The following is a 69,704-nucleotide window of genomic DNA, read 5'->3' as shown; positions in this document are numbered from 1 at the left end:
AGGTTTCTCTGTTACAGCCGGCTTCACTCACTGCCCTCGAGCAAAGCCTGGGCTCCCTGGGGGCCTCAGGGAGAGGGGGCCGCGGGGGGCAGTGCCAGGTCTGACGTTTCAGAGGAAGAGGGAGGATGGAGGTGGCTGGACCCAGAAGCTTCCAGAGTGAGGGTCAGACCTGGGGCAGGGGCCCAGCCAGCACTGCCTCTTCAAAGCAAGATGTGTGAGCCTGAGAGACAGAGGGGAAACTGAGGCCGGATCCCAGGGAACTCCCGCTGTTGGCACCAGTGCTGGGGAAGTGCTGGCTGTGGGGGTCTTTGAATTTCTCAGCCTACAGAGATCGCAGCTCAGGATGTGTTTGGAGAAAGGGGCATCTGGGGCTTGCCAGGAGCCTGCATGAAAGAAAACTTGTATGTCCACATGGTGGGTGGACTTCTGCACACCTGCTGGGTGCTAGGGGAGACACAGGAAAGGCAGCCAGTCACTTGGCTTTTCTGAGCCCCTTTTCTCTCCTCTGTGAGGCTGGGAGAGTCAGGACAGCAGCTTCCTTGCAGGGTCAGTGTGAAGGTTAGAGACAGACAAGGTGTGCAGAACACCTGGGCTCTGTCCACAGGGACACAAGAGTCTGGAGCTCTGTCAGGGTTTTCGTGAATGGGACTCTGTGCAGGGGGTACACAAGAGCATGAGGAAGTGCAGGCCAGTGTCCATGGGGGCCTGCACGAAGTCCCTGTGAAGCTGCTGTGAGTCCCTGTTTGAATCCTGTTTAGCCTGTAGCCTGAACAAACGTCCAGACTTCGGCTGTCCCTGTTGGCCCTTCTCCCACCCACTAGCTCATGCCATCCCCAACCTGCCAAGGGGACAGGGGTGCAGGAGGCTCCTGGACATGCAGGAGGGGTGCTCCTTAAGCTGGCTCACATGGCCCTGCCCTCCTGGGACCTCCTCCGATCCACAAATGCTCTGGGGACTGAATCCAAAGGTGGTCCCCACGACCCCCAATGCTCAGCTCCCTGGGAGAGAGCTCAAGGTGTGTGCTGGCTGGGCTTTGCGAGAATCCATAGGGACCCCAACACAGAGATGCTGGGGGAGCAGCAGAGAGGTTGCCTCCCTACCATCCTCTCCATTCCACAGAGTGGCAGTGAGGGAGTCCTGGGGAAAGAGCTGAAAAGCAGGATCTGGATGCCGACTCTCAGTTAGAATCCCAAAGGGGCTCCTGCTTGTGGCAGTAAACAGAGTGCTGAGTGCTGGGAGGGGTGGGGCATGCCTGTAACCCTAGCTACTCAGGAGGCTGAGACAGGAGGATCACACGTTCCAAGCCAGCCTGGGCAACTTAGCGAGACTCTGTCTCAAAATAAAAAAATAATAATAATAATAAAAAGGACTGAGGATGTAGCTTGGTGGTTAAGCACCCTGAGTTCAATTACTGGGGAGTACCAAAAAAATAAAAAAAAATTAAAACACCAGCTTTTCCCATTGCCAAGACTTGCATAGTGGGGTGGCCTTATAAAAGTCACTAACACAGGCTGGGGCTGGGGCTGGGGCTGGGGCTCAGGGATAGAGTGCTTGCCTAGCATGTGTAAGGCACTGGGTTTGATCCTCAGCACCACATAAAAATAAACAATTAAAATAAAGGGTTTCTGTCCATCTACAAATACAAAAAAAAAAAAAAATTTAAGTCACTAAACCTCTTTGAGGCTGTGTTCTCATTAGTAAACTGGGGATAGCATTGCCATCAGTGTTACGATGTGGCAAACATCAAGAAACACGTGTGAAGTCCTGGCACATCCCAGGCACGGAGCAAATGCTTTAAGATACACAGAACTCCCCTGCTGTCTCTCTGATAAGGTATGCATGCCTGTGAGCATTACTTGGTAATAATAGAATGTTTGAGTGTTTTAGATTCCAGAAATGGGTACGAATGGCAAAAATTAAAAAGCAGCCAGGTAAAAATGGTACCTACTAGGTGCTGACAAATTCTATTTCCTTCCCTCCCTTCCTCCTTCTAAACCAGTTTTATCCTTCTTCTGATCAGACTGCTTCCACACTGAGGGAAGTCAAATTCCCTTCTGATCAGCTTCTGTGATGGATGTGCCTCCATTTCAGCTTATGTGTGGTGATGTTGGCGGGTGGAAGTGGGTGGTGGGGGGTGGCTGCCTCCAGGGCCCACTTAGGGCAATGTTGTCCCCAAGTCTTTGGGAAATGACCAGTCCCAGAATTCCCAATTCCCAGGAACTTGTTCAGCAGGTTGATTCCTAGACACCCCCACCTGCTGAATCACCACCTTGGGAGAGGGAGCCTGGGGATCAGCCTCTGAGAAGCTCTCTCTGTATCTGACATGCATTCAATTTGAAAAGAATCTTCTTGGGCTTTGTCTCTTTTGCACTAAACCAGCACTATCTGCTCTTAAATTAATGTTAAAAGTCCTCGTCTTGGGAATGTGGCCGTTCCTTCCCCAATCCAGGAGATCCCTGTGGGACATCCCTGCAGAAGCTTCTGAGCCACTGAGCAGGATTCTGCCCCTGCCCCTGTTACCCCTCCCCAACAGTTGGTAGGGGTTGGGGCTCCCAGTTCCATTTTCCACAGTGGGATCTGCAGAAAACAGGGTAGTTTCTGGTTCTTCTGGGTTCCCCCAGCAGTGTCCTGGGGGAACAGTGGGGCTCCATGTCAAATGAAGATATCATCTTCCTGCCCTTCATAGACAATCCCAAGAGAGACCACAATTCCTCCAAATGCCCCAAAGCTGTCCTGCCCTGGGGGTGGTAAGCAGAGGAGTTTTCTGTCACTTCCTCCTTCCCTGGTTTGTTATGCAAGATGCTCCACTCAGTATTAGGGGAGTGGGCAGGAAGCACTTCTCAAGATTTCTAATGTCCCCCATTCCCCCCATTCTACCCCCTGCACCCTGATATCCACTCCCAACAGCCTTAGCCTGAGTGACGCTGGACCCTCACCAGGGAGGTGTCCCTGGAGGAGGGAGGCAGCGGTTATGTGAGGGTTCTGGAGGCTGAGGCTCGAGACCTGGCTTCCCATCAAGCAGCTGAGCAGCCCACGGCCAGCCCCCCTCACCACCCGTCACCTCACCTGAGAAGCAGCCAATGTCCTGAGGCTTCAGAGACCACAGATGGAAGAGTGGTCCGTGAGCACGAGGAGTGGATTTTGTTTTAATTCTTATTTTATAGAACGGATCCTTCTGCATCCTCTCCCCCGTAACAGGTGCAGGCTACCTAGGAAGCCCCTTGTCCAACTGCCTCCTCTCAGGGAGTCCTAGCTTCAAGCTGTCTGGCTCTTAAAACAAGCCCATCTGTTTGGGAGGTTTCAGAGGCAGCCGGGAGGGGCCCCAGCCATCCCAGTTCCTTCCAAATTGGTGGAGTGGGAGAACCCCATTCTTTGGCCGCCTCCAGCCATGATGTCTGGCCCCCTGGGGGTGTCAGGGGAGGTGGCACCAGAGGAGGAGGACGCTGGGAGCCCAGATCCCGAAACTCCCATGGGTGTGAGACCAGAAACCCAAGCCCTGGCCCCCCCTACCCCACCCCTCAAGCCACCGTCCGGAAAAAATAAACTATTTCCTGCAACCAGCTCCGAAACAAAGTCTGTGAGTGCGCTGTGACACATGTTACATAAATAGAAGCCGCAGAGGGGAAAAGCCTGTTTTCTCTTTCATTATTTATCACTCTCTAACCATCTCCAGCTGGGTGAGTAAACAGGCGCATTGGCCCATAATGAGGAACAGACTGCTGCCGTGGGGCTGCCGAGGGGCGTGTGCGAGTGTGACAGAGTGTCTGTCTGTCTGTCTGCCCCTGAGACGGTAGAGTGGGAGTCTGTGAAGGAGGAAGGCTTGTCCGGGGGGGGGGGGGCACCCCATACCAGAGGGCTAGGAGACCTTCCTGGGGTGGCCCAGCTGGGCCCAGGGTGAGGGTGGGTTGGGGGATCTGTTTGCTGGAGGAGGAGTCAGGGAGGAGAGAGTGTGTGGGTGGGAGGGGATGTGAGACTGAGCCAAGTGTGAGACTGCAAATGTGCAGGGCTGTGAGCATGACCTCCCCGGGGTGGCCTCTGAGTGTGGCCACAGGGACGCAGGGGGCGGGGAGCCTAGGGGCTCATGCAGGGCTGTGTGTAAGACTAGGAGACTTTGGGATTGGGCGTGGGTGATCCTGGTAGCATCTCTGGGTAAGTGTGAGCTTGTGCTGATGGGAATGTGGAAGTTTGTAGCTGGGCATCACTGTGGGAATCCTGTATTGTGCCTGTGAGGTTTCATGACCAATTTAACCACAGTGTTGAATTTCATTCCCTCCCCCCAAAAAATTTTTAAAAAAATGAAGTCCTAATGCCCAGCACCTCAGAATACAATCTTATTTGGGAAAAGGAACAAGCAGATGTCATTGGTTAGGAGTTGGTACTGCAGTAGTGTGGCCCAGATACAGGAGGACTGGTGTGCTTATAAGACGTCCTTAAGCGCCTGGGGCTGTGGCACACGACTGTAATCCCAGCTACTGGAGAGGCTGAGGCAGGAGGGTCACAGGATCGAGGCCAGCCTTGGGCAACTTAGCAAAGCACTGTCTCAAAGTGAAAAAAGAAAAGAAAAAAAAAATGTTCATGTGAAGACACAGAGGTGACTAGAGAACACTGTGAAAGATTGGAAGCCAAGGAGCCCCTGGGGCTACCGGAAGCTGGAAGAGAAAAGATCCTCCCCTACAGGTAGGTCTCAGGAGAAACCTTGAACTTGAATTCCTAGCCTCCAAAACCATAAGACAGTGTCTGTTATCTGATGCCACCCTGTATGTAGTACTTTGTTAGAGCAACCCCAGGAAATAAACGCAGGTGCGGATGGATGTTGTGTAGTTTCGGGGTGCAAATAAGTTTGAGAAATCGTGGAGCATGCATGTGTGTGTAGGTGAGAATCCTGGTGAACATGGGTGTGACCATGGGAGTGTACGAATATGCGTGCGAGACGGGGAATGTGTGAATGTGCACACACGTGCTCACCATTCTGGACGGGAACCCGGCATCCATCCTCCATGTCTGTGTGCCTCTGCCCATCCCCAGAGTTCTTCTCTGACCTTGGGCAGCCCTGTCGGAGGCCAGGGAAGCTCTGCCCCCAGCCTGGCCAACAGGACCCAGGAATGTTCCTCAGAGGCCCAGATGAGACCAGGCCTGCAGTCTGGAGGCAGCGAGGTGAGGGGTCAGGGTCTTTGTGTGTGGTTCTGGGCATTCTTGCCTAAAGCCTGGTTTCCTTGTAGCTCTAGGCTGCTGTGCTGGTATTACCTGTCCTGCATGGGGCAGTTACCAGTAGGAGAGGCAGGCCTAGGTGCTAAGATTCTTCTTTTCTTTTTGTTACTGGGATTGAACTCATGGGCATTCTACCACTGAACTACATCTCTGTAACTGCATTCTTTATCTTTAGACAGGGTCTCACTAAGTTCTGAGGCTGGCCTCAAATTTGTGATCCTCCTGTCTCAGTCTCATGAGTAGCTAGGGTTACAGGACTGTACCAGTATGCCCAGCCAGAGATTTTTTAAAAATACTTTTTAGTTACCAATGGACCTTTATTTTATTTATTTATTTATATGCAGTGTTGAGAATCAAACCCAGTGCCTCACACATGCCAGGCAACCACTGAGCCACAACCCCAGCCCAGCCAAAGATTCAGATAGATAGATAGATAGATAGATAGATAGATAGATAGATAGATAGATAGGTGTTGATAGAGCTTTATTTTATGTATTTATATGTGGTGCCAAGAATCAAACCCAGTGCCTCACACATGCCAGGCAAGTGTGCTACTGCTGAGCCCCAGCCCCAGCCCAGCCAGAGATTCTTGAAGCAACAGTGAGCTCTTGAGCAGCTGTGTGGACCAGACCCGTCCCTGTAGACCACCGGTGACACATAGCCATCTGGAGAAGTAGCCTCCCAAGCCATCATCCAACCAACCTGGATCTCTCTCTCTGCCTCTGTGCCCCCAGCCAGGGGCCACCACACCTGTTCAATGAACCAACAAGGCATGTTTTATGAGAGCGATGCCTTAGAATATTCAAAGGTGTCCCAGAGAAGCCTTGCCATGAAACCTTGGGCAAGTCCCTTCTCCCTGAGCTTCTGTTTTCCTTCTGAAAAGAACACAGCCACCCTTAACCTGCCTACATCTTAGGGATATTGTCAGGATGAGGGGCCAAATGGACATGAACTTGTCTTATAAAGAAAGACCTTTCAAAATGCCTGCCACACTCAGTGACTGAAAGTGGCTAGGGATGTAGCTCCATGGTAGAACACCATGGGTTCAAGCTCCAGCTCGAATAATAAAGTAAATAATTTTATTTATTAATATACTATGGCCTGCAGACCAAATCCTGCCTGCTTTTGTATGGCGGACTGTATGATTGTTTTATTGTTTGGTTTGGGGCGGTGCTGAGGATCCCACCTAGAGTTTTTCTCATGCTAGGCAGGTGCTCTACCACTGAGTTACATCCATTTTATTTTGAAACAAGGTCTCACTGAGTTTTCCAGGCTGGTCTCGAACTTGCAATTCTCCTGCCTCTACCTCCTGAGTAGCTGGGCTTCTAAGCATGAGCCGTCATGACCAGCAAGAATGGTTTTAATAGATAATTATTTGTCATCAATCTGATGATAGGGAGCATTGATTTTAACCCCAATTAAGTAAAATGTTACCTCTTTGCCCTAAATTCCATTCTTCTCATTAGCAGATATATATATGTTCTATTCAATTATTATTGTAATTTCATCAATAAAAATGACATGGAAATTTGTTCTCTCTCTCTCTCTCTCTCTCTCAATCCCCCTTCATTTTGTACCTTGTCCTCAACACCTAAAATATTTACTGTCTCTGAGCAGCAAGCCTGCTGTCCTCTGCCCCTACTCTTCAACTCTGACACTGGCGCAAAAATAGCCTGGAAGGATGCATAAACAAATGGGCGTGGCTGTGTGACAACACAACTTTATTTACAGAAACAAGCGCTAGGCAGGATTCAGCCATAGTCTGCCAACCCCTGGAGCAGAACGCTGTAAGCCTTCGGCCATTTTGATTGGTGTGGAAAGGGGCAAGTAAATCCTAAGTGAGGTCCAGAGGAGCCCGTGTTTCCTTGAATGATTCACTGGACTGGACTGGACAGGATGTGAGTCTGAAGTGATGCGATGCCCTCCAAGGACTCTGAGAAGGAAGCCCACCCAGAGAAAGGCAGAGCTAAGCAATGGGAGGACCCAGGGGCATCGTTTTAAGCCCCTGGATCACACATCATCTGCAGCAAGCCCTACCCCTTGATTTTTCAGTTCCAGGAGCCAATCAATTTCCATTGTTATTTAAGTCTGTTTGAAGTGGATTTTCTGATGCTTGCACTGATATAAGAGCACAAAAGAAGGGTGTCTAATCCAGCCTGAGGCATTCAGGGAAGACTTCCAAGAGGAGGCGCCATCTGAGCTGGGTCTTAGCATGAGCAGCAAAAACAAATAGAAGAAAAGGGACACCAAGCTCAGGCAGGGCATGAGAGGAAGCCCAGCTGCATGAAGGAGCACAGCACACACCACAAGTCCCAGGAGGCAGAGCTGAGAGTGGCCAGGGATGAATCAGAGGTTCAAGAAAGGGTAGCTTTTGCTCTGTGCATCAGGCCAAGGTGCTTGGATCTGGAATAGGTCTTAGGTAGAGCATGACAAGTCCAGGTTGTCACTTGACTTTATGATGCTGGGGATTAAACCTACAGGCTCCTAGATGCTAAGCCCAAGTGTTGCTAGAGGTTGGCACTTGGGACCTTGGTGGAGAAGGCACTAGATGGGGGCACTGGGAGGGCATCAGGCCAGAAGTGGGGACTTCAGCTCCTAGGCCACAGGGATACTTCAGGTAGAAAATAATGAGAGTCCTGACCAATGGCAGGGGGAGGGATGGGTGAAGAAGAGGGGATGACCCTGGGAAGCAGTTTGGAAGACAGGGAGAATCAAGGAATGATTCCAGATTCTAGAAGGACTGGGTAGATACGGTACCACCAATGGGAAGAGAACGAAGAGACGGGGCATGCTTTAGATAAGGATGATTGAATGGGGGACATGTCTAGTATGCTGTCACCCGAGGCCCGCAGACATGGGCATAGGATCAAAATCTGAAACAGGGATGGGACTGGGAGCCTCAACTCACCATGAAAGTGGGTGGGCTTATCCAAGAGGAGGCAGAACAAAGGGGCAGTGGGTCTCAGCCTTGAGAATGCCAAGGGTTTCTGAGAGGGGACTGTGGGACACAGATGAGCCCATGAGGCTCATAAAAAGGCAGAAGTGCAGGAAGAAGCTGGAGGGCAGAGTGCAGTAGGCGCTGGCACCCTGCCCACGTCTCTCGGCACTTGTCTCTGGATGCAGGAGGCTGCCGACTGCCAACACCTGCTCTGGGCCTGAGGGGGTTTTTCTGGCCATGGAAACACCCTTGGCTCCAGCCCAGGGCAAGACGGAAGTGCTGGAGAGTGAATTCACCTGCCAGCAGGCCTCAAGCAGGGAGAGGGGGCTGCTGAATAAATGGGCATGAGATGGGCACCCGGCCCCGGCCCCGTGCAGGGGTGACTGGAGGTGTGCTTGAATCCTTGTCCCGGAGTTTGACTCTGGGGGAACCTAAAACCAAGAGGAAGGTTTTGTGAAATCCAAACAAGTAGAAAATGTCATATTCTGTCCAGATCAGGTCATCCCTGTGCCCATCTCCAAGTCCACTGGCAGACCAATTTCTCCCAGAGTCCTCAGGGTCTGAGCAGGGCTCATCCCACATTCCTAGGATGAACAAACTTCACCATCAAGAAATTCTCTCTGCAGGGCACGGTGGCACGTGCCTGAAATACCAGCAACTCCCGAGGCTGAGGCCAGGAGGATCCCAAGTTCAAGGCCAGTCTCAGAAACTTAGCGAGACCCTGTCTCAAAACTAAAAATTAAAAAGGACTGGAGATGGAGCTTAGTGGTAAATCACTCCTGGGTTTAATCCCCACTGCCAAAAAGAAAGAAAGACGGAAAGTCAAATAGATGGGGGTGTAGCTCAATGGCAGAGCATCACTGAGTTCAATCTCCAGTACCACCAAAAAGAAAGAAAAATAAATCTTTTCCTAGGCTGGGGTTATAGCTACGTGGAGAGTGCTTGCCTGGGGCACTGGGTTAAATCCCCAGTATGGCAAAAAAAAAAAAAAAAAAAAACCCCAAACCTCTCATATCCCCTCTTTTGAAGTCATACACTGCTGCAGAATGCAAAGGCTCAGAAGGATTCCTCAGTTCCTGTCCCTGCGCCTGCCTTTCCCTGTACCCCTGGTACAGCCCTCTTCTGTTCTGGCCTCCAAGTGGCTTTCACTTTTTTTCCTTGATCACATCTCCAGCCCTGTAGGTATTCACCCCTTCTCTTTCTGTCTGCCATCTGGGGACTGGTCGTGACTGTTGGCCAGTGGCCCACAGGAGCTATGGGGGGCTGAGCAGCCTGGGAATCCTCCCTGCCTTCAGTGGGTGTCAGCCTGACTAGTGTGCTTCTCACCTCCTACCACCCAGGGAGGAAGCCAGTGGGATGGGGTGGAGAAGGTCTTGAACCTCCTAAGGGGGAAAAGGTCCTCAAGAAGCCACACAGGGGAGAGATGAAGGGTCGGTTCTGCTCTGCAACAAGCCCCGGTGTGAATACGGGCACTCACTAGGAGCTGTCATCGTGGAACCGTGTATGAGTTAGTCGTGGAACCGTGGGTGAGTTTCAGCTCCGCTGCACGGTTGGTTGTGTCATTGGCAGAATAAGGATGATCATAGTCCCCACCTGACTTAGTCTGGGTTCCTACAGAAGTGGCCCCTGAGACAACTATTCCACTGCAAATGGGAAACCCTTGTGAGGAAGTAGTGGAATCAAATAAGGTAGGGAAGGAAGTTCTGCAGTGGGATCAGTCTCCCTGGGGAAACTCTGGGTGTGCACATAGGGTGGGGTTTTGTTTGTTTGTTTTTTTGGTGGTGCTGGGGATTGTACCCAGGGCCTTGTGCATCTGTGAAACAAGCACTCTACCAACTGAGATATAGCCACAGTCTTGTTTTTTTGTTTTTGTTTTTGGTACTGGGAATTGAACCTCTGGGTATTTCACCATTGAGCCACGTCTCCAGCCCTTTTTATTTTTTTATTTAGAGACAGGGTCTTGCTAAATTGCTAAAGCTGGCTTTGAACTCACAGTCCCCCTGCCTTTGCCTCCTGAACTGTTGGGACTACAGACATGCACCACCACCACACCCAGCTAGGGGATTGTTTTTGCAATACTAGGGACTGAACCCAGGGCCTCATGCATACAAGCAAGTGCTCTACCACTGACCTGCATCCCCAGCCCTTGTTTTGTTTTTTGTTTTTTTATGGTCCTGGGAATGAAACCAGGGCCTCATGCATGCTAGGAGTTGCTCAATCACTGAGCAACACCCCAGCCCAGAACAGGGGTATTTTATACCAATTCCCATTGATCATGGGTGGAGAGCTCCCCCGGGGGTGTTACCCAACCCCAGCAATCCTGGTCTCCCACACAGTGGCAGTGTAGGCTCCAATGGCCAGAGGGAGCCAGCCCCCAGGGAAGAAAAAAGCAGGTCCTGGTGACTGGAGCCTCAGGCCATAAGTGGTCAGGATGAAGGCACCAACAGCATGGTCTCAGTGAGCCGATGGGAGGAGGAACGAGGTCATCGGTGCCATGTGTAGCACCTGTGTGGTCACAGGAGGTTCTTTTCCATCAAGATGCAGCCTTACTTCAGTTTCTGGCTGCCTGGCTCTAGGGCTTCCTGGTGAGAAAGGTCTAATGGGCTAGAGGGCCCAGGGTCAAGAGCAAAGGGGACGGGGAGAGAGGATCCTGAGTGATACAGGGAAGGCCACGAAAAAGAGCAGATGCCAGAGGCCCAGGCCTGGCATAGAATATGGTTCAGATCAGTGTATGGAAAACGTACACCTCTCCCCAAGGGGCCCAGGGAGATGCCATGCTTAATAGGGTTGAACGAAGTCTCTCTCTTACTTTACCTTATATCCATCCCACCTTGTTTCTGTCATTTGGAGATCTGCTTTCTCTTAAAAAAAAAAAAAAATCCAAGGCCATTGTGGGGATCCAAGATACATCTAAAAAGCTCCTAGTGAACAGTAGAGATGATCAGCATGTGGCAGCTATTTCCATAAGTCTACCCAGACTTTGATTTCCCTCCTTCACATCCTACTTCACTTTCCCAGGGCCAGTGACTGAGACCCTAAGCCCCAGGCCTTTAAGGTTCCATGGAAAAGAATGATTCCCTTGCTGAGCAGGGAGTTCTGAAGGCAGAAAGGGATTGAGGAGGGGCAATGCAAAGGACAGAGAGCACTACCTTCTGGTAGGATAGGATGGCTCTGAGGGATGGAGGGTACTGCCTTGTCCCATCTTCTATCCAAGTCACCCCATCCTTGACCACCAACTCTTTTCTTGCAGCAGTGAAGACTGGCTGGGTATGGTGGCACACGCCTGATATCCCTGAAGCTTGGGAGGCTGAGTCAGGAGGATGGGGAGTTCAAAGCCAGTCTCAGCAACTTAGCCAGGTCCTACGCAACTCGTTGAGACACTGTCTCTAAATGGAATATTTAAAAGAGGGCTGGGGATGTAGCTCAGTGGTTAAGCACTCCTGGGTTCAATCCCTGGTGTGTGTGTGTGTGTGTGTGTGTGTGTGTGTGTGTGTGTATCAACAATAACAACAACAACAACAACAAAATAAAAGTAGTGAAGACTCTGTTACTGCATACATTCTACAAACCCCAGCTGATACCTGCAGGTCCCCAGCTTGTCCTAAAGTGTCAGACTATTTTTTTCAAGCAATGCTTTAAAGTATCACATCATAATCAGTTCAAATCAACATGCATTTACTGTGTACCTACTATGTAAAAACACTGAACTGGATGCAATGGGCAATCCCCAATTGACTAGAATCTAGGGCCCCTAACCTCAGGATTTTATCATAAATTTGGAGAGGGGCTGGGGATGTGGCTCAAGTGGTAGCGCGCTCTCCTGGCATGCCTGCGGCCCGGGTTCGATCCTCAGCACCACATACCAACAAAGATGTTGTGTCCGCCGAGAACTAAAAAATAAATATTAAAAAAAATTCTCTCTCTCTCTCTCCTCTCTCTCTCTCACTCTCTCTTTAAAAAATAAATAAATAAATAAATAAATAAATAAATTTGGAGAAATGAGGCATACATGGCAAACAGTTTACAATGTGTTTAAAGTTACTAGGTACTTCTGACATAAAAGCTAGCCAACAACACATTGTAACATCAATGACACCTGAGTGCTAAAGGGGGGCGGGGAGGTGGGAGGGAGTGGCGGCCTAATCCAGAGATCCTGCCAGGAGCTACAGTCTTTCCAGTGCCTTCTGGGAGAGGAGCTCTGCACCAGCCCTGCTTCTCCTACCAGCTCTCTGCTGGGCTCTCATGCAGTGGAGGAAACTGAGGTCCAGCCTCCTGCTTCAGGATTTCAGGCTAGGAAATGACAGAATTAGGATTGAAATCCAAGAGTCTTCATAAGGGAGGAAGATGTGGGGTAGTTCTTTAAAACTGAGGAAGAACTAAGCAAGACTTGTAGCACACCTGAAGTCCCAGCAACTTGGGGGTGCTGAGGCGGAAGGATCCCTTGAGTCTGAGTGTTTGAGACACTGTGTTGAAAAGGGGAGGAATGTAAATAAAGGGAGAAGGGGTTCCTTCTGTTTCTTTTCTTGCAGTGCTGAGGACTGAACCCAGAGTATGCTTGGCAGGTGTGCTACCATTGAGCTACACCCCCAGGGGCTTCTTTTCTCCGGTGTCTGCACCTTGGCCTTTCCCTGCCCCCATGCTGTCCCACTCCACCTCCCAACCCCATGAACGACAAAGGGGAAAGATAAGGTGTGGGCTCTGCTTTCCTGATTCTTCCTACATTTGTCTTATTCTCCCCACACGGACATCCCATGGAGGGATCTCATTTCACCCAAAGATACTGTGTTCTAATTAATGGAAAATTGCTCACTGCTTGTCAAGTTATGTTCATTTCCTGATCTTTAATGACTGATTTTCTACCCACCAGCCCAAAGTCTCCATGCCCACCACTATGAAAAAAAAAAAAAAAAAACCAAAACTGGAGTCTCTGAGTCTTGAAAAGTGATCACACGGGTTTCTGCAAACATCTCCCAGGACCCAGGCACCTGGTCAGCCTGGTACCCAGAGGAGCAATGGAACCTCCTCCTCCCACTAGGGACCTTCTCCTCACAGCTCTAGGGGCAGATCCCCACACTACTACCATGGTCCTCTACTCGGGTCAATGTGATGAACAGATCAATCTCTCCCAGTGGTGGGAGCCCCACTGAAAAGAGGGCCTTGAAGGAGTCTAAAGACTTGACAGCTGCTGGCACAGTTCATTAAGACATCCACCCTTGGTGAAATAATTCTTTGTTTAAATTGTCGTTTATGATGGGGAACAGTGTCCTTTCTGGAAAAGGAAAGGGCTACCCTGTGCATCGTTCCCCTACCCCCACCAGGCACAGACTTGGGTCTTGCAGAATCAGAAAGATTGGGAAGCAGAATAAATAGGGAGGGGAGGAGATTTCAGAAAGAAGGAACTTGGAGGAGCAGGGGAAACCTGCTGAGCAGGAGGCAAAGGGGGGTCCCAGAAGGGAGCCCACTGCAGAGGGCGCACAGTGGCCTACTGTGGGTACAATCTAACTGTCCACCAACCGGAAGGTGAGTGAAGAAACACAGGAGCTTGATAGGGTGGAATGCTCTCTGGAAGCCTCTTAAATAAATGACCTAGAGATACATGTAAGAAACCTGAATTCATCTTTTTTTTTTTTTTTTTAAAGAGAGAGTGAGAGAGGAGAGAGAGAGAGAATTTTCAATATCCATTTTTTAGTTCTCGGCAGACACAACATCTTTGTTGGTATGTGGTGCTGAGGATCGAACCTGGGCCGCACGCATGCCAGGCAAGCGCGCTACCACTTGAGCCACATCCCTAGCCCCTGAATTCATCTTGACAATATGAAATTGAGTAAAATCCAACAAGTAAAAGCAAGGAATTAAAAAAAAAAAAAAACACCTTTCACTTAACAGAGCTGGGTAGTACTAAATGATTGAGTATAAAACTTGGGCCAGGCACTGTGGCACATGCCTGTAATCCCAGAGGCTTGGGAGGCTGAGGCAGGAGGATCACAAGTTCAAAGCCAGCCTCAGCAAAAGTGAAGCGCTAAGCAACTCAGTGAGACCCTGTCTCTAAATAAAATACAAAAAAATAGGGTGGGGATGTGGCTCAGTGGTCAAGTGCCCCTGAGTTCATTCCCAGCCAAAAAAAAAAAAAAAAAAAGAAGAAGAAGAAGAAGAAGAAAGAAAGAACATTTCTGGATCCCCAGAAACCCCCTTGTACCTCCTCTCAGTTGCTTCCCTGCCTAAAGAGGCTACTCTCTAGACTTCTAACACCATCAATCCATTGGACCAGTTTTTAAATTTCAGATGAATGGAATCAAACTATATGTTTTGTTGTCTGTTTTTGGTTTTCACTCTTGACACTATGTTTGTGAGATTTGTTGTATGTGGCAACGGTTTGTTATTCTTGTTGCCTAGCCCCTGTATGACACCTGGATCCACTGATCTATTCTACTCTTGGTGGCTATTATGAGTAGTTGGCATATACTAATAGGCCACATAGCATTTTTAGTGTATGCCTTTTGGTGAACATATTTAGGTATGCATTTCTGTTGACATATACTTAGAAGTGCAGTTCTTATGTTTTGTTAATAAAGTCTTATTCCTTGAGAATCTGAAAAAGAATATTTGAGCCAGGTGCAGGGGTGCATATCTATAATTCCAGCAATTCCAGGAGGCTGAGGCAGGAGGATCACAAGTTTGAGGCCAGACTCAGAAACTTAGTAAGATTTGTCTCAAAATAAAAACAACAAAAAATAAACAATGGCTGGGGATGTGGCTCAATGGTAAAGTGCCCTTGGGTTCAGTACCTAAAAAACAAAACAAAAACAAACAACTTTTAGAGGCAAAAAGGTAAGATTGAAATAGATAAATGGAATGATAAGATATCTGGGCCTAGTGTTAGGACTATGGGAATAAAAGACTGTAGATACATTTCCACCACTACCACCATCTCCTTCCAAGTGGTGTCAAACTGGATACTAAGAAACAGTTCATCTGTTAGCCAATTTCATACCCTTGACAGGGAGGCAGCTGACCCAGGAGCCAGCCCTTGATGAATTACCTTCTAGCTGTGTGACCTGAGGCAAGTTTCCTGACCTCTCTGAGTTTCAGCTGTAAAATGGGGAAGAGAGCCACCCTAGTTGGGGTTTTGAAGCTAAACAGCCTATTCATCAAGTGCTTGGCACACAGCAGGCACTTAGTAAGTGGCAACTCATGATTCACAACTTTCTGAAGTCAGTGTTCTTCATTTTTAAGTGAGGAAATGGGCTCACAAAAGGAAAAGTAAACATTTATGGAAAACCCTTGAGGAACAGAGGAACAGGTTACCAAGCTTGAAGCTCCGCCCATGCCTTTTCATGCTATCTTCCCAGCCCCCTGAGGAGGTATTCTCCCAATTTGATAGGTGAAAGAACTGAGGCTCAGACATCATGTCACTTGCCCAGGTCATACACTAGTAAGTGACAAGAGGCTGAAGATCAATCCACCACTTCCTGGCTCTGGCCCCTGTGTTCCCAACCTGGCCTCCCTAGTAGGATCAGGCTCTGAGTCCTGGTTCCTGCCACCCCCTGAGCATATGCACCTGTCCTGAATCCTATGAAGGGACAGTTGTTTGTCTCTCTTGCCTGGTCCTATAGCTCTCCACCAGGAGCAGAGGATTACTCTCAAAACTCATGAAGCCCCTGCACCAGGAAGAAGGCTCCCAACAGGATTCTAAGATTTGGAGGCATCTGTTCTGTGCCCCCCTTTGGAGAGGCTTCCACTCTCCCTAAAATACCCACTAGGTGAGGACAAGACAGGGCCTCCTGACTCCCTTGGGCCCTCCAGTGAGACTCCCAGGGTGCTGAGAACTGAGCTGGCCTGGAGGTCTAAACTGAAATGAGAGCCAAAGCATTTCCCAGTGCCCCCACGTGAGTGGTGTGGAAGGCCGATGCAGGCATGTGGTGGGACCAGGGCTCTGGGGCATGAGAATAGCCCACTGGAAGTCACTCCATCCTCCTTATAGAAATCCCCTCTTTTGTATCCAAAGTCCCTAATTCTCACTTCACCCTTAGCCTTTGTTATATAAGGGGACTCAGCTGTGCTGACACAGGACCTGCCACTACAGGCTGGGTCCAGGGTTGTTTGCACAGCATGACATCCACAGAGCTGGCTCTCCACAGATGATAAACTGGATGGCGCTACAAGGGCTTTGCTCTTCCCCAAACACTCTCCTGGGCAGGGAACCCTACTTAAAGGTTTCCAGGGGCATCTTCACTGTCCTTGCCAACTGGATCTGGTTAGAATCCTGTTCAATCTCTTCAGCCTGGGCAAGTGACAAGGTCTCTTTGTGCCTCAGTTTCCTCCTTTAAAAAACAAAGAAAACTGAACTATCTGCTCTTAGGGCCACTGTAAAGATTCAATCAATCAATGTGCCCAGCGTGTGGCATGACTCAAACATTAGCTGTCATTTGATGCCTTAATGCTAGCTTTATTGTTGCACTGGAAAGGTCACTCTGATGGCCAAATAAATGGCACTGGGCTGGGGATGGAGCTCAGTGGTACATTATGTGTTTAGCATTCCTGAGGCCCTGTGTTCAACCCCCAGCACCACAATAAATAAATAAGTCAAATAAATGGCACAGAGTGTTCTCTCCCAACTTCACAACTACCTTTCAGAAAGGCTCTGGAAGGACCTACGTATGCCTGTCACCCCTGCCCAATAGGGCTTGTACAGTGTCCCTGCACAGAAAAGGGACAGCTTCCTCTCTGAGACCCCTTTCTCTCAAGCTCTATTGGAAGAGGCTTCTCCAAGAGACTTTCTCCTCATCAACTAGGCGTTCATTCTTGCCACAGCCCATCAGGTGTCTGTTCCTGGTCCACCTGCCTCAGGTGACTTGGGGCCAGGAGGCCTTCGGGAGCCATTATTGCTTTCCTGCCCTTAGTCTTGGGGACCTGGCATCACGGGGGTGGGGTGGGGGTGGAGGGCACTCGTTGAAGATCCCTGAGGCCTTCTTCTCCTCTCCACTCTCTCAATACAGACGCGTGAAGAAGGAGGTGAGAAGATTTATTCGGATCCCCATGGATCTCCGAATGGGGCGTCTTCCACCCACCGGAGCCCTCCCCCTTGGATCGTGGGCCTTTCCTCGCCCGGATGTCCCCCTCCCCACCCAAACACGCACCAGTACCATCCCTCCAAGGGGGCAGAAACGGTAGGCAGAGACGCTGAGTTTTGTTTACAATCTAATTTGTCCAGATAATTGCCTCGACTTTGCTCTTCGCTGTGCCCTCGTGGATCCAGTCTTGGGCGCCTTCTTCACCGGTTCTCAGAGCACTTTACGGGAAATTCCCCTTCCGCGAGGGAGGCAGCGCTCGGCGGAGCGGCGGGGTGGGGGGTGACTGCTCACAACGCCCAGAAGGAGCCTCCCCACCCCCACTCTGGTTCAAAAGCCCACCCCAGCCCCCACGCACTGGAGAGTCGGAGGGGGGCAAGGCAGGCGGGGGCCGGACGCGGGCTCTGGACTGGGGGGCCCCCGGCCACTCCCCGCGCCAGGCGCAGCCCGCCGGGAACCAGTGAACCGTGTGGGAGCAGGACTTGGCCGCACCTCCAGACTCCAGGGAAAGGCCGGAGTTTACAAAGCGCACCGTGGGATTGGTCCGAGGCCAGGGCGAATTTCTGGAGTCTCTCTGCCAATCGCCTTTTTCAAATCTGTAGCCCCAAGTCCTCTCTCCACGTCCCCATTTTTTCCTCCCCTAAAGTTTGGTCCACGTGGTCTCTCTCGCTCGCGGCAGGCTGCCTCGCGGGGTGAAAGTTGCTGCACCTGCTTTAGGCGAATTATGGTAGCACTAGAAGTTGGTCGCTCCTTCCTCCGCCTCTCGCTCGCTCGTTCCCTCCTCCCGGGCGCTCCGCGCGCTCCCTCGTTCCCCTCCGCCCCTCCCGTCCCCCGTCCCCTCCCGCCCCGCCCGCGCGCCGCCCGCTCGCAGCCACTCGCAGCCCGGGCTCAGTCGCAGCCCCTCGGAGTCCGGAGCCGGCCACCCCTGCGGACCGGACAGTGCGGCCGGCGGCCGGGACAGAGCCCCCAGCCCGCGAGGAGGGCGCGGCGCAGGCGGCGGCGGCGCGGCGGGGAGGAGCCCGGGCCGGAACCAGGGCTGGGCCGGGGGCGGGGACGCCGGGGTCCCGGAGCCCGGGAGCCGGAGCGATCTGACGAACGTCGCGGGAGGACCGAGAAGGAGGAGCAGAGCCGGAGCGAGCCGAGCTCCCCACAAAGTGCGATGCCCCGGCGGGGCTAAGGCGCGCGGCGGTCGGCGCGGCGCGCAGGGAGGACGCCCGAGAGCTGCGCGGTGCGGGGCGGCGCGGAGGAGCAGCCCCGGCGGGCGGCGGCGGGCCCGGGCTGCGACCCGAGCGAGCCCCATGCCCTGCGCGGGCTGACGGGCCGGAGCCCGCACGGAGCGGCCGGGCCGGACAGGTAGGTGGCGGGTCGGGCCCGGGGAAGCGGGTGGGGGCTGGGCCGGTGACCAGACCAACTCCCTAGCTCGCGCACTCTCTCGCCTGCTCACTGGCTCACTTTGTGTTTGCAAACTGCCCGCCGGAGACGCGCCGGGCGCCGAGAGGAGTCGGGCCCGGGCCGGCGCACTTTGTTCAAGCCGGGGCCGGCCGTAGTGCACTGACCCGGGGAGCCGCGAGACCCCGCCCCCGGCTCGGGCCCCAGCGGGCCGGAGCTGCCTTGGGAACAGGTGGGGGCTACTGCGCGGTGGCGGGGGGGGGGGTTGCGGTGGCGGGCAGCGGGGGCCGGCCAGGGGTGGGTGGCTGGAGAGGCCACTGAGGCCCGCCCCTCCCCCAAGATTCTGGGCTCCGCCCCCTCCGGGCCTCGCTGCTGGGAATGGGGTGTAAGGGGGCGCGACCCCCCCTCCCCGAGTCAGACAAAGAATACTTCCCGGCCCGGACTTTCCTGAGCTGGGAAGGGAAGTGGTGAAGTGGGCTCCCCCATTTCCAGTCTCGGGACTCTCCAAGATATGCCAGAGGCAGAGGGACTGGGGCGGGGGGTACTACAGACCCACATGCCGCGTCGCCCTGGGTGAAGGGGAACTTGTCTTGCTTAGGTCGCACCTCGGAAGTTCTGAGACCAATCAACCCTCTTTCCCCCATCCCTCATTGAGCTCAGAGACAGAGCGGAAAACTTCTTGGGGACTTGAGAGCGTCTGGAAATGGCCTCTGTGATTTTTGTGCGCCTGAGCCACAGGGTGGGGGACGGATCTGGCGGATACCTCTATTCACCCGCTTTGGGGAAAGCTACCACCCCACCACTTAGTGGGGTGTGTGGGGGGGAAGCCCCCCAGGGAAGAGGGTCCCAGAGTGACCAAGCAGGACTATGCCTCCCACACTGAGGACTCTTGTGTCCCCCGTGAACAACCCCTTTCCTTCCCCCAACACCTCTCTGACCCGCGGCCACCCCGGCGGCGCTCCAGCATCGCACTCTGCTTCAACTCCAAACAAACTTCCTTGGGCTGCGCCAGAGCAGAGCCCTTGGCTCTAGAATGCAGGGTGCCCTGAGAGACCTGGGGTCTCGGCGGCCACCTGAGTAAAGGATCGTGTAATTTCGCGGGATGCGGATTCTGAGGCAGAGCCCTGACGGCGGTGGATTACCTCTCTTCCCCCAACTGGGGCGACCTCGTGAACACACCCGCATCCCATCCCGACTTTATAGGCTGGGAGGAAAAGGGTATGGGGCCCTGAGCTAAGAGATCGCCCCGCTCCTCCTTTTGCACCCCCGACCTCTCGTGCCAACCCCGCCTGGATATTTCCTCGCTTACTCGGCACCTGGGATTGAAGGCATCTGGAGATCATCGCATGAGAAGCACCCCAGCACTTCTGGGTCTCCCCTCTGGCAGACCGCAGCGTCCTGAGCTGGGGAGAGGGGCGGGGGACCCAGAGGCGCAAACCCCAAACTGAAGCTACAGTTCCGGAGAAAGTCCAGGAGCGTTTGGCCAATGCGGGATTTTATCTGAACTTCAGCATCTTCACCCTGCCTCAGAGCACTCGCCTGGATTTGTCCCAGACCCAAGTGTTAGATGTTGAGGGCCTCGGGGAGCGCAATTTGAGGGGCAATTGCGGTGGTTAAATCAAGGGCCCCCTTCTGCGTCCCTGAAGGAGGAGCAGCGGAATGATCTGTACGGTCGTCGGTGGCTGTGGGAGGGTCTGAGCGGTCTCACCGCCCAGCTTTCCGGACCCCAAGCTCACTTTCCGGAGAGAACCAGGGCAGATCGGCCCCTTGGCCTCCGTGCCTTGGGTCACAGGCATTTGGAGCCCCCTTCCTCTGCTCCTCCAACACAACCCGAACTGAGAGGAGCTGTCTGAAGGGGAGCCACCGGCCTCAGACAACCTCTGCTCGCCCCCGCGGAAAACCGCTGTGGGGAAGTCTAAAGCCTTTTTTTTTTTTTTTTTTTTAACTTGAGAAACTTTTTTTGCCCCTTGGGGTTCTGAGGTTATTTGTCACCTGGTAGCTGCAGGGAGGGCACAGGGACTTTGTGGTGGGCACCTAGATGGCTTGCTGGCTCCCGCGGTGCCTTTAGATCTGAGTTGCTCTAAGGACAGTGCACAGGGGAGATCCCTATGTAGTGTGATTTCCACTCTAGTCAATGCAAGATGGCATGGGGAGGAGGTGGTGCTATCGGTGCCCCCTCCCCAGTCTCCCAATCTGTACTCCTGGTTCCTTAGACACCCACCGTATCCTTGGTGCTAAGGTGGGGAGACCACTGGAACCTTCTGTTCTAGCAGCCTAACCCTGGGCCCCTCGGGGGGAGTTTTCTGTTCTCCCAGGCCTGGGCAGGGTTCTCAGGAGCTCTGGAGTTGGGAAGCCCCTGAGCCCTGGGAAGGGAAAGGCCTGACACCAGAGCTGAAGAATAGCTGAGGCTGGGCTCAACTTGCAAAGAGACCTGCCCCTCTTCCTTCTACCTAGACACCCCCACCCCCCTTTCTCTGCCTTTGGCCAGAAGCCTCCTTTCTGGCAGTCGGCAGGTAGGTCCCTTCTTGCCAGGAATGTGTGTATCCTGCTGGGCCCCTACTCCAAACACACCTCTTCCTGAGGGGAGGGAAGCAGGACAACTTGGGGGGGGGGTGTTCTTTTATCCAGTAATTCCCCAAGTATTTGCTGTGCCCCTACTCTGTCTGGGCAGGTCCCAGGTTGGGTATTGGGGTACCTACGTGATAAAGGCTGGGGTCTGCTCTCTGGACCTCACAGTGTTGGGACGGGAGATTCTGATAGATGGGAGCAGTGAGTGTTTCAGAGAAGGGGTTTGAGATGTGAGGGGAGGGAAGGGACAGGGGCGGGACATCTCCAGAAGCCTTCCCTGCTCCACAGCTGCCCTCTCCTCCCTACATCTTAACCCTTAGCCTCCCCACTAAGAGCTGGGACTTGGCGGTTTCCTGTCACTACCGCTGGGGCAGTACAACCCCTACACCCTCCTCCCAAGCAGGTGCAATGTCTTTACCTTTCCTATAGATAGAACTATGTGAAATAATTATTTCTTTCATCCAAGGGGTTTTTCCCAGTTTCCCTTCCCTGGATCTTGCCCCATCCCAGTTGCCCAGGCCAAGGCAGCCTCAGGACTATTTTGGTCAGGACTCTGGGCTCCATTGGCTGGGATGACTTCCTCAGACTTAGTTCCAGAACTCTGGAACCCAGAGCAAGGAACACGGGCCTCCCCAGGGCAGAACATGTGTCAGAGTGGAACTTGGCAATAGAGATGGGACTCTGGGGAACTTAATTAAGCTCCTCGAACCTCAATTTTCTTAGGTTGTAAAGTAGGTCAGTAATACCCAATGTAGAGAGTCAGCTTGGGAGTTGAACGAGAGGTAAAGTTCCTAGCATGGTGCCTGGTGCCTGGTAGTGCCAATCCGGGGATGGCTTTTAAAAATTGTTAGTTTACCAGCACTGCCAGGCCACTTATTGGACTGAATACTGGAAACACTGGAGTATTAAAATTCATTTTATAGGCTGGAAAAAGAAGCCCAGAGAGAAGAGACAACTTGACTGAGGTTACACAGCTACTTAGTAGCAGAGCTGGGACTAAGTGTGGGGCCCCTGACCCTAGTGTAAACCGGCAAGGCTTGAGCCTCTGCTACAGGGAAGGGATGGAGGGACGGTCACTCCCCCTGCCTCCTCCCCTCCTCCACAAGCTAGTCTTGTTCTCCTCTCTTCCCTCTAGTTTGAAGGCTGTACCTTCACTCCCTGTCTTCCCTTTAGAGGAAGACTTGGGTATAGAATCTGATGCCCCCCCCCCACCCTAGCACCTTGGAATGTCTCCCAGGTACTACTAAGATGCTCAGGATAAAAGTATAAATGAAAATTTCCCAGAACATGAAGGAGGAAAAAAATGATCAGTATCCTCTCTCTAAAAAGGGAGATTTCTCGTATTCGGAAACCATACCTCTCACATCCTTATAGAAGACATTTAGCAGCAAGTTTCAGACCATTTTGGGACCTAATGCTGAAGGGATCACCTTTAAGAGGCAAAAAGAAACATCCCCTGAGCCTGAAGTTGGCTTTCTTCAGTTTTGCCTTCCGGGATTTTCCATGGAAATGCACACCTTCACTCACTGCTGGTTCTGCCCAAACGGGATCACAGCAGGAACCCTCTTTCTTCTGTTCTCCAAAATTTATGTCTGCGCTTTGTGGCTGTGGCTGTGGCTGTGGCTGCAGTGGTCTTGTTAGATGCTGCTCCTGGGCTCAGGCATGCTGACTGGGAAGCAGGAGCTCCTGCACAAAAGGTACAGTCTGCCTAGGGCTACAAGGTGAGGGGCCATGGGGTCACTCTGGTGTGTGGTCAGAGCTGGCAGGGCCTGGCCAGAGCCCTCCCTTGCCTTGATCCCTGTTTCCAGGGCTGCCCCCACCAACCCAGGCCAGGGTCTTTTTGTTTTTATCAGCGCTTCCCCTCCATTGAAGCTCCTGCATCTTTCTTTTTTCCTGCCAATCCCAGTTGTTCAGCCCACCTCCTGGGCCTCTTCCTTTGCGCACTGAGGCCCCAGGGTGGGTGGGGTCTATTGATGGTGCAAGATAGAGGTAAATGTTGTTTCCTTTCCCACTCTAAGTTGGTTCTGCTGGCATCTCACCTGGGCTTCCATGTAAATGGAGGTGGGGTCCAGAAGGTTTTTCCAGACTCTAAAGACTTATGTAAAGACCCTCTTGGCATTTGTCCAAGGTAGGCAGGGCTGGTAGGCGTGGAAGTGACCTAGAATTCTTACTGGCAGGAAAGGAGAGGGCAAAATGATGACCACTTGATGGCAGGGCAGCTCAGGGAAGAGAGACAAGACTGGACTCCGCTGTACAGATAGTGTAGAGTGCCTACTAAGTGCAAGGACAGAGAAGAGGTAAAATAAGAGGAGGCTCGCTTGTAACTTGTAAAAATCTGAAATGGAGCAAGTGTGGGAGTGTGGATCTTTTGCATGGGTTCTGACCACAGAAGGCAGGCCTGGGTCCTGACAGGACACATGTACCAGTGGCATCCCCGCAGTAGGAGGGAAAAGTCGGGGGGGGGGCAGGTATGGGGGTTTTGTTTTTTGTTTTCCTCCCTGGGGCGGGTCTGAGCAGGATCCCTGGGATTTGACTTGTGGCTTTCCATTCATTTCTGGAAGCCCACATTTCTAGGAGCCCCAGCACTAAAGAATTTGCTCCAAAAGCGGGCTGCAGTGGACTTCCTCCTTGCCTTCAGGTGTTCCTTTTGCAGATTCTTGTCGGCATCCTGGAAGAAAAAGGTGCTGCTGGGGAGAATTTTGGAAGGAGATGGAACATCCAGATTTGTGGGAAACCCAGGAGGGGTCGCTTGGAGAGCAAACCTCCAAGGCTCTGCAGGCTTCCCCATCTCCAGATGGGAACAGGAGGCACTCCGAAGGTCAGGGGTGTGTTGAAGTGCTGCAGCCCACTGGGAGAAGCCCTCCTTCAGAGAAGCCTGGGGGGTTCCCCAGCAAGCCAGGGCTGCCTGCTCTCCTTCCCAGCGGAGGCACTACTTCAGGTTAGCCCTCCGGGAGCACTGCTCTGAGCTCTGGACACTCTTAGAGGTGTTGAGATCTGAGCTGAGATATGTTTTTGGCCCTTGCTGAATGCTGATAAAATGACTGGCACACGGGCTGGCTGGGACCAGGGCCTGGGGGTCCGCAGGGGTCTTGCACAGCTTGGGCTATGTTTTTCAGCTGCAGGGAGTGCCACCCATGTTCTGTGCTACATGCCTGAGTTCAGGAATGACTTGATGAGTCTGGGTTCTAAATGGGATCCAGACTTGCACACATATGCCATGGGAACCCAGTAAGGCACTGCTACCAAGACCCGACCTCGCTCTGTGGCCTTAGGCACAACCTTGTCTTCCCAGTGGGCCCCAGATTTGTACTGTACAGTTGGTGAGGGACACCCGCAGCCCCCTCTGCCTGGCCTCAGCTTGCCAAAGCTGGGCACCCTCTTTGTTCTGACAGGGACAGGAACCTACTGCCTCCCGGTCTTTTCCAAAGGGGTGACATGTGGAGCTCAGGGCAGGGAACCCTATGACCCATGGAAGTCTCCTCCTCGCCAATTAGGCAGCTGAGCCTGATTAAAAGGGGTGCGGCCCGCCCCCTCCTGCCTGATCCCCATCGACGAGATTTCCCTTCATCAGAATCTCACATCCTCCAGAAATTAATTTGATGCCTCTTGTTATCAATTAATTGAATCTCCTTGGGAGAGAGAGCTGTGCTAGGCAGGCTGCAGCTTGGCCCTTGTGTGCTGCCATCCCCCCTCCCCCTCACACCAGGACAGCCTTCCCCTCCCCCATTTCCCTTTTTTCTGCTTTGCTTTTAATTTCACTTACTTTCTAAAATAAAATTGCTTTAGACCCCTTTGCTCAATTTGGCCTGTGTGGCTACCTGTGGGCTGAGTACTGTTTGGGATTCACTGTTTTTGAGGTGGGGAGCATGGGGACTTCCTCTCCTCTGGTCCCTGTTTGATCTCTCCTTAAATAAACAAAATCTCACCCTTTGGGAATTTGGCCCTGTCCCTGGCCCTGACCCTGAGTGCTCCAGGGGCTACTGGTGATGAACTTGGAGTGGGGGACTGGGGGAGGGAAGGCTGGGGACAGCCTGTACTCTAGCTGGGGAGAGAGGGACAGAGAAAGAACCAGTTAGGGACCCTCCACTCCTTTGCCAGGGCTGGTCCATTAAATGTAGGGCGGAGGAGAGAGGTGTGGTACTTTCTAGCTTCCCAATAGCCAGGTGCCTACAGTAACTAGCCCTCAGCATTCTTAAGGACACTTGGAAGCCCTGGCTCTGCTCCTTGCATGGAAGACGGAGTAAGAAGTTTCTAGAAAGTATCCCCATTAGGAAATCTGGGAGGGGTTTGTAGCACATAGAACTAGGTGGTCAGCAGACTGACAGGTGGTCACCAGACTGAAACGGAACTGTGCTTTGCGGTTAGTTTCACAGCCCTCCTTGTTCTAATCCTCACCATCCCTGAGAGATTCACCAAATCCTGAGAATTCCTGTTCTCATTTGATAGGTGAAGGATCTAGGCCCAGAGAGGGGATATGACTTACATAAGGTCACACAGTTAACTGGGACCTTCTCTTGGGAATGCTGGCCTGAAGGACTGTGGTCACAAATTGAATAACTTCACCTCTGCTGAGGTTTTCCAAAAGTATCCCTACTGAGGCTTCTTTTGCACAACCCAAACCCAAACACAGCCAACACTGAGCCCATATTTCTGTGTGGGTAAGGAGGGACTGGGAATGAGTGAAAGCTGCTTCTCACCTGGCCTGCTGGTGACCCGCCTAGCCCAGAGGGCATTTTGGTTAGCAACTTTGACAAGGGGACTTGCCAGTCTCAATATTATTCAAGGAAAATCTAGGAGGGGAGAGTCCAAAAGACTCTTTACAGCAAGGGCTTAGAGAAGACCAATAAGGACCCAAATCTAATTTCCAGACTAATGGTGGCAGCTGGGCGTGGTGGTGCATCCCTGAAACCCAGGCGGCTCAGGAGGCTGAGGCAGGAGGATTGGGAGTTCAAAGCCAGCTTCAGCAACTTAGGTGGGCTCTAAGCAACTGAGGGAGACCCTGTCTCTGAATAATATATATATATAAAAAGAAGGCTGGGCTGTAGCTCAGTAGCAGAGCGCTTGCCTAGCATGTATGAGGCACTGGATTCGATCCTTAGCACCACATAAAAAAAATAAATAAAGGCACACTGTCCATTTATAACCATAAAAAATTTTTAAATTATAAAAATGATATAAAAAAGCTTTGCGGATATGGCTTAATGGTTGAGTGCCCCTGGGTTCTATCCCTGGTACTAAAAATAAATAAATAAATAAACTCAAAACAAAAACAAACAAAAAACCCCCAAACTAAAACTGATGGTGGTGGATAATTCTTTTTCCTTACTTTATACCACAGAGGTAATTATAAGGTCTTGTGTCTCTAGGGGCCTGTTCTAAGCTGAAACCAGTGCACCCCTGGCAGGTGAGCCCCTCTATGAAGGTTATCTGTCCCCCATACTTATTCTCTTATGTGTTGTTGGGAAAGGAGGAATAGTCCCCCTTTGGAACCCAACTTGACACAGAGAGAAGTGGAAGGACGCTGCTGATGCTTTGCATATTCAAATGTGGTTGTGCTTTGGATACCCCTGAATTGATGCCCAAGATTTCTGTGAATGCCATGCCTAGAAATCATCTAGGGAGATGAAGAGGGGCCAGGGTGTGTCCAGGGGCAAGGCTAGACAGCAGCCAGAGGCTAAGCAAGGGCCGGACCCAGTGGTCTGTTGCCAGCCCACTGAAGCCCCTCCTATGCCCATAGGAGGCCCTTGGTGTCAAAGGCCACTACCAGAACCAGGCTCCAGGTGGCCATTCAGGCCCTGAGTGGGTTGCCCCTACTCCTTAACCAGCAGGCCCCCCACGTAAGACGTCACTATTTAATTAGCCGTCTCTGATTAACCAAACTTGGCATTCGGCTCCTCTTGCCCTCATCTTTCCCAGCTCTGAATCAATGGCTTTGATATGCTAATTAGGGAGTAATTTAATTTCAAAAGGCCGCAATTAACAAGGGTGTTGTGGACATGCTGTAGTTAAGCGGAGTAATCTAATTTGCATTAGTAACAAGCAGGGACTAATTAGAAGCTTAATTAGACACTTAGATGGCTCTTATGTTTACTTTCTTAATGAGATGGAGTGGGATCTTTGGTTCTCCCTCTTTTTCATTGTTAATTCTTCCTTTTGGTCACGGTGGTAGGAGGGAGAGCTGAGCCTGGCCTCTTTGCCAGGGCCTGGTGGGAACGTTTCAGGACTGGAGCCAGTAAAAGGTGAATTGGTAGGAGAGGTGGTGAGGAGAGGTTCAGAATCCCCAGAAATGCCAGAGCGACAGCGCTCTGGGCCTTGCCGGCTCTGAGGTGGGATGCAGGGAAGAGTCCTAGTCCTAGGCTCAGCCACGTAGCAGCCAGGTGACCTTGTCAAGTCACTTGGCATCTTTGAAGAGTGGTTCCTTCCTCTGTCAAAGTGAGCAGAGGATTGCGTGGGAGGGAGAAGGGACAGAGTACAGGAAAGGGCTTTCAGGGACTCTGAGTGCAATGGGTGTTATTAAGAATAAGAATGTGGCTCAGGGGTAGAGCACTTGCCGAGCACGTGTGAGGCCCTGGGTTCCATCTCCAATGCTGCCCAGCCCCTCCCCTCCCAATAACAAATTGTGCTCTGAGCCTGCTCTTGCCTTATGATAGCCCAGAAGTCACCTCCTCCAGGAAGCTGTTAGCAAGACCCTAAGCACCCCACTCCATCCAGGTTCTCATCACCCCCAGTGCATAACCTTTGTAAGATTGTGTGTATATGTGTTGTATAGAGCAGAGCTCCTCGACCCCACACTTGAAGTTTAGAATACTTGAAAAAGCTTTGTGGGATACTCAAGCCTGAGTCCTTCTCCCCAGGGAGCAATTTAACTGACCTATAGTGGGACCTAAGAATGGTTTCTTTCTAAGGCTCCCTATGTGATTCTGCTGCATTAGAAGGTTTGCTTACCTGCCCCTTTGTTTGCCTCTGTCTCCTCCTTCCACCAATATGTAAGTCCCCCAGAAGCATGTCTTATTCACCTCCATTTACAAAGACCATAGTGACTGCTGCGCCCCACATCAGTTACAGGTGAAGACCCTGCCCAGCTGAGAACCAGGGAGCTCACACAGGCTCCTCAGGGTCTGTAGTGTTTGGTTTTGAATGCCTTATGCAGATCTGAGAATCTCTGGGGAGGAACTGAGGAGAATAGCGGGAAACCACCAAAAAGTTGAGGGTTTGTGAGTCTTCTGAGATAATGGTCTCATTGCCACAGGAGGGTAAAATTAGTACAAATTTTATGGCTATCAAGGATATCAAGAAAAGATATGCCAAAGTATACCCTACTGTCATGTATAACTAAAAACAACAGCAAAAGAATAACCTAGAGAGAAATCGAGGACCTTAAAAATAGAGGCTGGAGTTGTGGCTCAGTGGTAGAGCACTTGCCTGGCACACGTGAGGCACTGAATTTGATCCTCAGCACTGAAAAAATAAATAAATAGAATAAAGGTATCGTGTCCATCTACAACTAAAAAAAATATTAAAATTAAAAAAAAAAACTTTAAAAATATGTAGCCGGTGGGGCTGGAGTTATAGCTCAGTGATAGAGCACTAACCTAGCAATGTGTAAGGCACTGGGTTCTATCCTCAGCACCACATAAAAATAAAAGAATTGTGTCCATATACAACTTAAAAAATATTTTAAAAAAGCATGTAGCCGGGCGCGGTGGCGCATGCCTATAGTCCCAAAGTCTGAAGCAGGGGGATCACTAGTTCAAAGGCAGCTTCAGCAACTTAGCAAGGCCCTAAGCAACTCAGTGAGACCTTGTCTCTAAACAAAACATTAAAAAGGGCTGGGGATGTGGCTCAGGGGTTAAGCACCCCTGGATTCAATCTCTTATGCCAAAAAAAAAAAAAGGTAACAGCCTAGATATCAAACTCAAGGGGATTGGCTAAATAAATTCTGGAACATGCAGCCACACTCAAGCAACTATGTGACCATTAAAAACTGTTGCTTAAAATATTTTATGTCATGTGGAAATGCTTATGATAGTAAGTGGTGAGTGGAAAAATAGGAAAATTCAGACCAGGTACCGATTACCCAATTTCACTTTTAAGCATTTGTATTCAAAAGAGAGTGAAAGTGGATTGACTGGAAGGGTCACCCCCCAAGGCCAGTTCTCTGGGTGGTAGAGTACTCTTCTTTTTTTTTTTTTTTCCTTTTACCTGCCTACCCGCCCTGCTCCACACGCATCAGAAGTCCCACCAAGATGTCTTTTTTAAGATTGGAGAGAACCTGGAGCAGGAAGCACAGGACACCTTCCAAATTAAAGGCGGTGTTGCTGTGTTTTAGACTAGCATCTCCTTGCCCTACCACTTGTACTAAGCCCCTCCAGCTCTGAAGTTTTGTGCCAAGAATTGGCCTTGAATGCTCCCTAGAGTTGGGGTGGGTAGTTTCCAGACTCAACACTCAGGTTCCAGTGTGGGGGAGGGGAGCAGAGGGTGCCAGCCTCTGACTCACATAGTAGTCTCAGAGGGAGGGCAGGGGCTTGGAGAGGGGTTGTTGTTTGGTTTTGGTACTGGGGCTTTAACCCAGGGCCTCTCACATTCTAGACAAGTGCTGTACCACAGAGCTAAGTTCCTACCCCAAGAGGAGTTGAGATTGTTTTGGAACTCAGTGCCATGTGCTGAGTAGAAAGACTGCTCACATGATCAGCCACATAGTGCTGGAGAGTTTTCCAGTTCTGGTTTTAGGACCCATTTTAGAGCTATAGTCCCCCTACTCTACATTGAGGGGATCAACCCAGAGCCTTGCACAATGCTAGGCAGGGCTCTACCACTAAGCTATGTTCTCAGCCCCATGTGGACAATCTAACCCGTGGGTCCTGCCTTGCTTTTTTGTAGTGCTGATCCAAGGACTGGGGTGAATTTAAAAAAATATATATTTTTAGTTGTAGTTGGACACAAAACCTTTATTTTATTTTTATGTGGTGCTGAGGATCAAACCCAGGGCCTTGCACATGCTAGACAAGCGCTGAGCCACAACTCCAGCCCCTGGGGTGAATTTTTAAACCCCAGCCCACTCAGAGTTGTGTTGCAACAGGAATTTTGGGCCCCATAACTAAGTAACTACCCTTGTCTGATTGTCTTCTTCATGCAGTGTGTCTTACCTGATACCACAGCATTCCTGGAGGGAAGTTTTTTTGGTATTAGTCCCATATTACAGATAAAAAAACAAAACAGACTGGTAACTTCATTGCTTAATGTCACTAAGGTAATCAGAGGTCAGAGTTAGCAGGCAGGATGGCAAATGAGTGGTTGGCTGTGTGTGAGGCCAAGGCCCACAGTGGCTGCTACAGGACAGCCCTCCTCCCACCTGGCCACCTGAAGCCAGTGGGAGGTCAGAGCTGCATGGGGGAGGGCTTCCCTGGGCCTTCCTATTGAGAGGCATCCTTCAGTTACTTGTAGGGCCAGTACTTCTGGCTCTGAAAAGCCCTGTGCTTTATGTTCCCTGACATAAGGAAGATCTGATAGTATAGTTAAAAAAAAAAAAAAAGGCTAGAAAAGAAAGGAAAAATAAGGTGGCCCTCAAGGTCTTTCTATGAGGTACCCACATGTCTGTCTTTATATATCATCTACAAATTTCAAAGACTTTTAGTCATTTCAAAGACTATTAATTCTGGAAAAGTCTGAAACTGGTGACTTTTTTTTTTTTTTTAAATAAAGGCCTTTGCACTAGGCAGGGTTGGTGGCACACACCTATAATCACAGCAATTTTGGAGGCTGAGGCAGGAGGACCACATGTGCAAGACCAGCCTCAGCAATTTAGGGAGATCCTTTCTCAAAGATTAAAAAATAAAAAGGGATGGAGATGTTACACAGTAGTAAAACACCTCTGAGTTCAATCCCTTGCAACAAAACAAAGCTAAAAAAAACCTGTATGTGCTGTTTCCCCTTCGTCCAGTGCCTGGCCAATGCCTACTTATTCTTCCTATCTAATCGTAAATGCTATTTCCTCAAAAGAGAAGGCCCTTTCCTTCCCTGCACTCATACTGGACAGAATTTATTTTATTCAAGCTTAGTTAATTTTTGTATCCTTATTTATTGTTTGCCTCCCATTATGGGAACATAAGCTTGACAAGATCAGGGCCAGTGTCCTGTTCTGCTCCTGGAGAACACTGTGTGTGTTTAAATACTTGTTGAACCAATGAATGAATAAAGGGTCATTGCTAGGGGAGTACACTCCCAACCAACCACCGAGGGTGAGACTCCTAGTGGCTAAACTTTAAAAAAGATTTACCTGGGAAAAGGCAAGGGGTGGGTCCCCCGTTATTACCTTCTACTCTTGCTGATTCTTTTACACATGGCTCTTAAAGCATCTAGGACACTCCTGCAGTTGCTTATTCAGTGGGGACCACGCTTCAGTTTCCTGAAGGTAGATCTTTGGTGCTTAGCTTAATCTGGCCCTAAATACACATGAATGAATGGCCTTGGGAGATCCATCCCTAATTTTGGTCATCAGGAACATCATAACTAGAGCCAGGGTTCATCAGTGGAGACCTGCTGCCTCAGACAGCAGCCCTAAGCATCCTCTGGGAACTTTTTAGAAATACAAATTCTCAGCCCCACTCCAGGCCTATTGAATTAGAAATTCTGCATTAGTGAGCAAGGTGGGGGGAGGAGCAGCTCTCCAAGGTGATTCTGGGATCCATTATTCTCCCCTCCTTTTACTTTGTTATATCTTAAGTTTATCTGCCTTTTATTTATTGCAATATGCTTCTTCCTAGTACTTGGAATTATAAATTATAAATAGCCATCTCTAGCCGGCAGGGTGGCAATGGTGCACTCCCGTAGTCCTAGTGGCTCGGGAGGTTAAGGCAGGAGGATCACGAGTTCAAAGCCAGCCTCAGCAAAAGTGAGGTGCTGAGCAATTCAGTGAGACCCAATCCCTAAATAAAATACAAATTAGGGCTGGGGATGTAGCTCAGTGGTTGAGTGCCCCTGGGTTCAATCCATAGTACCAAATAAATAAATAAATAAATAGCTATCTCTAGTCTAGTTATTCCCATTATACAGAGGAAAGTGGAGAATTAACTTACCCAAGTCACTCAGGAAGTTGATGATAAGGCTAGGTAGGGCTAGATGCCGGTTTCCCTACTTCTAGTGTCAGGCTACCAGCAGAGGACAAATTCTGCTCTCTCCTGGGCTAGATTATAGGTTTCCATAAGGCTGGAAACTGGCTTCTTATTCCAACTCCAGCTACCACCTTGGCTCTGTGTACAGGTGAGCTGTGGTCACACCCCCAACGGTGTGCTTCCTTAAGAGCTGGGATGCGTTCCTTCTCCAGCTGCTCGCGTGCACGTCTGTGCCCAGTGGACGCGCGCCCCGGGAGCACGCTGGGGGCTGCCCCGCCACTCCCTCCCTCTCGGTAAACCCCGGGCATCCATCACTCTGTTAATTGCGCTAATTAGAGATCGCGGAGGTGTTAATTGGAAAACCCTGGTATTGTGCCTGTTTGGGGAAGAAAACGTCAATAAAAATTAATTGATGAGTTGGCGGCGCGGGTTCGCGGCGAGGCGCAGGGTGTCGTGGCAAATGTTACGGCTCAGATTAAATGATTGTTAATTAAAAAGCTACGGTAATTAATATTCCCTATGCCATATGGACCCGCGAAAAGGCACAAAAGGTTTCTCCACGTGTGGGGCTCCCCAGCCTTTCTTCTCTCCCCCTCCAAGCACCCCAGGCCTTGGGTGCCCGCTTTGGTCTCAGGTAGGTGGAACTCGTCACTTCCGGCCAGGGAGGGGACCGGGTGGACCTGGAGAGTTCCAAGGCTGCCTTGGTCCTTAGAAGAGCCCGAGCATCAGGGGAAGTGGGAGCCCCCGACGGCCACAGCGTCCCCCCAGAGCGGAAGAGGCGGCTGCGGCTTTGACCCAGCTTCCTTCCTTCCCACAGCGTCTGCTGACTCCCGGGACCCATATAATCTCAAGCATGCCCCGGCTCCCCCAAAGAGAACCCTGAGAGAGGAGAGACTAGGACCTGCCCATGTGTCGTATCAGAATCCTAGATGGAAGTCCTAGACCACCCCCCAAACTACTTGGCCTCCATTGCCCCCATCATATGGTGGGAGAGGGGTCTGGGAAGTGTCGGGTGAGGATGAGAGCCCCAGTTTTAGTCAACCCTAAAAAAAAATCTCTGGTCCCCCTTCTTGTATGGAGGGAGAAAGCAGCCCAGTGACTGGTCAAGAGGCCGTGACTCGGATAAGGTCCCACATTTGGGCCTTGAAAACAGGTGGTCCAATTCTCAGAGCTTCTGCCCTTTCCTGCAGGTGTTCAGCTGCTCCTGGCTGGGAAAGGGGTGATGAGGAGGAGTGTTGTGGGAGGGTAAGGGTGTATGGAGGCTGGAGGTGGGAGTGTAGGGAGGAGGTGCATCTCCAGTCCCAGAGCTGGCAGCTCAGGTCTACAGTGGGTGGGGTCCTTTGGCAAAGGGATTCCAGCAGTGAGTCCTCAGTGGCTCCCAGCAGCCACTGAAATACTGTGGCTTCTTGTCCACATGCTGGACCAGGAGGTTTTGCTACTGGAGTTTCCAAGTCAGAAGAAAACTTCTCTACATGGAGGGGTGTATTGAAGGTGAGACCCCGAGAAAAGGCAAAAGACAGCTGACTGTGGCTGAGCCAGGTTCTTAACACAAGGCCCCTGCTAGAGTCCAGGCTCTCATGGGCACTGTCTTACCCACTCCCTTGTAGTTACAGGGCATTGATACCAAGGGCTGCCCCCAGCACCCTACCTCATCCCATCCCTAACTGCCTGGGCCCCAGGCACCCAGAATCTGCTCACCCACAGTGCAGGAAACACCCTGGTCCTATTGCAACACCCTGTGGAGAGGCAGAGGGATGAAGGAAGCTGCTGGTGTGCTCAGCCTTGGAGGGCAAGTGTCCCAGGGAACAGGTGAGGATTCGCAGGCTGCCTGGGAATGCCTGCCATGCAGGTTTGGGGGGGAATGCCTGCCATGCAGGTTTGGGGGGGGTGTTAGTGGGTGGGTGGGAGCATGGAAGGAGGTATAGGGCTGTGTGTCAGCAGGGCGAAGGCCCCTGGAGGGGGCAGAGCTTGCCACATGGGAATTAATGCCATTCATACACCCTGCGGAAATGACTTTTCAAATGCATATAATCTCAAGCATGCAAATGAGAGGCTTGCTTCACCCTGTTTAATATGAATGATCAGCCCTTGAATAGCTATTATTACACGCCACATTGCAGCAATTATGTTGTTCAGTGGGTGTCGCTCTATATCCCCCCCCCCCTCCATGAAAAGACAGGAAAGAAAGGGATACTTCTTTTTTTTTTCTTCCTTTTTTCTAAACTTGCTGTCTGATCTACAACTTTATGGTGCTCTTAAATGTTGGAAGGGGACACTCTCCCTTACCCCTGGGGAAGTAACTGCCAGATTCTCTTTGCTTTATCCTGTGTGCACACACATCCCTGAGGCTCTGGTCTTTGTCCCCTGGGGCCCAGGAGTTCTCAGATCTCAGAGCAGCCAGACTTGGATTCAGGGCAGGCAGCTGCTCTCCACCCCCAGCAGGGCCAGGGCTGGGGGAGTGGGAGATGGAGAGCAGAGTAGGCCCCTGCTGTCTTCCCTTCCCCCTCTTTGAGCCGAGGCCTGGCTTGAGTGTGGGGGAAGTTGCTTCTGTAGGCTACTAGGGTGGGTGGTTTCAGGGGAGGAGACTGGCGCCCTGTGCTGTGGTGGGTGGAGGATGGCGTCCACCCCATCCATCATTTGGCAGCCACTAGCCCTCAGGCTGACACGGCCATTAAGGTTTGAGACCTAGTGCTTAATCTCTTCCAAACCATCACCCCCATCCTTGCCTTCACCCCTGGCCCAGACCCTCTCAGAACCCAGGGGTGGGAGTGGAAGCTAGGGGTTGAGAAGTAAGTCCTTGGGAACATACAGAAAAATTCAAACATGGGCACTCCAGTAGCATGGGGGTGGACAAGAGAGGCCACACAGACCATTGGGAAAGGGACACAGGGAACAGTGGTATGCCTCCCCATGGACCCTCCATCCGCTTTCTGTTCTCTTGTCCTCTCCCACCCCACACTCCTCCCCTCTCTGCTCCTAGCAAGGATAAAAAGAGCAAGTGGTCCATTGGAGTGAGAGAAGGTTCTTCCCTGGAAAAAAAGCAAGAATTTGGGGGTAAGAAGGGAAGCTCTTGAAATCAGCCACCTTGGCGGAGGAACTAGGAAAATATTCTTTCCTCTTCCTACAGTTTCTTACCAGTTACCTGCAAGACCCTCACCCTCCCCTCCCGTTGGGTCCAAGAGACCATGTGGTTATGGGCATTGGCCTGGGCCAACAGGGGTCAAGAGAAGGAAGAACATTGGCTGGCTTCCATGGACTTTGCTGGATGCTCATGTGGCTTTTACCCCTTAACTCTCTGTGATTTGGGCCAAGTCATTGACCTCTCTGAACCTGGGTCTTCGCTTTTTACAGTTAGGGTAGGTGGAGAAGGGGTTGGTCCATAAAGGATGCTTCCTCTACCAGGTGCATTGGTAGAGGAAGTAAATAAAATACTGGTTTATGTACTCCCCAGAGAACTGTAAGAGGCCGGGATTAAATACTTTGACAGACAAGGAAACTGAGATTTAGGGAGTTTGAGACGCATTAATAATCTGTGGTGGATGCCATCCATGTTCTGTTTGACTGAAATCCATGTTCCTCTCAAGGTGCTATGGCTTTAGGGGGAGTATTGGGAATTAGAGGACAGTTTTGCACACTAATGTTCCCCTTCTTCATTGCAGTCTGTGTACGAGCCCATGGGACGTTGGAACCTCCATGACTCCTGGAAGGGAGCTCAGGCCTCTTCCTTCTCACTATCTTTGATTATCCCAGTCCTATCTTCTTTTTCTGGGGTAGGACGAGTTTCAGCTACTTCTTAAAAGCCTTGTCTGATCAGGGAATCAGACTCTTTGTTTTGTGTGAGGCACTTAACTCTCTGAACCCTCAGTTTCTTATTTATTTATTTGGGACAAGGGATCAAACTCATGGCCTCATGCACTTTAAGCATGTAATCTACCACAGAGCTACCCACCCCCCCTGCCACCCCATTTCTGTGGGGGTGTTGATTGTGGAACCCAGAGCCTCAATCATGCTAAGTGTTCTATCCCTGAGCTACAGACCTAGCATCATATTTTCCATCTGTAAATTAGTGTGATAATAACTATCTCCTGCAGTTTTCTGTTTGTTTGTTTTGGAGGTGCTGGGGATCTAATATAGAGCCTCCTGCGTGCTAGGCAAGTGCTCCAACGCTGAACTGTCCCCCACCCCCACCCCCAGCCCTCTCCTGCAGTTCTCTCAAGGAGGAATCGTGGGCTGTAGTTAGTTTTGAGTGTCTACTTGGGGCCCTGTGCTGGGCTGAGGGACTTAGAATAGGAGATGGAATGTGAACCCAGGGCTTCTTTCCCTGCAGACTCCTGCATCTGTTGAGTGCCTGCCTCCTTGTAGGGGCTGGGTGGATGGAAGCCATCTTTACTGTAAAACAAAAAATACTGGTTAGGACCTCCATTGTGCTGGGGAGGCAGGCCCTGCCCTGAGGGAACTTCCTCTCTAGAGGGGAACTAACACCGAGTCCTTTACAGGTGTGGGGGAGGGGATACCTATGGGGTCACAGCTAATGAATAGCTTGCCTGCCTTTTGTTATGGGAACACCCTTTCCAGCTAGACCCCCAACTCTTGCCCCACCCTTTCCTGACCTGAAGGGAGAGGCTAGAGCTGGTTTAAGGCCCCGAGGGGCGTGGCAAGGCGTTGTCTCCCCTCCCCTCCCTGCGGGAGGTGCCCGGGAAGTGTGGGAATGTGAGGAAGGGGAGCAAATGGAGGCCTCAGCTTGTCTGGATCTGTCCCTTACCTAGGCCTAAGGGAGGGGTAGCACCAGAAGGGCCACACCTGCAGGAGAGGGTCCCAGGGGTGACCTTTGGGGAAGTTGAGGATGGAAGTTCAGAGCCTGAGGGCACCAAGGCCCAGGGTGAGGGGAAATGGGGGGTTCTGTGAGGGGCGATTGTATTTGGGGGCATTTTGGTGGCTGCCCTGGGTAGGACCCGCCCTGCCCGTCTACCCTGGAGCCTCAGCCCCTCCCCCGTGTCTCTCCTCCTTCAGGTCCCGCTAGAGCGACATGATGGTGGAATCCGCCTCAGAGACAATCAGGTCGGCTCCGTCTGGTCAGAACGGCGTGGGCAGCCTCTCTGGGCAGGCCGATGGCGGCGGGGCCGGGGCCGCAGGCACCGCTGCAGGCGGAGCGGGTAGGGACGCCGCGGCCGGCGCTGACAGCAATGGCGAGATGAGCCCTGCGGAGCTTCTGCACTTCCAGCAGCAACAGGTAGGAGCCCGCGCCCCTCCCCGAGGTCTCTCCCACTCCCTGAGGGCCACTGGGCTGCTGCGCCCACCAGTCAACCTCATTTTAACATTCTTGAGAGGGTACGCCTCCAGGGACTCCTGCGCCTCTCCTTCTGGTGGCCACTGTAAGCCTTGGGGAGCCAGCCATCCCCAGGGAAAGAGAGAAGTGGTATTGGAGCCTGAGTCTAAAGAGCTTGGAACAGTCCCAGGAATGACATAAGGACAGACAGACGCTGGGCAGTAGGCTTTGGAGTCTGTTTTGAGTGGGTGGTTGCCTCACTCTCTGCTTGCGCCTGCGCATTCCTGGCAAACTGGCTAAATTAGCAGGGTTGTGTGTGTATCTGGGTGGGGGGGGTGCTGTGCACACAGGGGTATCTTCACTTTATTTGTATTATAAAACATTCCCCGCCTCCAAGTCTGCCTGGATCTCTGATCCAAGCTGTGAAGAGATTAAACTTTGAGGCACCAGGGGCCAAAGCCACCAAGAAGAGGCCAAGAGAGGGAGGCAAAGGCAGGCCTCTGTTTTTAGGGCTCAGACTGGCAACCCTCTGTGTGCCCCTTTCCTCTTCTGTGACCGTTTTCCTACCTTTAAGTGCAGGGTTCAGGAGTTCAAGGCTAGCCTGCTTGAGGATCAAGAGGCACTAGGGTGGGGAACCTGGTTGGGTGATGACAGAGCAGGGCCCCCCAGGTCTCAGCCCCACCTGGAGTCAAAAAGGAAAAATCATGCTTGACAAGTTCAGGAGAACCGGCCCAGCCAGCCCTGGCCTTGGGATTCTCTTGGTATTTGACTGTGCTCCTCAAATCACTGCTGGTGGTACTGGCCCTTGGGGGCTCTTCTGGGAACATGGAAAATCAGGGTCTTTGGATGCCTGTCCCTGCCCAACATCCTAGCTCTGCCTCTGCTGTGTACCTGCTGTGCCTTCACAACCGGCTCCAGGGCTTTCCCTGTCTCCTCTAAATAACCTCCTAAGGAGCCCTTTCCCACCATACTTTTCAGAGCCAGAGGTTAGACTAGAAGCAGCACGAACCCAGGCCCCACAACTGCTCTAAGCTGGTCAGTAAGTTCTAAAGCAGGAATGGAAAAAGCCTGGGTTAGGTGCCAGCCCACTCCTTACCAAAGGCACCACAAATCATGGGCCTCCCTGAGCCCTGGCCTATTGGGCATCCAGTGTGCTGGTTTAGGATCAATCAGATGCTATTGGGGTGTGAAACCTCTCTTACACTACTCATGGATGTGAACAAATCGAGGACTTTAAAAAATGACGTCCTCTTGCCAACAGAGACTGGAGTGGGAAGGGCCTTTTGTCCCTGGGGAGATGGTCCTTGGGTGTTTGCCGGCATCTCCTAAGCCTCCCTATGCAGGTTCTCTGAGGAAGAGACCCTCAGGGACACAGTGCCTTCTGCTGGGTACAGAAAGTCAAAGGGAAAAACCAGACCCTTTATCAAAATAATAACAAAACACACCCCACCAGAAGTCCTCGAGGCCACCCATTTTGTATGACTAGCCCTTCCCCTCCTGCACCTCCATTCGAACAAAGCTATAAAAAAGTTGGGGGAGATAACAAAACTTTCTTTAAAAAAAAATTACTTGGAATGAAGCATGAGCCCAGGTCTCTCAACTGGAGAGATGTTTGGGGTGGGGAGAGGCGGGACCGTCTGTACTGATCAGGTTTCTGGGTTCTGCATTGCCATGTTTTACCATCTATATTCCACATTCCAGTTATTCCTGTTTGTTTTGGGGAATATCCCAAAGTCCTGGAAAATCCTATATCGGTTTCACAAATAAACTCGGGTGGGGATTTGGAGGCAGGAGGAGGACTGTTTTATCCATTTGGGCTCGCTAAGGGCGGAGTGCCCAGGGCCAAGGAAAATATTTGAGACTTAAAAAAGGTTTTATTGGCTCCAAACTCTAAAAAGAACCCTGCAAAATTAAAATTACAAGATTTTCAATTAAAAATGAAATAGTCTGTGGGCCATTCTTCCACCCCCCCACACACACACCACAGATGAATGCTACTTTGGCGGGAGCTTCAAGGGTCACCCCTTCCTGGTGCCCCAGTAACACCGATTTGTGGAGCTAAAGATGGCCCCTGGGTTCCTCCTCCCTCTTGGAGGCCAACTGTCGTGCACACTGTGTCATTAAATCCCACTTCAGATGAGGCAGCCAGAGGTAGACACTGACTTGTCCAGGTGACAAAGACAGCAGCTATACCTTTGTATCCCAGGCCTGTGCAGGAGGTGGAGAGAGGAGGTTCTGGGGCTAAACAGATGTGTGTTGGTGAGGAAGGTAAGAGGGTGTCATTCCCGACATAAATGTTCCCAGCCGGGCACCCTAAATGGCTATTCTGGTATCCACAGGAACTCCAGAGGCAGAGTGTTGAGAGAGTGGGTCGGAGGATCACGTGCTGGCCCTGTCCTCCTTTTTGTGCCCCTCTTGGGTCTCCAAGGCCCTCTCCCTTTGTCTGTGTGTTGTTCCCTGTCCCTCTGCTCTGGGTAAACACACCAGAAATGCAATCCTGGAAATGCAATCCTGGCCTTTGGGAGTAATGAGTTCTCTCTCTCTCTCTCCCTCTCTCCCTCTCCCTCTCTCTCTCTCTCACACACACACACACACACACACACACACACACACAGAGTCAGAAGTCAGGCTGGTGACAAGACTTTAGGCTGAAACAAACAGCACTAAAGAGGGTAGCCACGTCACTTCAGAACAAGAGCAGGCGCTTGGTTTCCATGCAACCAGCAGGCTGGGAGCTTATTTAAACAGAGGCTGGGGGGTGACCCAGCACGCCTGCCAGGCCAGGTCTGGCTACACAGAGGGTCCCTGGCCAGCTGCCCCATTTCACCATTCCTGGCCCCCTTATTGGTGAGTGACAGAGCCAAACCAGCTTCACTCTATCCCGGGGGCTTTCACCAAGTGTGTAGACTCAATCCCGCATGGACCTACTACCCCGAGAAGGTGGTGCTGGGGGACTGCAGGCCTTGGAGCTGGCAGTCATTCAGCAAGCAGCGCCTTGAAGAGTTGCTGATCCCCAGCTGCTACTGCAGAGTACCCTAGACTAGAGGGACATAAGGGATACATAAGCCCCCTCTTTCATCAAGGCAAATACCTCTTATCCTGTTGCCCCCTCTTCTGCATCTGTACCCCATATGATAGATATTTTTTCTTTAAAAGTTGCCCTTATGATGTATATTCATCTGATATCACCTATATGAAAATGTTCCTGTGTGTGGGGGCAGCCCAGGAACCCCACAGATGCCCTTTGGGACTCTGATGGGGGCCAGTGAGAGCTGGAAGAGGTGTGCACCAGATTTGGGGAAGGAGAGGACCTGGGGAGGTCTTGGAGACTGGTCAGGGCACATTGGCCCAGGAGGGCTGGACTTGGGGCCGGGACGGCTGAGCCGGCAGGCCTGGTGGGGCCGGCAGAGCTGCTGGCGGCTGGCTGAAAGGCTGCCTGGGCCTCCAGAGCGCATTCCCATTGTCCACGGGTTGCGGGGGTGACAGGTCAGGGAGGGTCACGGGAGGGTTGCCTAGCGTCTGGGAACTCCCACTGCAGTTGCCGTGGCAACTGGGCCAAATCCCACCCTGTTCACATCCTGTGAGGAGATTCAAAAGGGTTGGGGGGCTCTACACATTAATGGGCTTTTAACTCACCCCCCTCTAAAGAAATGGGGGGGCGAGGAGTAGGGGGAGGGGAGAAGAAGAATGGAAGAGACTTTCCTCCTCCATCTGGTCTCCTCTGCTCAAGCTACTTTAGGGGGATCCGATGGGAAGGGAGGTTCCAGAGGGAAGTCAGCCCCTCCCCACAATGCATGTGCTGTCAACAGTTGTCTGTAGTCTGTCTGGTCCGGCATTGGGACTTTCAAGACTCCCAGCCTCATGCTTCAGATTCTGCCTTTGGCCCTGCACCTTCTGGCTTCTTGTCCTTCTGCAGACAGAGCCCCTTGCTGTGCTGGGTTATGGAGGGAGGGTTGGGGCTGAGCTCCTCAGAGGAGGTACTTAGAGACTTGGCGCCTGTTCACATTCGTGCTGGCTGCTGGGAAGTGCACAGAAACCTCACCTCCTCCTGGAAGCCTTGTGAGCAGGGCAGGTGAGAGGTGCGGGGACTGAGGGAGGGTGTGTCAGAGATGCTGCTTGTACTCTTCCTGGACTACTCTACCAAAGGCCACCCTAACGTTTGCCCCAGGAGGGCATTGTGTACCACACAGAGGAAAGAGCCCTGGTCTAGGAGAGGGGTCTCCCAGCTGGAGAGCCTCCTACCTCCCTCCTCCTTGAGTTGCTGAGGCCTCTGCCTGCCTCTCTCTCCTTCCCCCTCCCTACTTCACCTCCCCAATGGAGCATGGAACCCAGGGAGCTTTACCACTGAGCTGCTTCCCTGCCCCCCTTGTTTGCAGTGTTGGGGATTGAACCCAGGGCCTTGCACATGCTAAGCAAGAGCTCTACCTTTGAGCCCCATCCCTTTCTATTTTTTTATTGAGACAGCGTTTCACTAAGTTACCCAGGCTAGCCTGAACTTGTGATCCTCCTGCCTCAGCCTCCCAAGTAGCTGGGATTACAGACGTGTGCCACCGTGCCCAGCTCCTCACCCCATTTTGTTGCAGAATTCTTGTTCCTCCTGATAAGAATTTTGGGGATGAAGAAGAATGTGGGGAAGGTGGGTGAATGTTTCTGCTGAGGGTGCAGGGTTTATGAGGATTGAAGTGGGGAGGGCTGTACCCAAGGCCACCCCATCAGGTCAGGATTCAGCCTGGAGCCCTTAGTAGGTGAGCTGGGTTTTCTCCTGGAGGAGGAGTACGTGCTTTTACTCTAATGCCACCTTAGAGTCCCCTGCAGTGTCTAGGGTGCTCACTTAGCAGACCTTGCCACAGACCTGCTTCTGCTTCAGAGGTGTCCACAGATAGGCCAAGCTGTGTATCTGGAGACATCTCCAAGCGTCTCCAAGGAGGAGGAAAGCCCCTGCCCGCCACTACCCCTCAACCACCGCCTTAGCTTCGTGACTTCATTCCTTGCCAGTGAGCATAGTCCCTAGCCCCTGGCCCTGCCTCTCAGCACCTGGTGAAACTGGCTTCCGCTGGTTGAGGTTGGGCAAGGTAGACACTGTCACTTGAAGTTGCTGAGGCCAGTCGCCACCATCCCCAGCCCTCTAGCATTTAGGAGCGGTAGCTCTAGAAAGGGGGAGGATAGAGGAGCCCTGCAAAGGATGGCGGTCCTTTTCTGGACTGCGTCTCATTTGCCAACTCTCATCTTTCTGAGGCCAGAGGGCCAGCTCCTTGTGGGGAGAGACGCCTTCCTAACAGATGCGGGGCTGGGTCCTGAAGCCAGCAGTGGGGACCCTGCATGTGTCTCCCACCCACGTGGGCCTGTCTGTGTCTGTGCCTTGCTGGTTTTCATTTTAATGGTTCTAATTTGAGAATGTTCGGATGTCATTTTTACGAGGTTGGTGTAAAAAAAATTTACAGCCTTTTCCAAAAAGCTTTTTTTTTTTTTTTTTCTCTCCAAGGGAAAAAAGTGTAGAATCACTTCGGGGGTTTTATGGTCTCTTCTCCCCAACCTTCCTTGCCCCCCCCCTTCTCTGTGTAATTTCATTTTTATGTTTCTGTGCTGGAGGACAAAGCTTGGCTGGTCAAGAACTTGTGTCTCCCCTGGTCAGTTCCCTCAGTGTTTGTGGCTACTGACCTCTAACCCCTTCTCCCTATACCCCTTTCATCCACCTTCTGATCCCTGGGGAGTTGCATGTTGAAGGGTAGGTGCTCATTTCAAATCAGGCAGTGCTTATTAGGTACCTGCTGTTTACTCAAGTGGGCTAGGTATCTGTCCTCCAAGATTGTATCGCTTTCTGCTCAAAATCCACCACTGATTTTTTTTCTCCTCAAGTGTAGAAGGAAATTAAAAAAACATATCTATCATTGTCCCTGTGGAACCTGGCCTTGCGCACTTCTGGGGCTTCGCCTCAGGCTGCTCTGCTCAGCCACACTGGCTTTTTTAGTTCATAATGCACCAAGTTTTTCCTACCTTGGGGCCTCGTACTGTCTGAATTCCACCTTGAATCCTCTCCCCTGGACAGCTGCCTCCTGCTGCTGCCAAGGGTCTCCTCAGAGACCTCCCTGGCCACTCACCTGAGGTAGCCCACCGTTGCCCTCCCGTGAGGCCAACGTCGGCACGCGGTTTGTTCTCGTCTGTCGAGTGTCCACATCAGTGCCTTAGGAGATAAGCCCCTCAGTGCGGCACCCAGAGGCCTCCGGGATGCCATGATACTTAATTATTGGTCTATGGGTGGTGAATCATCCTGGGGTAGAGGCCGAGGCTTTCCTGGGAATGCTCTTCAGGTTTGAGATAGGATGAGGGAGCCAGAAATGCTTCTAGTCCCTGCTTCTCCTAAATTCAGCTTACCCCAGAGAAAATTACATTATCACAATAATTTGGATATAGCTGAATCCCAATTTTGCCAAAATGTACTAGAGACACAGCTTTTGGGTTTTAGTTTGGCCGCCTCTCACCACAATCCGCATCAACCTCCCCGGTTAGCAGGGCGTTATTTCCATCCTGCTGGCCAGCTCCTGGCTCTTGTTCCTGTGCAGAGCCTCCTCTGTTGTCTATTCAGGTTCTGCTTTTGCAACTGTGTCCCTCTGGGCACGTCACTGTCTCTCCTTGGATCTTCATAGTCTCATTTATAAAGTGAACTAGATCAGTATAAATATAAATGTATGTGTGTGTGTGACATTTCTATTTTTTGACAAACTAAATTGATATTAAGACCCACCATGGGGTCATGACCAGTAATTTGAAGGACACCTGCTTGGATGCCCTCTGTACCTGTAGCTCACTGGGGCCGCATCTGTGACAGCCCTTGGTAGCTCATCTCCCCAGTCAACACACTCCCATTCTCCCAGGCACACAGAGAATAAGGGGGGGGGGACCCTAGGGGGGACCTAGCACTCTCCAGACTGGTGAAAGGACTGGTAACAGCCCTGCACCCGACTTCTTTGGGGACAAGGAGCCTTCCTCCCACCTCCCAACCCAGATCCTCAGCTATAGGGGAGGTGGTCTCCTCCTGGAGGTGAGAGACCCCACTGCCCCAGGTTACCCTCCCAGCTACAGCTCAGCTCCCACCACCCCAGCACCCTGTCCGGGTTCCATCCATCACAAGCCATTTGTTCCTCATCGTGGAGATCCTGCTAATGACTTGGGAATGGGAATGGGGGAAGAGAGTGCGGCTTCATTAAGGAGAACGTTCTTAGGCTGTGGGGGCTGCCAGAAGAGGATTTGGTGAGAAGGCCTTCTGGGTGGTACTGGGCAAGTGACCAGGAGCTGCCTGGTAAAAGAAAAATTAGTAACAATAGTTAATTCACCCAGGACCCACTGGGTGCCCCGTGCTGTGCTAAGCCTTCCGTGTGCACTGTCCCGTGGATGCCTCACAGCAACTCTGAAGTCAGTGTGGCACTGACCCCGTTTCACAGGAGGAGAAACTGAGCTTCACAGAACTAATGTGACTCAGCCAAGGTCACTCTGTACGGTGGAGCCGGGACCAGGGTCTGGGCACTGTATGGATGGAGTGGCTTCCCCTTGAGGAAAACGGACCTTGAGCTCCCAGACCACAGAGCTAGGAATTTGATTTTCAGTCCAAGGCGTGAAAGGAAGAAGATGAAGTTTAAGGGGCCAAACGGCTTCTAGTTTTCCACTCTGCCCTCAGCCTCCCTCCCTCTTTCCCTCTCTTCAAGTGTGCCCCATGGCCTACCCCAGTGTGGGCTTCTGAATGCCTTTCCCACCAGGACTGTGTTCGGGCGCCTCTAGTTCCCAGGAGAGGGACACTGAGCCCACCTTGCGCCTGGGGATTCCTTCCTTGGTCCCCTCCCAGAGCTTCCTCTCCCCTCCACACCAGAGAGCTCGACAGTGCACAAGACTGGGGGAGAGCAGATGCCAAGACCTCCCTGGACTCTGTGGGGTCATAGAGGCCCCTCGGTGGGAGTGATATGGTGGCCTGGGCAGTCAGAAGTATATGGATTCTTACAACTTCTACTCTTGGGACCCAGGGCCTCCGTTTTCTTGTCTATAAAATGGAAACAGTGACACCAGCTCTGCCTGATTCAGTGCTGTGAGACTTCTGTTAAATGCTAGGAGTACTTTGAAAACTGCAAGGCACTGCGCTGCTGTTAGCTCTCGAACTTGGGCTCAGCCTGTGCTTGCCTCCTGTGTTCAGCCTGGACTAAAGTGAGTATTGCTGATAGGCATTGCTTGTACACCCTGGGCTGGAGCTGGGGGCTCACAGCTGCATTTGAAAACCATCCACGATTTTAAGGAGGCTCCAGTCTGGTTGGCACATCAAAGAAGGTGGGGTTGGATGAGTTGGGGTCAAGGCCTGCTGTTTCTATCTCTGGGAGGTAGGCAGTCCAATGATTTTACCAGGCCTCAGTGTCAGCAGGGAGTGTAGACATGGCCCTGGTGCACTCCAGTGGTGGATGTGACTCAGATGGGCTTCAGAAGGTCTCAGGCCTACATCATCCCCAGGGTGACCACTCTAGGGCATCTTAGGCCAGAGGGACCCCAGTTTCCCAAGCACACCCTTGGCTGGGGAGCTGGATGTCCGGATGGTGAGGCCTGTGGAAGTCGAACATGGAGCAGCACATAAAGGGCACTGAGCAATGGGGGAGGGGCCATCCGAGGAGGGATGCTTAGGTCCCAAGCCTGGGATCATCCCAACACTCCCACCACATGGCACATGCAGCGTGGTCTTCAGATGGTACCGGATCCCACCTAGTACCATCCCGTCATGGCTGGGCTGTAGGCAAGTTTATATTATATTAAATGACCTCTCACAGTGTACCACGGGCTCCCTGTTTCCTCCAGGCCCAGGTCTGTATTGGTGGGTGACTGAACTGTAATGAAGAATGAATGAATGAAGTGCTTGGATGAGGTCAGAGCCCAGACCTGGGGCCCTGGTCTTCTCCAGTCTCCTGCTGCTACCAGCACTGCTCAGCTGCTCTGCCTGCCTGGGGATTGTCCTAACACCCCCTCTTCCCCCCATTGCTCACCTCTGTGGGATGTGGCCTTGTAATGGGAGCGCCTCCTTGTCTACTTGGTGAGCTGGCACTTCCATTGGTCCTGCCTCCTCTGGGAGGTCTCCCCAGCAGAGGAGGCCCTTCGCTGGGCCTGGTGTGGAACTCGGCACCCCTCAGGCTGCCCACCTTACTGGTCTGCAGAGACCTCATCACAGCACTGGACGACTTGGGGACCAACCGCGTACCTTGTTTCTGTGTGTCTCCCATCTGACCTGGCCCCTGGGAACTTCATAAGTGAGATGTGAATGAAGGAGGGCGGAATGGGAGAAGGAACAGACAGCCATGGGCCTGGCTCTCTTCATTGGGCCCAGGGGAGAGCAAGGTGGGAGGGGGTGGAACCTGTCGCAGGGAGGCCTGTCACAGGGAGGCCTTACAGGAGTGAGATTTCAAGGCCCTATCATTTTTTTCTTGTAAATCTTGTCATTTCATGCTCCAGGGGGTCAGTGAGGAGTGAATGCAACTCTCCTGACCACTCCCCGGCCCCAGGAAACCGAGTGGGGCTCTCCCCCACAATGTCCCTTATAAACCCTTCCCTACTGTCCCCCCACCCTCACACAGGGATCTGGGGTGCTTCATCTTCCAGCCCTGACCAGTGCCCCCTTTGGATCAACTGGGCTGGCAGGTTCCCCTCCCACTGCCTTGCCCTCTGGCCTCTGACCCCTATGCCCCCTCCATGCTAACTCCACCTTTAGATGACAAAGGACATTTGTCATTAGACCTGGAGGAAGTCAGTGAAAGCCAGGGGCTCTTTCCCGATGACCACCTGGCCACCTCCTTGCCTCTCTGCACCCCACCAGGCGCCCACTTCCGGCGGGCTCCAAGAGCCTTTAGACCTGTCAGATTTCTGCTTTTCTGAAGTGAACCTTGAGGAGAAGCAGCCTCTTTGTGGAAGCCCAGGAGTTTCTCTGGGTGTGGGGTCCCAGGAGGGGCCAGGGGGCAGCCCAGGGTCTGGAGACTGCTGAGGAACACATATGTTCCCATGTAGATGTGAGGGTGCATTGAGGGACCATCCTCAGGCAAACTCAACCAGAGCCCCCTGGAGGCGGGCTGTGGATGTGGGGAGGGAAGGGCCAAGATGGGTGTGTCTGCTGCTGGGCACACAGCTGGGTTGGTGGGGTGTGAGGGTGGACCACACATCCACTGGAAAGGCTTTGCTGTGAAGGCGACTTGGCGGGGGGTGGGGGGGGTGGGTGAATGGCAGTGCATGTGAGGGGAAGCACTTGTGTGGACACAGATGTGAGAGTGAGCCGCGGGCAGGCGGGCAGGCATGGTTCCTTTAAGTGTGTGGCGCCAGGCTGTGCTGGGGAAGGCGGGTAGAGTGCAGCTAAGAGCAGCCAGGAGGGAAGGCTGGACATCTCCCGAATGCCAACAAGGTGCCAGGCGCTGCTCCCTTAATCCCCCTGACTCAGAGGTAGCTAGTGTCCCAGTTTTGCAGATAAGGAGATGGAAGTGCAGAGAGACAAAATGACCTGCCCAAGGTCACAGCTGGTAAGTGGTACCCTGGGGATTCCAGCCCAGGTCTGCCTCATGCCAAAGCCTGCGGGCCTCAGGGGCCTGGACACTGCGCTGGCTCCTGAGCAGGTCTTCGAGGAACCTGGAGGCAGACAGGCCTTATACTCCTGGAGGGTGATAAGGACAAGCCCCCACACCCCCCCCAGATGGAGGTGTGGAGGGCGTGGCTGACCTCACGGAGAATTTCCTGGGCCTCCTAACCCTCGCTCTCCTGCTAGACTCCTCACTGCTCGGCTCTCAGGTCCCTGACTCCCTGATGTCGTGCTAACCTGCTGTAGCTGCTTCTCCCACAAACTCCATACACTTTCCACTCTGAGGACCCTCTGGCCCCTGCACCATGGCCCCCAAGCCCAGACCACTTGTGCATCTCTGCTGATCATTCAGATGTAGCCTTCAAGACTCCATCTCATTCTCCCAGTTCGAGGCTTTGTACCCACTCTCCCTGGATTCAGCAAGCCACACAGTGCCCAGACCCTGTGCCCTTGACCCCTAGGCTCTGTCTTCATCCCCTCACCTGTGTGTTCTCACTCCATAGTGACTGCTGCCTTAGTACCCAAACTGATCCCTCCCCCTAATATGTCAGATGGCCTTGGAACCAGGCTCCTGGGTTCACTCCTGTTTCTGATACCTCCAAGCTATGGTCTTGGTCATGTTACTTAACCTCCCAGAGACTCAGTTTCCTCATCTGCAAAATGGGCCTGACAATCCCCACTTCACAGCCTTATGAAGGAAGATTCAGATCCTGCCTATAATGACTTTGACACATGGCAGATGCCACTCAACCAAAAGTGCCTGTTGTTAATGCTCTGAGCCCACCCCCTGCACTTTTCCCTGGAGTCCTTTTTGACCACTGACCCTTCCATTTGCTGTCCCCATTGAGTCCTAACAGAATCTCACTGGTCCCAGGTCCCGTTTTTCTAATGCTATGACTCCTATAATGGCTGTCCTCAACCCAAGTCTAGAAGTTGATGGGGCCCCAACCTCTCACCCTGGGCCTTCTGCCTTCCCTCACGCTCCTTCCCTTACTGCCCTGAACTCTCCCTGCGCCCGACCCGCCCGCCCGCCTGCCCTGCTGTTGCTGGAGTGTGCAGCTGACTCAGCCCTGTCTTGCAGGCTCTTCAGGTGGCCCGGCAGTTCCTGCTGCAGCAGGCCTCTGGCCTGAGCTCCCCTGGGAACAATGACAGCAAACAGTCTGCCTCTGCTGTGCAGGTGAGGGGGGCACCAGCTGGCGCAGGGCTGGGGTGGGGGTGGGGCCAGGCTGAGGGTGGTCCTGGCACTGAGGGAGGTCAAGGACCCCATGGAGAACTGCTCTTGCCAGTCCCCAGTGCCAAAAAAATGGGCAACTTTCCAGAAGGAAATAGAGTCACCACAGGGGTGGAGCCAAGACACTTCCACTTTGTCCCCAGTGCCACCTGATCACCCAGGCCTTGCTTTGTCTCTTTCCCTGGGCGCCTGCGCCTGTCTGCCGTCCTCTCTGCCTCCATACCTTTCTGGCTGGGTTCCCCTTCCCTGCTTCTTCCCCTCGGGGTCTCTCGGTCCTCAGGTTTCTCTGTCCCTGTGGGTCACTCTGTCCTCCCTCTCTGTCCCACATGTGGGTCTGGCCGCCTCCTGCGTCTCCCTTGCAGGGTCAGTGGGTCTCCCCTCCTCTCCTTTCCCCCTCATCTCTCACCCATGGACTCTCCACAGGTCTCCCCATGTTTCCTGTCTCTTGACGTCTCTCGTCTCTTTTGTTTTCCTTTGCACAATCTGCCCTTTTTTCCCCTCTCCCTCCCCCCAGCTTGCCGGCCCATCTGGCTGGCTGGCTGGCTGGGGGAGGGGGGATCTGGGGGCCGGGGAGCCAGGCCTTCTGTTTACTTTTTGTGTCACAAAGAACTTCGGAGACTCGGCTGAGTCCTGGATGGGTCACCACTCGGGCAGCTCCCTCCCCTCCCCCAGCAGCAGGGGCTGAGGACTGGGGAGAGGATTAAGCTGGGTTTTGAAAGGAAGTTTATCTAAGGGAGGAAGGGTGAGCGTGATGCCCAGCCAAGCCAAGCGGATCCGGAGCTGCATGCTCTGGAGTCGGGGTGGGGGAGTTAGAGGGGTGGGGTGTGATGCTCTGTGAGGTACCCAGTACTGGCCTTGGTCCTGGGGGAGATTCCAGTGCTCCAGCAGAGTATCTGGGTTTATACAAAACAGTATGATTAGGAACTGCTTTGGAGAAGCTCAAAGTGCTGGACAGCTGAGCAGCTAAAGCAGTCCGCAGCCTCTTTGAATAATCTGGAACCTTGGAGACAGCCCTCACTGAAGAGGGGTTGGGCAAGTGGGGGTGAGGACAGAGTCTGGAAGAGCAGCAAAGGGGAAGAGACTTCTCATATGGAGAAGGTCCTCACACCCAGGGGGTGTCAGGACTGGGGGACCCCCGTCTATACTTCCTGCGTCGGCAGTGATCTTCAGACTGGTCTTCTGAATCCTCCCCACCCTTAGGACCTCCTTCCTCCAGCAGGGAGAGGTGGGCTGTGGAGCAGGAGTGTTCCCCAAGCCAGCAAGGGGCCTGCAGACCTAAAGCAAGAGGGAATGGGCTTGGTGGTGAAGGGACTGGAGTCAGACATCAGGAAGAGCTTCCCAGCTGGGTGTTGGGGTAGGAGATCTGAAATAACTGAGAGGGAGGGAGGCTATGGAATATTCCTCCGGAGACTCTTCCCCCTGCAAAGTGAGAGCAGCCTGGAGTTTTGGGGCTCAGACAGACATAAAATGGTCCTTTTCTGGGACTGTTTCTCTTGCCTCCTTACCTCCTCTTAATCGATTCATTCCTTGATTCAACAGCTACTCAGTACTCCCAAACAACTATCATTTATAGAGTACTTTACATGAGGAAGATAACCAAGCAATTGACAAGTATCGTGTCATTTTTTTTCTCACATCTTATGGGACAGGTGATGTTATTAGGACCACCTTGCTGATGAGGAAGCCGAGGCCCGTAAACACTAAGTAACTTGGGCAAAATCACACCATTAAGAATGGGCAGAGGGGGCTGGGGTTGTGGCTAGCATGCATGAGTCACTGGGTTCGATCCTCAGCACCGTGTAAAAATAAAATAAAGATATTGTGTCCATCCATAACTAAAAAATAAAAGCATTTTTTTAAAAAAAGGATTGGGCAGAGCCTGGACTTGAGCTCAGAAAACTCACCCCGGGACTCATCCTTTCCGTCCTCACACTGTGATGCCGCCTCATGCTTAGCCTAAGTCCAGAAGCCTGGGCCAGTGGTTTTCTAGGACCCAGGGAGGTGGCTGTCCTTGGCACTGTGTTTCCCCTTGAGCGCCTTCTGCTGAGCTCTCTCTCTAACTCTGGGTACCTTCCTTGCCTCCATCCCCACCCTGAGTTCACAGTTTCCAAGGAGGTGGGGTCTCTGTCCCCCAGTAGGGTCCAGGGATTAGAAGTGGCTTTTCTGTGAGCTGCAGGCTGGTGGGGAGAGGGAGGAGTGAGGCTGTGCTCCTCCTGTGAGCGGAAAAGTCCATGTTGAAGATTTGACACTTGAGTGAAGTGGGTCATGAGGGAGGTTGATGGTGGCCCCTTTCCCAGGCTCCTCAGGCTGCTGCTCTGCCCCCAGCGGGTTGCCTGCCCACACCCCTCCCAGCCAGGTTCACCACTTACGCCTAGAGCCAAGTGCAGAGGAGCCACCACATTCCGCTGCAGCCTAGGGAAGATGCCTGGGGTGGCCAGGCAAGGACCCCAGACAGGGAGACATGGACCACAGAGCAGTGTAGGAGCTGGGAGGCTGGAAGGCGGGGGTGGGGATGGCTGCGGCCAGGACCAGGTCCTTGGCTTTGTCTGCTCCCCGTCTGTCATTTCTGGAGGTTCTTCTGGTTTGGTTTTTGTTTTCTTTTTGGTACCAGGGATTGAACCCAGGGGCACTTGACCACTGAGCTACATCCCCAGCCCTTTTTATTTTCTATTTTGAGACCGGCTCTTGGTAAGTTGGTAAGGCTGGCCTCAAACTTGGCATCCTTCTGTCTCAGCCTCTTGACTAACTGGGCTTACAAGCGTGTGCGTGGAAGTTCTCTTAATATCCCATGACTATCTTGTGCTGCTCCTGCACAGAATAAGGCTAAGGGCTGGTTATTTGGAAGGGAGCTAACCCACACCGTGCCCCAGCCTGCCCTCTGCATTGCTCCTCACTCACCTAGGGTCCCACACTGAAGATGTAGAATTTGGATCTTTCACTCTAGCACCAAATTGCAGCCACCCCAACTGTCAGCCCCCAGAGAAGCTTCCTCTGTCAGGCACTGTCCCTGATCCTTCTGGTCAGGTGATCTTTATCCTGTATTCATGGGCTGGGGCTTGAGGGATGCTGGGGGGTGGGGCTGGATCAGCTGCCAGCATCAGGCCGCTCCCCCTGCCAGGGCTTCAGTGAGCATTTAGCTGCCCTGGCCACTCTCCAGACGAGGACTTGCAGGCCATGCTGAACAAATGCCTATCCCGACCCAACCCAGCCTAGGAGGCCCGTGGGGATGCCAGGGGAGCTCCAGCTCGAATCTCAGAATCCCAAGGGGCAGGTGGGAGGTAGATGGGTTCTGCCACCCCGCTGACACTTCTTGGATCGATTGGGCCACCTGGGACGAGTACACACAAGCCAGCCCATCCAGCTCCGCAGAGCGGCCCATGGCCTGTGCAGGCAGCCGCTCAGCCAATTGGCAGGAATGGCAGGGGCCAGGGAGGCCTTCCAGGGCATCTCTCCCATTCTCCCGCCTCCAAGTAGGAAAGCCCCAGGGAAAAAGGTCACATCCTTTCCTGCGTGCTACTGTCAGTGACTCACAGTCCTGGTACCCGGAAAGATCCTGTGGGGTGTGTCTGGCCTCAGTCTCTTGCTGTGGAACATGTCCGTCTCCTCTAGCTTGCTTCTTTACGTGATGAGCTGTGGTCTTCCATGACCCTTCCAATGCAGTGCCCTTCACTTCCCACTTCTATATCCCTTCGGGAGCAAGGCTTCAGTGAGCATTTAGCTGCCCTGGCCACTCTCCAGACGAGGACTTGCAGGCCATACTGAACAAATGCCTATCCCGACCCAACCCAGCCTAGGAGGCCCGTGGGGATGCCTCTCTAGGCCAAGGACGATGGTGCCCTCCTCTCAAGGCTGCTGTGGAGAGTCATGGAGATGAGACATGAAGAGTTTAGCCAAGTGCCTGGCACCTGCTCAGTCACCATTTACTCTAAATCCCAGTAAGCAAATAGGGAAACTGAGGCTGGGTGACTTCAAAGAACAGGAAATAGCAGGGACAAGAGCCTAGATAACTGGACTCCGATATTCAGGGCTGGGAGCTCACCACTACATAATGCCTCTCTTTGCTGGATGTCCCTGTGGGAAGAGGAAAGAAAGGACAGCCTGTGATACCTACTCAGCATTGGACACTGCCAGCCTGGGCTTTGCGACCCAGTCTTTGATAGCAAAACCCAAGTTCTCTGAGCAGCCACCCACAGACCCAGCATCTGGTTCTGTAAGGGGGACCCCAACCCTAGGTCCCCTTGTGTGAGGGTCATGACACCCCAGCACCCTGGCTTTCCAGAGAGTTCTTCTGGAATGCAGCTACAAAAAGGGCAGCTCACCTTTGGGATCTCAGCCATAGTGACCCTTTCTGCTCAGGAGGGTCCAGGCCTGCTCTGGAAAACTGGAATCCACACAGACGTGGACTAGAATTCCTAACCTGCCACTTAAGGCCACCAGACCTCTCTGATCTCCTTGAAGGTAGAAGTGGGGTTTAAAAACAAACCAAAAAAGCTCACATGGGCTCATGTGCATATGCCTGCTGCCTGAGTGGCCCCTGGGGGCCTCACACACATGGTACATCCACGTCTAAAAACAAGGTCAGGTTGTTACCTGTCCCAGGGGCTTTGGATAGGGGTGGACTGCGGTATAGGAGTGACACCCAGGTAAGGGCCAAGCCGCTAGTTATGGGGTACATGAGTTGGGGGCAGTGGCACCTCCCTGCTTGCCCCTGAGCCTGGGGATTCCTCGATCCATGGCTTAAGGGGTGGCTGGGTGCTGAGTTGTGGCCCTGTCGGGGATTGGGAAGGGAAGCAGCTCCTCCTTCCCCACCCCACAGGTGGGGCTGAGGCTGGGGAGGGGTGTCCCCTGGGGAACTCACCTGTCCCGCTCAGAACAAGTCCTTGCATGCTACTCCTCCCTGACTGGGCTGGCCCACACCTCCCTCCAGCCCCAGGCCTTCAGAGGGGCCTCTGGTCTGCTGGGAAAGGCATTTCAGCTCAGAGGAGCAAACACTTAGTGCCTACTGTGTGCCAGGCCCTCTGCCAGGGGTTGGGGGTGCTGTGCACACAGGGTTCAGAGGAGTAGGGGTGGCAGCCCCTCAGAAGACCTGTCCTGCTAAAATGGGGTCAGGCTGACACTGTGGCACAAGCCGGTCATCCCACCTACTTGGGAGGCTGAGGCAGAAGGATCACAAGTTCCAGACCAGCCTCAGCAATTCAGTGAGATCCATCTCAAAATCAAAAAATAAAAAGAGCTGGGGCGTAACTTGGTAGTGAAGCACTCCTGGGCGCAGTCCCCAGAACCACAGAGGGAAAAAAGAAAAGAAAGAAATTATTTTTAAAAAATAAAAGGGCTAGGGGTTATTGCATAGTGATAAGAGAACCCTTGGATTCAATCCCTAGTACTTTCCCCCCCATCCCCCCACCCCCCCCAAAAAAAAGAAAGAAAGAAAAAGAAAAGAAACCAAAACAACCCTAAAACCTAGTGTGTTGGGACAGTGTAGTGGCTTGGACCTGTCTGGCCACGACTGCACAAGCCTGGGGGTTTCAGAGGCTGGGAATAGTAGTACCATTGCCTCTCCCTGAGCCTTCTCTCTGCAGAAGGGTCCTCTGAGCCCCCTGGGGCAGAAGGCAGAAAGCTGCTCTGCTTCGGGAGTCTGGGGTGCTCCAGGTAGAAGTCAGTTTTTGTAGTCCATCCCAGAGTTTTATGTTTGAGGAAACTGACATCTGAGTGGGCGAGTGACTTGCTTGAGGCTGCACAGCAAGTTCAGCCCAGAGCTGGGAGTAGAAGCCTGCCACCCTAATTCTGTGCCTGCTGTTCTTTCCCTGGCATGCACACTCATAAGGACAGCACCAACAGAGCTCACTTTGCCTAAGGTCTGAGCCACTATGTGTGCTATCTAGAGAGTCGTGCTAGAGTGCGTGACATGTTTGTGAGCAGGCCGAAGTTCAGATGGGCCAGTTTTTTAATAGTTCCAATGGCTGCAGGCTGCCCACCAGCCATGCTTGTCTTGGCTAGTGGTCTCAGAACAGACTACGCAAGAGCTGGGGATGTGGAGTGCTGCTCCTTCTCTCCTTGGGTGAAAGTCCCCCAAAGCATGGCTTCCCCTGACCAGTGTCACTAGGGTCTAGTCTTCCTGCACCAAGGACAGCACATCCTGCAGTAATAGGCAACCTGTCTGTAGTAATAGGCAACCCGTATAAACACTTGCTGTATGCCAGGCTCTGTCCTAGGATTAATTAATCTTCATGGTGACCTTATGAGGCAGGCACTATTACTATTTCCATTTTAGACACAAGAAACACAGAGATCAGGACGGTTAGTCACTTGTCCTATTAGACACAGTCAGTAGGCAGCCAGGCCAGAATCCGAGCCCAGCTACTCTGCCACACTATGGGGGGACTCTGGGTGCTGCCTCTACCTAACAGGGTAAATCCCACAGGTGCCCGTGTCAGTGGCTATGATGTCGCCGCAGATGCTCACCCCCCAGCAGATGCAGCAGATCCTGTCACCCCCACAGCTGCAGGCCTTGCTCCAGCAGCAGCAGGCCCTCATGCTCCAGCAGGTGAGTCTGGCCCCAGGGCAGTGGCCCCTGCCTTTCCTGGCCTGGCCTTTGGCCTTGCACCTCCCTCCCTGTTTGCTACCAGCCTCATTGAGGGCCCAAGCCATGGCAGAAACCAGAGAGACTGCTCAGGCTGGCCTGGTCTGCACTCCTCCAGGGCAGTAGGGAGAGGCCAAAGGTCCAATCTCAGCAGCCCCTCACCCCACTCCACCCCATACTCCTTTCCTGTATTCTGGCCCCATTTCTATCTTTGGAACTCTAGGAAGGGACACAGTACTGGAACATCCTGGGCTCCTGTCCCTGTGGCCTGTTCAGGAGATCCACCAAGAGGTTGGGAGGGTTCACAACTGTGGGATACCCTCCCCTCCCTCTCTATTCCCTCCCTACCCAAGTCCTGCTCCAGTATCCTCAAGGCTGACTGGAGAGAACAGATCTCTCCCCACCAGGTTGTGTTTCCATGAGACCTCCGCCCCTGCCTCGCCTGCAGGAGCCCAGGCTGGGGTTGCCAGTAGCAGCCCCTGCTAGATCACCATCCCTTTGTTCCCCACCAGCTGCAGGAATATTACAAGAAGCAGCAAGAGCAGCTGCACCTTCAGCTCCTCACCCAGCAGCAGGCTGGGAAGCAGCAGCCCAAAGAGGTGAGAAGCTGCGCAGGGCCCCTGCCCAAGGCACTGGATGCCCCCGTAGGAACCCCCATCCTGGCACCTACAACCTAGCTCTCCTCTGCCCAGAGTCTGACAGTCTAAAAGTGGTCAGGAGAGAATCCCTTTGCAGGAATAGAAAAATTGGGAAAAAGTTGGGAGGAGTCAATGTAATAGGGGTCAAGGCAAGGGCAGTCCACTCGCAAGCCCCCACCCCGTCCCCCTTCACTCCCTCCTATGTCACGTGTTGTCTGGGCCACAGTGTAGGTTGCATCCTGTCATTGGTGTGTCTTATTGTCCAGCTGTGTCGTGGTCATGCCATCTTCCTGGCTACTTGTCTCTCGGTGCTTCTGTCCCTCAGCAATGCACCTCCCCCCATTCAGCCTATCCCAACTTCTGCCCTTTCTAATAATGCCCTGCCCGTCTGTGCCACAGTGCCTCCTGAGCTTCTGTGTCCAATCCCCCCTCTCCACAACCTGTGCCTCCCTCCTGCTGGCCAAACCACAGCCCAGGTTCACAGCAGCCTCTTCCCAGCAGGCTTCCCTGATGATGTCCAGGCAGTCTCCAAATCCTGTGGGCCCTTCTGGGTCTTGTAACGCTGCCTGTCTGCCCTTAAACCTCTGGGCTGGACTGATCCTCTTGTCTCCTTACTGAATAGCCAGCCCCCCACCCTACCTCCCCCAGGGCAGGGAGGCAGGCAGACAATCTAGCCTCCAAAACACCCAGGACACGCTTGGCTCTGAGGGCTCAGAAGGCTTGCTGACAGCCTGACTTGTCAGTGCCTGTGTGAAAACTAAAGCAGGGGGTGGGGGTGGGGTGGGAAGGGGGTGTGCTGCCTGTGCTGCCCGCGAGGCTCAGTATGCGCCGGGCCTACCAGGGCCAGCTCCTGCCAATTGAGTCCAATTGGACTACTAGATTCTCTCTGTCTAAAAAGCAAGACAGGGCTGGATCTGCATGTGGGGAGACAATCCCTTCCCGCAGCAGAGCCCCCCCCACCCCCGCCCCACACACATGTGGGAAGGGTGCCCTCCAGGCAGGAGTGGCCCCCCACATCTGACCGGCTCATCTATCTTGGTGACGAGGGCCCCCGCCCCCAGGCACACAGCTGCGGGACTGAGCCAACAGCTGAGGAAGGAGGGGAAGGAGGGAGGGTGTCTTGCTGCGTGTCTGGGTCTGGCTGTGTGTTTGCGCGCCTGCGTGCGTGCGTGCGTGCATGCGTGCGTGTGTTTACCGCGAGGAGGCATGCAGCCCTATGGAAGCTGGGCCGGGAGCAGAGAAGCTGCAGACGCCACCACGACAGCTCCAGGGGCTGACAGGCCCTGGGAGGGGGTGGCTGCAGGGTGGGGGCCAGACGGCACCCCTGAGGCCGCTGGCAACCCTCTCTGCCCGCCCCCTCGGGCACCCTCCCAGGCCCTGGGGAACAAGCAGCTGGCCTTCCAGCAGCAGCTCCTGCAGATGCAACAGTTGCAGCAGCAGCACCTGCTCAACCTGCAGAGGCAGGGACTGGTCAGCCTGCAGCCCAGCCAAGCCTCGGGGCCCCTCCAGACCCTCCCCCAAGGTGAGTGCCCCCCCAGACCCTCAGATTTCCCTGGATCCGGGGGCCACGCATGCGCCTGGGGCCCGGCCAGCCTCCCCTGTCTCTCCCACAGCAGCGGTGTGCCCGTCGGACCTGCCCCAGCTGTGGAAGGGTGAGAGTGCCCCAGGGCAGCCTGCTGAGGACAGTGTCAAGCAGGAGGGGCTGGACCTCACTGGCACGGCTGCCACCGCTACCTCGTTCGCTGCCCCCCCCAAGGTCTCCCCCCCACTCTCTCACCACCCTCTGCCCAATGGACAGCCCACTGTGCTCACATCTCGGAGAGACAGGTAGGGGGGCTGGGCCCTCAGGGCAGTATGTTGAGGGCTGGGGAGGGAGGGCTTGGGATCTGGGACCCAGGAGTTCACCTCCATCCCAGGGCATAAGAGACCGTGTAAGACCCCTGGGAAACCTGTAGCTGGGACAGAAACGTCACCAGCAGGGGAGCTGGTGCTGAGCTGGGCCCAGGGCTGCTGGGGTCTTTAGAGTCTCCAACCACCACCTCCCTCCTGCCCTCCCAGCTCCTCCCATGAGGAAACCCCCGGCTCCCACCCCCTCTACGGACACGGAGAGTGCAAGTGGCCAGGCTGTGAGACCCTGTGTGAAGACCTGGGCCAGTTTATCAAGTAGGTGGTACATTCACAGGGCCCCTCGCCCTCTACCGCAGAGCTCACCCCTTCTGGGGCCTCTGGTCACCAGCTGTCCTATGTCCTCACTCCAGGGGAGCCCAGGTTCTCTACCCTTCGCCACCTCCACCCATCAGTACTCCCCGGCTTGCAGCCTCCGCACCCCCTCCCTGGAGCACTCTGAGGGCATTTCCCTAGCCACCACCCTCCCCACAGCCTGGACAGTGATGGCCTGAGACGGGCTGGGGACAGGCAGGGAGGGAGGTGGACAGGCGGCTGGCAGCAGGCCGCCAGCTGCCACAGCCGTGCCAGGCTCTGTCACTGACTGATTAACTCCGCATCAGGGTCAAACAAATTGTTTTCACGCTTCGTCAGAGGTTTACTTAATTAGTTCATTTGCAATTAGATCTCTCTGTAGAGGGGGTTTTAGCAAAGACATCAAAGAAGGCTGAGGAGAAGGCTGCTTCCGTTGCCCCCTTTTCCCACCCTTTCTTTGTATCTCTTGGTCTGTCTGCTCTTCGGGCCTTGGTGGGAGGGGTTGGAGGATGACTTGGGAGGTGGGTGACAGCAGGGCCAACTCTTTCTTCTCTGCCCCTCCTCCCCTTGAAGACACCTCAACACAGAGCATGCCCTGGATGACCGGAGCACGGCCCAGTGCCGGGTGCAGATGCAGGTGGTGCAGCAGCTGGAGATCCAGGTGTGGCCCGTGGGATGTGGGAGGGCCCCTGCTCGAAGCACCTTCCAGGAGAGGTCTCTAGTCTCATGGTCAAAGCCATAATCTTATATGCTTTCTAGGTCCTAATTAACTATGGTGAGAATGAGGACAGCTGGATTCTGAGGGGTGAACTAGAGTTGTGGGCATCTCTGCTGGGAGGTGCAGAGAGACTCCCGCTGCATAAAAATAAAAATGACACGAACAGCTAGCGCATCAGGCACCTGCTTTGTGCTGTACTACATGCCTTATCTAAGTAGCTCAAGGAGTCCTCCCAGCAACCTGTGAGGCGGGTACCTTGATTCTCCCCATGCCACACAGCACACAGACATAAAAGAACCAAAGTCACTTGCTGGTGCTCACTCGGCTGCTGAGGGACAGGGCCGGGTCTAGAACCCAGGCAGTCTGGCCCCTGCATTGAAGCTCTGGAACACAATCCTTAAAAGGTGACTCTGGACAGACCATCAATTAACCAATCAATATTTACCCATCTCCCTCTGACTCCTAGCAGAGCTCCCTGCCTGAAGAGGGTAGTCATGAAAGATCCATTGAATTTATGAATGGGGTGAATGAACCATTCATCCATCCCTGCATCTCCATTCAGTACGCAAAGGCCCTCACACACAGGTGCCACCACACTAGGCACTTGGGTGCTGTTCAGCCACAGACTCTGAGTGCTGGTTTGAAGAAGGCACCCCCCCCCCCCATGTGTAGGGGTGGTGCTGAGCTCCAGCCTGGGACACACAGGGCAGACTCTGATGGCCATGGGCCAGAGGAGAAAGGGAAAGGCTTCACAGAGCTGGCAGCCTCTAGTCCTGGCCTCTGAGGTTGTGAAGGGTCCAGAGGAGCAGAGATTTGCTGAGGCGTCTGGGGGGCGGGGTTCAGGGAGCCCGGAAGCTGGCGTGTGGAGGCCAGTTGGGGGGAATAATGGACTCTTTGAGGAGTCTGGCGGAAGGTGGGATGGGGAGGAGGAAAAGGAGCCCACTGCCTCCTGCTTACCTCCAGCCTCTCCACAGCTCGCCAAGGAGAGCGAACGGCTGCAGGCCATGATGGCCCACCTGCACATGCGGCCCTCCGAGCCCAAGCCTTTCAGCCAGCCAGTGAGTGACTGTCCTGTCCCTCCAGCCTCCCCAAGTCCCCCCACAGGCCCATGGGCCCTCAGGACCCCTCGGGTGCTGGTTCTCAGCCCCTCCCCGTTGCTCACAGCTGAACCCGGTCCCCGGCTCCTCCTCATTCTCCAAGGTGACCGTCTCCGCAGACCCGTTCCCAGATGGTCTCGTGCACCCCCCCACCTCGGCAGCCGCCCCTGTCACACCCTTGAGGCCCCCTGGACTGGGCTCTGCCTCTCTGCACAGCGGAGGTCCAGCCCGCAGGAGAAGCAGTGACAAATTCTGCTCTCCCATCTCCTCAGGTGAGGGCAGGTGGGGCTGTGGGGCCACTGCTGGGAGGGACGGTGTCCCTGGAGGGTCCCCTCTGGCTACCTCATCCTCTGCCTGTCTCCCCCAGAGCTGGCCCAGAATCACGAGTTCTACAAGAACGCCGACGTCAGGCCCCCCTTCACCTACGCCTCCCTCATCCGCCAGGTGAGCGTGGGAGCAGAGGTAAGGCTGGGGAGCTCCCTACAGCCCACCCCTGGATCCCAGCCTCTGGGGGTTCCTGGGCCAACCTCCCCTCACCTGTGTCTTCCCTTGCTGCGTGACCTCCTGCAGCTGCAGTGCAGCCATCCTGCAGCCTGCGCGGGTGGTCTCTGGGGCACTCAGGTGGTTCTGTCTGCTCTCCCTCCTTGGCTCTGTCTTGTGTGTAGCTTCTGTTCCCTCCCTGTGTCGGACCCCGTGGTGTCTTCAGTGTTCACACCACCTTCACCCTCACACATAGCACATCTCTCAGGCACTCCCCTCAGGCATGCGCAACCTCACATATCTTCTCACATAGTCCTGTGCTCAGGGTGCCCTGTGCCCAAATCGGGGAATTCCAAACAGCCCCCACCCCATGGCCGTGGCTCCCATGCACAGTGCTTTCCAGGAAGCCACACGCCCTCAGAAGAAGCTCCTGTTTCCCCACACAAACGCTAGCCCCTAGAGTCTGGGCTCTGGTCAGCCTTGCTGGGCCATGCCCAGCCTGACCCGTGTGGGCTGCAGCAGGCCTTCTCCACTCAGAGGCGAGTTAGGGGCCAGGGAGAAGGGAGAAGGCACAGAGCTGTGTCCCTCCAAGGCCCAGACTGAGGGTTCCCTTGGCCCTTTCCTTGTCCACAGGCCATTCTGGAAACCCCCGACAGGCAGCTGACCCTGAACGAAATCTACAACTGGTTCACCAGGATGTTTGCCTATTTCCGAAGGAACACTGCCACCTGGAAGGTGAGGCATGCCCCTGCCACCTGCCTGCCCCTGAGCTCCAATCATCCTTGGACATCATCCCACAGAGCCCAAGGTTGCCTGGCAGTTAGTCCCCTCAACAATTAGTTCTGCTGAATTGGCCCGGCAGGGCACAGGCCCTCACCCCACCCCAGCAAGGGCTGTGAATTCCTCAATCACTGTGTTCTCTGGGCCCCTTCCTTCCAGCCCGGTGCTACCTCCCTTTGGGAAGAATCCTTCCCGTCATCTCCCATGGGCCCCAAAGACTCCAGCCCCGCGAGGTCGGGCCTCAGGGGTTGGTGATTCCCAAACTTGGTATTGAGAGGATCTGGATATCCTGGGATGACCATCTGTCCTGAAGGCAGCATGCAATGGAGTAGGGGGGGCTGGACACAGTGTGGACCAGGGCCCATGGACCATATACTTGGGCACAGACAAGTGCTCACACGCCCCCGTCACTGCTGCCAGTGGCGGGAGATAATTGTCTATATCCAATTAGTCACTTCAATGCCTTCAGCTAGAGAGTTTTCCTGGGGGACCAGAGGAAGGCAAGAGGGGGACCCTAGAAAAATGGGACACAAAGATGAGGGTTAGGGCGCTAATGCATTTATTTATTTGCTAAAATAAGGTGTGTGTGCATGCATGTGTGCCTGTGTGTGTGTGTGCTCAGGCAGCACAGTGGGAAGGTGACATCTAAACTGGGATGGCGCACAGGGAAGGAGGAGGAAGTCTTGGCCCCTGTGGGAAGGTTGGAGGGGGTCCATATCTCAGAACCTTAATTGGATCCCTGGTTCTTGAGTCCCCCTGCTGGCCAGTGCAGAAACTGCACTTCAACAGGCTACCTCCCCCAATGTCACCAGGTTTCAACAAGTGTTTTGGGAGACCTCCCTCCCTACCAGCAGCCCAGCTGGGTGGGGTCTGCACCAACAGGCTTCTCTGAGTGCAGCATTTGTAGCCCCATGCCTAACTCCCAAAGCTTGGAAGAGAGGCTGTGAGGCAGGGCAGCTGTTCTGATTGGCTATGAGTGATATCATTTCCTGCCAACCACAGACCTGCCCTCTTTCCAGCATGGCCTTCTTGGGACTACCTGGTCCAGTCTCCAACCTCTGGGCCAGATCAGATACCAGGTTCTAAAAGTGATAGAGTCCAATACCAATGAAAAGGATCATTACAATTATTATCTAATGTTCACTTTAATATTACATACTAATCCTTTGCCCTTAGGAGTAGCAACACAGAGCCTCATTGCCATAAGACTCAACCCCCTGAGGATGGTGTACTAATCCCCCCCCCCCCCCATCTCTCTCACCTGCCCTACTTCACTGCAATTTTCTACTTCTGGCTTCTGTGGCCATTAAGAGGAACTGGCTTCCTCTTCACTACTCAGTGACCATCCTGAAGCCACCCATCCCTCATATTTCAAACTGAACACCTTGGACTGGTTATGCAGCCTGGTCCTCACCTCCATCTCCCACACCTAGCTGGGGTCCCAGTAGGAGGCCAGCTGGGCCTGGGGAAAGTGAATGGCTGAGTGAGTGACCTTCCCAATTGGCAGTGCTTTGCTGTGCCGCCTTCACCACTGGGGGGCACTGCATGGCCTGTGCCTTCCCTACAGCAGAGCAGAATCCATGTCAGCTCAGGTCCACTTTGACCTTCTGGGTTTTTATCCTAAGCCTAGCTTCATTCATGTTACTTGGGAAATATGCCCTGTCTACCCTCAACTCTCTTTCTCTTCCATTTCTACTTCTACCTGTTTATCTGCCCCTTGAGGTCCTTCCTTTTCCTCCCCTAAATGATTTTGACTTCCTTCTTTCCCTCTTCCTTTGCCTCCCTGGCCCCCACCTTGAGATGCTATCTACTTCAGACTAGGGCAGAAGGGTTGGGAGCCGGTGTGGGCCAGGCCAGCTGCTGTTCCTACGGGGACAGAGCGACCATCTGCCAGGCTGATGGTCCTCGCTGGCCCTCCCCATGTCCATCCCCTCCCAGGGCCCATGTTGTGGGCCCATCCTTTTGTTTACGCAGCCCCCGCCAGACCCCTTAAATTGCCGTTAATGTTTCAGCGTAACGAATTAGTCTCTCATCACGAATCAGGCTTCGAAATGAGGGAAAAAAGCCCCGGTGAGGCCATCCTCGGAAATTGGGGTCATTCTCATTTGCAAAGCGGAGGATCGGAGCCCCGTAATGCGGGCAAATTTATTCCGAGGCAGGAGCCCCGGCGTGATTAGGCCCTTTGTAATTATCGCTCCAAGAGATTCCACTCCAGCCGCCCGCCTCCCTCGTGGATTAGCAAGCGAGTCGGAAAAATACACAGGATTTAATTAGAGGCAAATTAAAATTGGTAATGAAATCGGGCCAGTTGCAAGTGGCAAGAGTTGGAAGGGAGAGAGGGAGAGGGGGTCTCCAGGGGCTCGGGCTGCCCGCCCTGCCCGCTTTCTTCCCCGTTTAGAAATGTAAAGAGGAGACAGGAATGGGGTGAGGCGGGGGAGGTGGAGGAGGACAGGTAACAGGGACAGGGACACAGGCAGGGATGGTGATGGCTGGGGACGACCAGTGGGGCACTGAAAGCTGAGCAGAGAGCACAGGGACAGGATTGAGGGACGTGGGTGCAGTGGGTGAATGGGGCCCTAGCCCACACTGGGCGGGCGTTGGGCCTAGCACCCCATCCTTACCAAGTGTCCTACAAACCGGGTGACCTCAATTCCTGAAGCTGTCCTGCCGGGAGGAATTAGAGTGACAGGGCAACTTCCCCGCTCTCCGTTCCTTCCTGCCTTAGGCACACTCACACCCTCCTTCCTCCTGGCTTCTTTATTTCCACAAGCGTGGATCAGGCCTCTGCCATGTGCCTCATGCTCTCAACGAATAAGTCACAGTCCCAGACTCCCAGGGCTCCATGAGGGCAGCAGTGAGGGTTCACGAGTTATTGCCCAAACTTGTAAAGGCTGTGTGTAGTTGTGCATGGGTCCGAGCGGATCACACTCATCAGAAACGGGAGTAACGGCTCCCTGTCTCTGGTGGGTGATGATGGCAAGATGAATTATTGATACCTAGACATCATGTAGTTGACAGACAGGATTTTCCTAAGCGTGGCAGGGAGAGGAGGAAGGTACTGAAAGGCTGTCTGTGGTGAGCAAGCTGGGAGCCCACCCCTGCCCGGCCCTCCCCCTCCCTGTCCCTGACTTGGGACAGGTGACTATTGTGCTTGGGGTGTGGGACTGGACCAGGTGCCTGTGCTCACCTGAGCAGAGGAGAGCCCAGCGGCTGCCTCTGAGCCCCTCCTCACTGCACCCCCAGAATGCCGTGCGCCACAACCTCAGCCTGCACAAGTGCTTCGTCCGTGTGGAGAATGTCAAGGGCGCTGTGTGGACCGTGGACGAGCGGGAGTATCAGAAGCGGAGACCACCAAAGATGACAGGGTATGTGGGCCAGGCCCCGGTGGGCCACACCTGGCCTGGGTATGAGCTAGGTCTCAGCAAGACTCTCCAGGGGACCTGTGCCCCAAATGCCTCCCAACTCGGGGAGTCAGGAAGAGCGAAGGCATATAGGAGCCCAGTGCTAGGACAGGGACAGCTGGAGTCAGAAGGTGGGCATTTACATGGTTTCCTATCCCCAGTTCTGACTGAGGGGAGTTAAGAGGACCCGTATCAGAGAGACAAAGCCCACGGTCGTCATAGCCAGAGCTGGGTCATGGGCATCTCGCAGCCGGCGGGTCAAGGGTGAGGGGGCTGCTGTCCCAGGACCTGCTCCCCTACTCCTCATAGGATGAGCCCATCTCTGAGACCCCTGGGCCCGCCTCTTTATTTGATGGGGAGGAAGGGGAAGAAGGCAGAGAGCACAGAGGGCTGGCAGGAGGTGCACAGCACTGTGAATGGAACTCACTTGTCCCCTCATGGCACCTTTCTCCTGACCCCCAGCATCCCCACCTTGCCTGTGTGTCTTGGCCAGAGGCCTCGGGTCAGGAGAGCGAGACCTGAAGCAAGTTAGAAAGAAGGATCCCTCTGTAGTTCCCCTTCCCCTGGAGGATTCCTTCTCCCCATGCAGTTGTGTGGCACCCAGGAGAAGCTGTCTCCCCCACACCAGTCTCCATGCTGGTTACTGTCATGTATCATTACAACTTGGAATCAGAAGAGCTGGGTTCAGGGCCTGGCATGGTGGTGCACACTTGTAATCCCAGCAGCTCGAGAGGCTAAGGCAGGATGTTTGTGAGTTCAAAGCCAGCCTCAGCAACTTAGTGAGGCCCTGTGCAACTCAGCAAGACCCTATCTCTAAGTAAAATACAAAAAAGGGCTGGGGATATGGCTCTGTGGTTAAGCACACTCTGGGTTCAGCCCTCAGTACCAAAAAGAAAGACCTGGGTTCAAATTGCACCTTTGTATCTCATCAGCTGTGTGACCTTGGGCCAGTTTTTTGACTTCTCTGAGAGGTTCTGTAAATGGGGTCATCATGGTGGTAGCGAAGCAGCCTTGAACCATTGCTTTCTCCCAACACTTTCTGGTATTTAAATATATATATCCTTTTGTGTGGAGTCCCCAGGGACAAGCTGAGCAAATGGCTTATTGCATAGTCCCAGAGTTCAGGATGGCAAGAAAGTGGATTTTGCAGACATGGAACTGTGGCACTCTGGAAGATACAGCTCAGGCTTTGACACACATGAGAAAATCCAAGCCAGAGAGAAAAAAGGCTGAGGTGGCCTGACGTGAAGACAGACATTGGGAGGGCTTCTGCTTCCCACCTGACAGTTCTGAGACTCTGGCCAGGTCCCAGTGCCCCTGTGAGGTTTAAGCACCCTCCCCTAGGCAGGGCCATAACTGCCCCGGGGCCAGGTGAGTTTCGGAACTATGATTAGAACACATGAGGCTGGGCAGACAGAGGCTGATCCCACTCTGGCCTCCCAGGGTAATGGAGGGACAGTCCTTGGCACAGCACCGGCCCTTAGGATGGGGAGAGTACATGAGGAGTGAGGGGGTGAGCCAGACTCTGCCTTCTCTCCCCCAGGAGCCCCACCCTGGTGAAGAACATGATCTCCGGCCTCAGTTACGGAGCACTTAATGCCAGCTACCAGGTGACTGGGCCATTCCAGCCCACCCAGCTCCCTTCTCCAGGACCCTGGGCTCAGCGTGGGAAGAGACCCCCTGCCCTCCCTGCAAAGGGCCCATGGGAGGAGGGGTGGATGGGAAAGATGAAGACCACTGCCCCACTCTGACCCAGGGCCCAGCTTCACCTCAGGTTTCAGGGCTGGTTTGGGACCCTGTGGGGCAGAGAGCAGGAGGACTGGGATGACCAGTGATATCCCTTCCTCAGCCTGTCAGTCTGGGGTCCCCTCTCCCCTGATTGTGAGGATGAGCCAGGCCTGGTTCTCAGAAATGCTGGGACATCGGAGGCAGGGCCAGAGCTCTGAACTTGGGGTAGCTCTGTGTTCCAAAGCCCTGGGGTCAGGCCCTGGGGTTGCCCAGGTAGACCCCCCAGGGGCCACCCGAAGACTGCCCCCCGGGGGGTGGGGAGGACTGGTTCCCTGAGCCCGCTCACAGGCTCAATCCTGTGTGCTCCAGGCTGCCCTGGCCGAGAGCAGCTTCCCCCTCCTCAACAGCCCTGGAATGCTGAACCCCGGCTCTGCCAGCAGCCTCCTGCCCCTCAGCCATGATGACGTGGGCGCCCCCGTGGAGCCGCTGCCCAGCAATGGTAGCAGCAGCCCCCCTCGCCTCTCCCCGCCCCAGTACAGGTGAGCACACAGTGCAGACCCCTGCCTCTTTTCTCTGCGGAGAACCATGGGGGACATCAGACCTCAGGGATAATGGGCGTGGGGAGGACTCTGGGGGCACCCCCGTGCCCCATGTTTGGATGAATGCGGAGGGCACACAGATGAGGGATGAGGGGAAGGCCCGGGTCCACCTCCCCTCTTCTGCCCCTAGCCACCAAGTGCAGGTGAAGGAGGAGCCGGCTGAGGCAGAGGAAGACAGGCGGCCTGGGCCCCCACTGGGTCCCCCCAACCCCAGCACTGTGGGGCCTCCGGAAGACAGGGACCTGGAGGAGGAGCTGCCCGGAGAGGAGCTGTCCTAAGGGCCTGGAGGGGCAGGCAGGGCAGCAGGAGATTGCTCCGCCCAGTACCCCGGCCCACCTACCCCCACTCCACGCCCCTCCAACCTGAAGGCACTTCCAGGACTCAGATGGGGAGGCCTGGGCCAGCACCTCCCACTGCGACCTGACTGACAAACGCTTGGGGGCAGGAACGGTCCCGCCCCCAAGGGGACACCGAACTGAACCCCTGGTCTGGGACCGGCAAAGGACACGGAGGGCCCAGACCCCTCTCAGACCCTCCCCTACATCTGACACCACCTCCCCCAACCACCACCAGCAGCAGGGCCCTCCTCCCCCACCAGCTCCCCCTACAGGGCCCTCGGCGCCATGGAGACCCGCAGGCGGGGCTAAGCCACCTCTCCGGCCCTGGCCCACACCTGGCTGAGGCCAGGTTTCTGGCCAGAGGCCCCTCCCCACTTTGTGCTTCCTTCCACCTTCTTTTCCGTACTGTGAAGAAACAACTCTCCAGCTCCAGCTCCTAGCCCTGCCCTGGCCCTGGTGGGGGAACGAAGTTTCCCACCATCCCCAAGAAATCAGCCCTTGGGCTGTTGGGGGGGACCAGTATGTGCCCTGTGGGGGGTCTGTGCCAGCGGGGCCACCCGGCTCCAGCCCTCCCCCAACCTGAGACCAGGTCCAGGCTGACGGGCCTCCTGCCACACTTTGGCTGGGTGCCCCTCCAGTGCCCCGCACCAGGGAGCACGGATGTGCCCACTCTTGCAGGTGGAGCCCAGACTGCCCTGAGGCACGGGCTGGGGCCAGACAGTGCCCACTGCTGGGAAGCATGGGTCGCGCTGTGGGTGAGGCCGGCCCCAGCCTCCCCTCCATGCCTGGGGTCCCGCTGCAGTCCTCACCCACCCTCAGCACCCCTTCCCCACCCCCCCAGTTAAACGGATGACCAAAGACCTTTCTTATGCCGGAAGCAAAAACCAAAACTTTTTGTTGGCTTTTTCCTTTGTCGCCTCCCGACACCCCACTCTCCCAGCTCCCACCCTGGCCCCAGGCTGGAAGCCCTCCCTTCACTTAAGTTATTGTTTTAAACCAAAGTTTACAGTGTCTGTTGGTGGCAAGACCCTCTCCCTCCACCCCTGCCCCGAGGACCCTGGGACCCCGAGAGGGCCCTCTGGCCTCCCCTCTGCCCTTGCCCTGCCTGGAGGAAGGAGAGAAGGCAGAGGGGAGTGGGTGGGCTCGAGTCCTGGTCCCCAAACCTGGGCTGCTTCCTGGGGGCTCTCCAGACCCCTCTCTAGGACCAAGTCCCCCGTCACGCTGGGAGTGTGGATTCCAGCAAAAAAGCTGGAAAAGTGAGACTCTCCACAGACCCCCTATGGGGGACCCCAACCTAAGGCCAAGGACAGGGTGTGTCGAGTGCTCAGAACACCCTGGCCAGGCCCCTTTGCTGAGAAGACTCCTTGGATGTTTCCCAAGAGACCCCAACATACCCCATCACAAGCCACCCCTCCTGAGAGGCAGGGGCCCTCCGCCCCTTCCCCCATGTGTCCCCACCTGTGTTCCGTGTGACCAGCACAGAAATATTAAACGTCCTCTATTCACTGGGCCCTGTGCGTGTCATGGAGGGGAGAGTGGGAAGGGGCGTCCAGCTGGAAGGCTGCCGTGGGAGGATGGCACAGTGGGGCCCCTGCCAAGGTGGCTTCTGCAGGTGCAGCACTGGGCATGCCGGGCACCAGGCCTTGTGCCCCACGTTTGTGGACCAGGGTGTCTGGTTCCTCCACACCTAAGTCAGGCCTGCACCACCCCGTTTTGTCCCTGAGTCCCAGCCCCCTCTCCCCAGTTCTTCCACAGGCTTGAAATCCAAGTTTCTGCTTCCCGTCT

The 69,704-nt window shown here is 53.8% G+C and overlaps 1 protein-coding gene across 3 annotated transcripts; it reads left to right on the top strand.

Annotated features, from left to right (window-relative positions):
• Window positions 1-18,488: 18,488 nt before the first annotated feature.
• On the top strand, window positions 18,489-69,410 carry Foxp4 (forkhead box P4). 3 transcript variants are annotated; one of them, XM_077801618.1, is made up of 17 exons: window positions 18,489-18,567; window positions 37,293-37,512; window positions 49,212-49,307; window positions 55,783-55,905; window positions 56,454-56,540; window positions 57,954-58,101; window positions 58,196-58,406; window positions 58,638-58,742; window positions 59,352-59,439; window positions 60,471-60,554; window positions 60,697-60,865; window positions 60,961-61,037; window positions 61,707-61,808; window positions 65,097-65,218; window positions 66,798-66,864; window positions 67,352-67,521; window positions 67,712-69,410. In XM_077801618.1, exons 2-17 carry the CDS (start codon window positions 37,309-37,311, stop codon window positions 67,857-67,859), a joined length of 2,001 nt encoding a protein of 666 aa, XP_077657744.1. In that variant the 5' UTR covers window positions 18,489-18,567; window positions 37,293-37,308; the 3' UTR covers window positions 67,860-69,410. The 3 variants fall into 3 exon arrangements, with proteins under 3 accessions (XP_077657744.1, XP_026239365.1, XP_026239364.1); XM_026383580.2 differs by having other exon boundaries at window positions 58,193-58,406; XM_026383579.2 differs by having other exon boundaries at window positions 58,193-58,406; window positions 60,661-60,865.
• The last annotated feature ends 294 nt before the right edge of the window (window positions 69,411-69,704 follow it).

The sequence above is a fragment of the Urocitellus parryii genome, chromosome 8 (genome assembly GCF_045843805.1).
Source record: "Urocitellus parryii isolate mUroPar1 chromosome 8, mUroPar1.hap1, whole genome shotgun sequence".
NCBI classification, from domain to species: domain Eukaryota; kingdom Metazoa; phylum Chordata; class Mammalia; order Rodentia; family Sciuridae; genus Urocitellus; species Urocitellus parryii.
Note: the sequence above shows the minus strand (reverse complement) of the source record. Positions and strands in the feature narration are given on the sequence as shown.

Bases quoted from the DNA above. Each gene is read 5' to 3' on its own strand.
- Foxp4 (XM_026383579.2), top strand. From the start codon at position 37,309: ATGATGGTGGAATCCGCCTCAGAGACAATCAGGTCGGCTCCGTCTGGT. The intron at 37,513-49,211 runs GTAGGAGCCCGC...CCTGTCTTGCAG, and splicing joins TGCACTTCCAGCAGCAACAG to GCTCTTCAGGTGGCCCGGCA. The intron at 59,440-60,470 runs GTGTGGCCCGTG...GCCTCTCCACAG, and splicing joins TGCAGCAGCTGGAGATCCAG to CTCGCCAAGGAGAGCGAACG.